This window comes from Tasmannia lanceolata, unplaced genomic scaffold, assembly GCF_043159265.1.
Source record: "Tasmannia lanceolata isolate RefF3 unplaced genomic scaffold, GAP_Taslan_0.1 ptg000037l, whole genome shotgun sequence".
In the NCBI taxonomy this organism is placed as follows: domain Eukaryota; kingdom Viridiplantae; phylum Streptophyta; class Magnoliopsida; order Canellales; family Winteraceae; genus Tasmannia; species Tasmannia lanceolata.
This window is the reverse complement of record NW_027518714.1, coordinates 28,874,169-28,946,257: the sequence shown is the minus strand read 5'-3', so window position 1 is coordinate 28,946,257 and position 72,089 is coordinate 28,874,169. Positions and strand designations below refer to the sequence as shown.

General features: G+C 41.0%; 4 protein-coding genes across 6 annotated transcripts in view; 3 read left to right on the top strand and 1 right to left on the bottom strand.

The window, feature by feature from the left end:
• Nucleotides 1–205, top strand: part of LOC143862727 (uncharacterized) — a 1,922-nt gene extending 1,717 nt beyond the window's left edge. Inside the window, 1 exon segment of the mRNA XM_077373809.1 lies at nt 1–205. This exon segment is cut by the window's left edge and continues 441 nt beyond it. Coding sequence (XP_077229924.1) covers nt 1–205 — 205 coding nt within the window.
• Nucleotides 206–13,958: 13,753 nt separating this feature from the next.
• LOC143861371 (uncharacterized) lies at nt 13,959–20,027 on the bottom strand. Of its 2 annotated transcripts, none has more exons than XM_077372295.1 (2): nt 19,142–20,027; nt 13,959–16,398 (listed from the first exon to the last, which is right to left on the bottom strand). In XM_077372295.1, the coding sequence occupies exon 2, from the start codon at nt 16,270–16,272 to the stop codon at nt 14,914–14,916; it is 1,359 nt and encodes a 452-aa protein (XP_077228410.1). In that variant the 5' UTR covers nt 16,273–16,398; nt 19,142–20,027; the 3' UTR covers nt 13,959–14,913. The 2 variants fall into 2 exon arrangements, with proteins under 2 accessions (XP_077228410.1, XP_077228411.1); XM_077372296.1 differs by having other exon boundaries at nt 19,663–20,027.
• Nucleotides 20,028–26,130: 6,103 nt separating this feature from the next.
• LOC143860298 (RNA-binding (RRM/RBD/RNP motifs) family protein) lies at nt 26,131–68,332 on the top strand. 2 transcript variants are annotated; one of them, XM_077370870.1, is made up of 9 exons: nt 26,131–26,377; nt 26,460–26,557; nt 26,651–26,702; nt 43,432–43,502; nt 51,540–51,630; nt 51,705–51,780; nt 52,586–52,664; nt 67,764–67,921; nt 67,981–68,332. In XM_077370870.1, the coding sequence occupies exons 1-8, from the start codon at nt 26,230–26,232 to the stop codon at nt 67,899–67,901; spliced, it is 753 nt and encodes a 250-aa protein (XP_077226985.1). In that variant the 5' UTR covers nt 26,131–26,229; the 3' UTR covers nt 67,902–67,921; nt 67,981–68,332. The 2 variants fall into 2 exon arrangements, 1 of the variants encoding a protein (XP_077226985.1); XR_013239668.1 differs by lacking the exon at nt 67,981–68,332 and having other exon boundaries at nt 51,540–51,625; nt 67,764–67,902.
• Nucleotides 31,213–32,291, top strand: LOC143860202 (uncharacterized). Its single transcript, XM_077370766.1, has 2 exons — nt 31,213–31,729; nt 31,809–32,291. Exons 1-2 carry the CDS (start codon nt 31,634–31,636, stop codon nt 32,289–32,291), a joined length of 579 nt encoding a protein of 192 aa, XP_077226881.1. The 5' UTR covers nt 31,213–31,633.
• Nucleotides 68,333–72,089: the final 3,757 nt, after the last annotated feature.

Below are 72,089 nucleotides of genomic sequence, written 5' to 3'. Positions count from 1 at the left end.
CAGTGCTGCCACCTGTGCTGGGCTGCTGGTTTATGGTGATGTTATTGAGTCAACTGCCGAGTCTATTCCTTCGGCTCCGATGATTGCCTCACTGGGTCGTGGACTCAAAAGTTTACGAGAGGCTTCTCAAGCAGTGATGCAGACGGATAGCACAAAGATGAAAGAATCAATTAAGTCTTTAATGTACAATTTGAAGAAAATATAGTTTCAATGAATAAAAGTATGACATGAATTTTTCTGTTATTAGGCATATATGATTGATGCAACTGTTAGAGGCAGAGAAGAGAAAAAAACAGAGTCGGTGGAATGTTTTGTGCTTGAAGCATTACGTGGGTTGCATCTAAGTGGAATGCTAACACGTTGCCTCCAGCCCCTATTTATACAAAGTAAAAATATTGAAGGGATGAGAGAATAAGAGCATATAGGCTTCAGCCCATATGGGCCCAAACACCTGGTCCATTATCTATGGGCTTATATTTGAACATATATCCAACAATTTCCTCCTTATGTTCTACATATAGCACGATCCATAGATAGAAAGTGTGATGTTCAAACAATATATTGAACTATCTACATCACATTATCATAAAAGATCTGTAATCCAACTGAAAAACACAAATACTTTTATGAACAAACAAGAGTTTTATATACAATAAACTCAACCAAAATGAAGTTTCATATATACATGAACGTCACTGATCTCAGAAAAATTTATACATGGGGTATGATTCTCATCAAGATCTAAAATAAAGTTTCACATATAAGTGAACTCTATACACATACTGAAAGAAGGCATTCAGTCTTTACAACTTTAGAAGATTTACTCATCAAGTAAGTCATCTTCATCAAAGTCAAAATCAAGATGCGCTCCTCCTTTTTCGCCAATCTCTGTGAATTACCACAATATGGATTTCATGAGAATAAATCCAACAATTTGTGTAAAACATAAATTACACACATAAATGGCTGAAAAAGTATCAGTATCACTCTTACCATAAGCATCATAAAGAACAAGACCAAAATAGCTTGTTTTGCAAAAAACCATTCAATATAATTTTCAAGTTTCAATAAAGAACAAGACCAAAAAGCTGGTTTCTTTTGCAAACAACCATTTCATGTTTTCATAAAATGTTAAGTCATCTTATCCATATTTGAGTCAAGTTGAATCATCAAGTGTGGAATGTTCAACCTTTCTCAAACAGGCTAACCAAGTTTGAGTTAAATTGTATCATCAAATGTGGAATGGACAACCTATCTCAAAAGAGGGTATATCATCAAGTGTGGAATGATATACAACAACTTTAAACATAAAGAAAACATATCAAGTGCTTATCTAGGGCCATACAAGGAATATTCAAAAAATTCAAATTAACATGGAGAATGTAGATTAAGTCCATAATCTGGATAATATAAGTTAAGTCTTTTCTATAAAGGCTTTAACTTAATTTTCCACTATCTTTACAGATTTTAATCCCATTTTCTTTACAATTTTGAATGTTCGAGCTTTATTCAATCCTTTTGTGAGAGCATCGGCCTTATTATCCTTCGATCTCACATCAATCAAAGTGATAATCCCGTGTTCAATGAGATAATTCAGCATGGCATGTTTCAGCCTAAGATGTCTCCTCTTACCATTAAAGAGTGAGTTCTTCACAATCGTAATTGTAGCTTGATTATCACAGAAGACACTTAAGGAATGAATCCTTAATCTAGTAAGTGGAATGTCCATAATCAGATTCTTTATCCACTCTGCTTCATCTGCAGCTGAGGCTAGAGGATAAAATTCTGATTCCATAGACGACAAGGCAATGCAAGTCTGTCTCTTTGACTTCCACGCAACAGCAGCTCCACCCAGGATAAATATATAACCACTGGTAGACTTACTGTCTCTTAATTCTGACCCCTATGATGCATCAGAATATCCTTCCAAAATAGGAGGATGCCCACCATAACAAAGAGCATAATTTTGAGTACCCTTAAGGTATCTCATCAGCCTCATAAGGGCATCCCAATGCTCCTAGCCATGATTACTAGTAAAACGACTCAGCATGCCAACTGTAAAGGCTATGTCTGGCCTAGTGCAACTCATAGCATACATGAGACTACCAATCAGTCTAGAATAATCTAACTGATTCACACTGTCTCCTTCATTAGAGATCAGCTTCTTGGTATAATCAAATGGTGTCTCAATCGGTTTGCACTCACTGCATCCCCATATAGAAAGTAATTTTTCAATATAATGGGCTTGGCTAAGGGAAATTCATTGCCTCTCAAAACTTACTTTCATACCAAGAATGGTGTCAACAACACCCAGGTCTTTCATGTCGAATTCTTTACCCAAGGTTAGTTTCACGTCACTCACTACAGAGAGATCGGAACCAAGAATCAACATGTCATCTACATACAAGCAAATAATTGCGACCTTATTCGACACAAAACGATAATAAAGGCATTTATCTGAGTCACTTGACAGAAACCCAAGGCTCTTTACTACTTTGTCAAATTTCTAATGCCACAATTTAGGTGCTTGTTTAAGACCATATAAAGATTTGTTTAATTTACAAACTTTATTCTCAAAACCTTTCATGACAAACCCTTCAGGTTGATTCATGTAGATTTCCTCCGACAGTTCTCCATTGAGAAAAGCTGTCTTTACATCCATTTGATGCACAACAAAATGCTCAATAGATGTCAAAGCAAGAAGAATTCTTATCGTAGCCAAATGACATACCGGTGAGTAGACATCAAAGTAGTCTATCCCACTCACTTGAGTATAGCCCTTAGCTACTAAATGTGCTTTATATCGAGCTATAGATCCGTCAGGATTAAGTTTTTCCTTCAATATCCATCTACAGCCCACAGTCTTGGCCCCTTTTGGCAAATCGACTAGCTGCCAAGTTAGATTTTGTAACAGAGAGCTCATTTCATCATCAATGGCTTCTGCCCACAACAAAGAGTCCCTAGATCTCATCGCTTCCTTATAGGATGATGGATCATTCTCTAAATGGTAGGTCACAAAGTCCTCACCAAAATTTTTAGGTACTCTATCTCTTGTAGAAACTCTTACAGGAACTGACTCAGATATCAATTTGGGACAAGTGTCAGAAGTAACTGGTTCAGACTCAACCGGCAATTCTGTAACCACCTCTATATCTCCTGGTATGGTCAAACCCTGATCTCTGAGAAATTTATTCTCAAAGAAAACTGCATCTCATGATTCTATAACCACATTGGTTGATAGATCTAAAAACTGATCAGCAGCACTATCTTATGCACCTCCTAGATAAACACAAGTGTTTGTTTTTAGGTCCCACTTTAGGTCTCCTAGGATCTGGTATCCTTACATAAGCAATACAACACCAAGTCTTAAGAGTATCATATCTACAAGGATGTCCATGCCATAACTCATAAGGAGTGGAGGAACATTTTGAGTGTGGCAATTTATTTAGAATGTGATTTGCAGTCAAAGCTGCCTCTCCCCAATAGCAATTAGGCATGCCGGCTGTCAATAAATGGAATTTAACATTTCTGTTAACGTCCTATTCTTACGCTCAGCTACACCATTAGATTGAGGCGAGTAAGGAGCAGCAGTTTCAAGTATTATGCCCTGAGAGGCACAGAATTCCTTGAACTCTGTCGAAGTGTATTCTCCTTCTCTATCACTCCTAACTCTCTTAATTTTCAATTTCAGTTGCAATTCAACTCAATTCTTGAAAACTTTAAACTTAGCAAAGGCTTCATCCTTTGATTTTAACAAATAAATATGACAATATCTTGACATATTGTCTATAAATGTGATCAAATACTTCCGACCACCTTTAGTAGTAAAACTTTTAAAGTCACAGAGGTCAGAATGTATCAATCCAAGAAGTTGTGTGCTCCTAGAAACCTGACAAAAAGGTTTTCTAGTGATCTTAGTTTGAGCACAAACCTCACACTTGTCAAAATCATTTGACATATCTAAAGGTATACCATAAGTTTTATCAAGTTGGACCATTTTCTTATAGTTCACATGTCCCAGTCTGTTATGTAACAACTTAGGAGCAATCAAAAGTGAACTCACTTGACTAACAGTCTCATTTGCTAAACTCAATCTATACATACCATCTATCAAGAAAGCACATCCAAAATAATAAGAGTTAACTGTTAAAGTTACTCTACCACCCAAGAAGGATGTACACATGCCAGCATTGTCAAGCAAACCAATGAAAATCAAATTCTTTTGAATAGTAGGAACTACTTTAACAACTTTTAAAGTTAGTAATTTACCTGAAGAAAGGGCCAGGTTCGCAGTACCAGTGTGAGTGACCTCTACATCTGCTCCACTAGCCACTGTAACAGTCTCCTTTACTTGGGTAATATCACTGAGAATTTTCTTTGAGTTGCAAACATGACAAGTAGCACCTGTATCTAACCACCACTCAGAAGAAGTACTGGCCTTCCCTTTGGCCAACATGGCAACAAAACTTTTAGGCTCAGCCTTATCTATCATCATAGTAGCTTGCTTCTGTGGTGTGTCAGATTTAACCTTTTTAGGTTGCCTACAATCTGCAGCAAAGTGACCCCACTTTCCACAGTTGTGGCACTTGCCCTTCTTCTTCTTAAAGATAGGCTTTTTGGCCTCCAACTTAGGGGTATCACTTTTGGTTGACTTGGATGACTTAGGAAATTTCTTGGGATATATCACAGTGTTAGCAGCTGACTGTTGCTGTCTAACAATTTCCAAGTTATTCCTAGCTTTATTCTCATCTTCGATTCGAATGAATCGTTTGAGATCATCCAGTCCCACTTGCACTTTCTTTCTATACATTTTTGTTTTGAAAGAGTGCCATGCAGATGGTAACTTGTATATAATTGCACCCACCAGAAAAGCATCAGGTAAAGGAATGTTATCATTGACCAATTTAGATCTCAAAATTTTGAAATCAGATACTTGAAGAGTGATTTTCAGGTTCTCTTGGAACTTGAAATCCATGAATTTGTCCACAAGGTGAGTCTTGGACAATTCTTCCTCTTTCTTGAATTGAGCATCTAAATGATCCCAGATTTCTTTAGTAGTGCCAAATTTGCTGTAGATTTCTGCAAGACGATCTGATAAACAATTTAACAAGAAGTCTTTGCAGAAATCCTCATCCTTTTTCCATTGAGATTCATCAACATCCTCTCCCGTATCAGCAAAGGTACTCAAAACAGTATAGAAGACATTCACATATTTCAAACCGAACTGAGTCTTTCGCTTCCAGGAACTGAACTCAGATCCGCCAAACGATTGAAGTTTGACCATCTCAAAGGGAATAGCAGTCTTTTCCATTTTATAATCACAAAAATAAAATAAATTGGAAAGAGTGCACCTGAGCTGAAGAACCAAATCGCGAAAGCCGAATCGCGAGGATCGAACCGAACTGCGCGAAAGCCGAATTGCGAGGATCGAACTGAACTGCGAAACCAAACGCGAAAAATGTTTGCTAACCCGAGAGCCAGCCACAATAAATAGCCACAACCCACAGCCAAATTGGGAGAGGAGAAATCCACGTTCAAAAAACACAACAATCAGCCACAAGAGGGTTCGGCCAACAAAGATGGAAAAGAGTGTGCTTGCAAGATGGATTGCAGCCACCAAAATGACCCAAAAAGGGGTTCGATTTCCACGGAAAATCTACCCAATGGATCGAGAAAACGAGAGTTTCAAACAATCCCCAAACTTTTGTGGGAGAGGAAACCCACCAACAAAAAATGAAATTGTAGGCTTTCAATTGAGTTCTGTGTGAAAGAAACCCACACCCAATTGAGAGAGAGCTGCAAGGGAGAAGAATTATGAAAGAGGCTTTACCTCCACACCCAAAACTTGGTGAAGAAAAAAGAAGAAACCCACTTCAATCGATTTCAAGAGAGCAACATATGTTCTCTTTTGATCTTGTAGATCTTCCTCTCTCATAAGCACAAGGACCACTGATGATGCACCAGTACCTTAGCAAAACCAACCACGCCTGCTGCTTCAAGATTGTTAGAGGCAGAGAAGAGAAAAAAACAGAGTCGGTGGAATGTTTTGTGCTTGAAGCATTACGTGGGTTGCATCTAAGTGGAATGCTAACACGTTGCCTCCAGCCCCTATTTATACAAAGTATAAATATTGAAGGGATGAGAGAATAAGAGCATATGGGGGGCCCAAACACCTGGTCCATTATCTATGGGCTTATATTTGAACATATATCCAACAGCAACTCCTGTATTTGTGCTCAGATTATGTTTGAGGGATCCATTCCATATATAACTCTATACATCACTTTTGTTTATGTTGTGGCCATTGATTTTGAGGTCCACAACAGACATCAGAAGCTGCTAGCAGGGATATCATACCGCATAATATAAGCATACAAGTTTCTAATATCCTATGATTTGTGGACAGGGACACGAGGGTCATGTGTCGACACAGACACTTGGACACGATAAACCCTCAAAAATTAGAATAGGGACGGCTAAAATAGAAAGTATATATATGATGCAACAACAAATATTAGTTAAAGAAGAGCTAAAAAGAGTTTATAATAAAAGAAGAGTTAATAATAAAAGAGGTAAACACAATATGCAATAATAAAACATATTTTCGCACTTGACACGACACAGAAACGTGTTCACACACCCACATTAAGTCTAACACTTGTGGCAGTACATTTAAAAGTGACCAAAGGAGTGTCGACACAGGTGGACACGTGTGTCATGTCGGACACGACAGGACACGTGTAAAAGGGGAGGGCTAGATGTACGCAGCCTTACCCCTGCTTTGCAGAGAGGCTGTTTCCATGACTCAAACCCGTAACCACCAGGCCACATTGGAGCAACCTCACCGTTGCGCCAATGCTATTTCCGTGACTCGACCCGTGACCACCAGGTAACTGCGGCAGGACACGTGTGCTGGCAATAAATTCAAAGTGTCGACTAAATCATAGCTAATATCCTTCTAAACGTATTTAACCTATTACTTTGAAAACAAACAAATTTACATGCAGTAAATGTTTTATCTCCTGCGTTGAACACTTTAGCACCATATATTGTCGTGGTGATGTGTTGTAAACATAGTTAACAGAGGCGGGAAGCAGGAACAAGACGGTAAGCGGGGACAAGGATGTGTAAGGGTCTGTTTAGTTGTACGGCATAGACTTAGAGAGTAGTAGAATAAGTAGTCAACAGGGGGGAGACAAGCATTGGATTTGCCTGGAATTAACTTGAAGAATAGTGGTAATTTGTCTTTGGTTGCGGGACATAGACGAGTAGGGGAATAAGTAGGGCGTGTCATTACCAATACAGAGAGAGAAGAGAGAGAGGAGGGGAGAGGGAGAGAGAGGGAGAGGGGGGAGAGAGAGCACCGTTCCCGAGAAATTTCAAGCAGAATTTTACCTTTTGTGGATTTTGGCTTGGGTGTTATAAGGAGGGAACAAGAATGCCACATTAGCAGACGTACAATAATTACCTAGGAGACATTCTAAGGAATCTCCAGGGAGTTCAATGCTATATTGGTGTGGTACCCGATCCCGCGAGAGGGGTGGGGCGCGAGCCGCCGCGCTCTCTCTCTTGGTCTCTCGTATCCACGCGATTGGCGTGTGCATTTTAATATTGATTTGAATTCATCTTTCCTGTGAACTTGGGATCACTAAGGCAATCTGAATTCCACACGAAAGTGACTGACAGAGTCGCCACCTAGATATGGGATCTAGGACCCATAATTAACCAGAAATCTAGACTCGCTACCTGGTTACGAGAATGGAAGGTATGGGGAGTTTTCCACCACATGCACCATTCCTGCCCGATAATCGGTCTTCGATTCCAAAAGCTAACTCTTTTAAATTTATTTTAAATGGCTCATTCAACTCTATGTTAAAGTGCGAACTAAGTGACATGCATCCTAACATCTAATTTCAATGTGAATCCTAAATGTGTATCTTGATTTATTAATTTGTCTGGATTCAATCGAAGTGAAAGTTCTCATAAAATTCTAATTTCATGGAAAGTCCTAAGTGATTTGATTAAGCATTTACAAGAAAATTAATATACAAAACACCACAATTTGTTGTGGTGCCGACTCGCGGGTGGTATGCCGTCAGACATCCAAGCTGCCTACGTACCCAAGCCTCACTGGGATCAGAGTCGACGTAGTTCGGTGCACCTAAGCTAAGCTACATATGCCTAACTCAACTAGGACACCGATCTAGACGGGATTGACTGTTTCAACAGTTTTAAGAGAAGTTATTTAATTCAAGTTGAGGATTTTATTATCTTAGGATTTCATCAAAGATGCTATATGATCCTATCTAAATGCAAGTTGTCCCTTAGACTAATGCAGGTTAGCCTACATCCTAGTTTACTAGGCTTGTCCTAGGGAAAAACTGGATGACTAGTGTAACTTGACCTATGGCACGGTTGCTATACATAGCAAGCGTCCGTGATGAGGCTGGACTCCTAACTCTAGGACTCCCTAAAACTTAGGACACAACACGACACGACACCATTGTTCCTAAATTGGGCTCTAAGGGTTCTTACGACGGAAACCATAATCCAATGGTTCCGAGAGACACGAGATGAATCGAGATGATGAATAGTGTGAGGGAATGGGAAAGATAGAGAAAGGTGCGACTGAACTTGGGAGTGCCAAATTGCCTACGTACCCCGTGATGGGGATCAAGCCACACGTAGTTCCACTGGGGAGGTTGCTTGGATTTTGGAAGACAGAATTGGTATTTGGATCTGGAATCGGGTTTGTATTTGAGCATTGGACTTGAGATTCAGAAACATTGATCTAGCAATGGGATTTTGGAATTGGGAATTTGCATCAAAGAATTGAGCATATAGGAATCATCAAGGGTTTGAATTTTCGGAATTCAAAGTGGGCGGGCTTATGAGATTCGGCCAAATGGATTCAGACATGCGACTCGGATTGTGTTGGGATATTACTTGGTTGGATTGGGTTAATGGTTAGGGTCAAGTGAGTCGGGTCTAAGTTAGGAGCAAACCCGAGACTAGCCATGGTCTAACTAGGAGGAAGCAGGGTACAAACCAGGGTGCGGACCAGGGTGCACCAGGGTGCGAACCAGCAGGGAACCAGGGTGCGAACCAGCAGGGGAACCAGGGTGCAACCAGCAGGGAACCTGGGTGCAACCAGCAGCGAACCTGGGTGCGAACCAGCAGGGAACCAGGGTGCGAACCAGCAGGGGAACCAGGGTGCAACCAGGAGGGAACCTGGGTGCAACCAGCAGCGAACCTGGGTGCAACCAGGGTCTAACCAGAGTGCGAACCAGCAGGGAACCAGGGTGCGAACCAATATCGAACCAGGGTGCGAACCAGTAGGGAACCAGGGTGCAACCAGCAGGGGAACCAGGGTGCGAATCAGTAGGGAACCAGGGTGCAACCAGCATCGAACCTGGGTGCAACCAGCAGCGAACCTGGGTGCAACCAGGGTCTAACCAGAGGCTAACCAGGGGGAAAACGGACCCTACATGCTTCCTAACATGGTTTTTCTTTTAAAGTAAAAGATATGCATGAAAACAGACCCTACATAGAATTGAAATAAATGCCTACCTCTTTGGAAACCCACTTTGTGTTTGATTTTTTCTTTGATGTTAATTCCTTGAAGATGATTCCTTGCTTGATAATGACTGCTTTTGATATATATCACCCAACGTATAAAATCACCCGATCCGGCAAGGATGGCCGAACCCTTGAAGAGATGAGGGAGAGGGATGAATTTTCTAAGAGAGGGGTTCTTTTTTCTTCTCTTGGATGGTGGGATGAGAGGGTATTTATAGGAGAATGGGATAGGAGGTTAGGTGAGGTTAGGTGGTTTTGGATGGTTAGGATGAGAGGATGAGGTTAGGTAAGGTTAGGTGGGGTTAGGTAAGGTTAGGTGAGGTTAGGTGAGGTTAGGTGAGGTTTGGATGGTTAGGATGAGAGGAGAGGTTAGGTGAGGTTTGGATGGTTAGGATGAGAGGAGAGGTTAGGTGGTTTTGGATGGTTAGACCCAGGTCAAGATCTGCCATTGATCTAACGATTTACGGAAATCGGGTCTCGGAATGGAATCAGGGTCCGGGCTATGAAGTGACCCTAGCTTATTTTGTCCTGATTGATGATTCGTAAAGTCAGATCAAGATATTAATGACCTAAAACATATAAATCAATGATAGAGGGGGTTCTCACATGGATTTAACACACTAATTTCTTTGTTGATTAAAACAAAACAAAATGGGGTGTCTACAGATGCCCCTCTTTGGTAGAGATGACGTAGTCATTGAATACCAAAGCAAAAAATGACAAAACCATTTTGCGTAGCTTTAATCGACAAAGAACTCTCTAGACACAATGTACCTTAACATAATGCAACCTTCACATAATGCAATACCCTAGATGAAATCCTGGAATTTGGAATGCAAAAAATCCCGCTGTGGTGCCGCTCACAAACGGGCAACGAGAGAAGATGAGACCATTCACAAATGGATTCAGAAAATGAGATACCGTTCAGAAACGGGCTCAAAGAGGATAGGAGGCCATTCACAAATGGATTCGGACAATGAGGTATCGTTCACAAACGGTCTCAAGGAGGATAAGAGACCATTCACAAATGGACTCGAGAAATGAGGCACCGTTCACAAACGGGCTCAAGGAGGACATGAGACCATTCCCAAATGGACTCAGAAAACGAGACACCGTTCACAAACGGGTTCAAGGAGAAGACGAAACCATTCACAAATGAACTCGAGAAATGAGGCGCCGTTCACAAACGGGCTCAAGGAGAACACGAGACCATTCACAAATGAACTCGAGAAATGAGGCGCCGTTCACAAACGGGCTCAAGGAGAACACGAGACCATTCACAAATGAACTCGAGAAATGAGGCGCCGTTCACAAACGGGCTCAAGGAGAACACGAGACCATTCACAAATGGACTCAAAAAATGGGACACCGTTTACAAACGGGTTCAAGGAGAAGACGAGACCATTCACAAATGAACTCGAGAAATGAGGCGCCGTTCACAAACGGGCTCAAGGAGAACACGAGACCATTCACAAATGGACTCGAGAAATGAGGCACCGTTCACAAACGGGCTCAAGGAGAACACGAGACCATTCACAAATGGACTCAGAAAATGGGACACCGTTTACAAACGGGTTCAAGGAGAAGACGAGACCATTCACAAATGAACTCGAGAAATGAGGCGCCGTTCACAAACGGGCTCAAGGAGAACATGAGACCATTCACAAATGGACTCGGAAAAAGGAGACACCGTTCACAAACGGGTTCAAGGAGAAGACGAGACCATTTACAAATGGACTCGAGAAAAGAGGCACCGTTCACAAACGGGCTCAAAGAAACAAGAGAATTTTTATGAACTTGAATTTGTCGTAGGATTGGATTTTTTTGAATTAAGGATTTGGATTTGATAAATTTTTTATTTTTGGGAAATGAGGTACCGTCCGTAAACGGGCTCAAGGAGAAGACGAGACCATTCACAAATGGCCTCGAGAAAAGAGGCACCGTTCACAAACAGGCTCAAAGAGGACATGAGATTTTTCGTAGGATTGGATTTTTTTTTTTTTGAATTAAGGATTTGGATTTGATAAATTTTTTATTTTTGGGAAATGAGGTACCGTCCGCAAACGGGCTCAAGGAGAAGACGAGACCATTCACAAATGGCCTCGAGAAAAGAGGCACCGTTCACAAACGGACTCAAAGAGGACATGAGATTTTTCGTAGGATTGGATTTTTTTTTTTAGTTAAGGATTTGGATTTGATAAAAAATTTTATTTTTGGGAGATGAGGTACCGTCCGCAAACGGGCCCACGGAGAAGACGAGACCATTCACAAATGGCCTCGAGAAAAGAGGCGCCGTTCACAAACGGGCTCAAAGAGGACATGAGATTTTTCGTAGGATTTGAATTTGACGTAAGATTGGATTTGTTTTTTTTTTGAATTGGGATTTGATTTGATGAATTTTTATTATTTTTATTTATTTTTTTTTGTATTTTTGGGAAATGTGGCACCGTCCGCAAACGGGCTCATGGAGAAGATGAGACCATTCACAAATGGCCTCGAGAAAAGAGGCACCGTTCACAAATGGGCTCGAAGAATTTAGAGGTTTTCATGAATTTGAATTTGACGTAGAATTGGATTTGATGAATTTTAGATTTTTTTTTTTTGAACTCAATGAAATCGGGGACATTATAGATCGTGCCCAGTAAAGATATTGGAAACCAAGACTTTGACGAATGATGAGACGACCAACCTTATGAACGAAGAACCATTAGTAACAAGAATGGATTAGGAACACTTTTATGAAACTTCAACAAGATTTTTCTCAATGAGACTGTTGGTCTTGTCTTCTGGGGATTTTGATAACTGAAACCTTGAACAAGACAGTTGAGATTGGTAATTTAGAACAATGGCTCTCTTGGATATAATCATGGAAAAGTGGGATTTGCCTCTTGACAGGTGTTTAGATAAACATTTCTTGACCAGGATAGTATTTAACAACTGGAAGGAGATTCCGAATTTTAATGGTTCATCTTTCTGAGAAATTGGCTCAACCACCATTGCATCTGGGGCTCTTCCAAGCTTAAGGTGCCTTCCTGGGGTATGATCTTTTTACGAAAGTTGGGCTTTCTGATGTTTCTACTTCTGAACTCTTCTGAGTTGATCTTCTTTGAAATGTAGCTGTTTGACTAGATTCTCGAACTCCTTCATACGATCGCAGGGAGCTGACGAGGCTGGGCCTTCTTCACCGAGACAGTTGCATCATTTGGACACCAGGACGACGATTGACTCTTTCTAAAGAGAAAACTTAGATAAAATGCACTACTCAAAAGATTGAGCAGCTCTGAAGGAGTGAACATAGAATGACAAAGATTGACTGACTACACTGATAGACACAGTAATACTTCTGACTTAGTTAATATTTTATTTGGTAAGTCTATCCTTTCAAGGAATGTTTTTTTTCAATTGGTGCACATGGGACTTCTTCCTTGAAACAGTAATGCCTCAAGGATTTAATTACGCCCCTTAAGATTGCTTAGCTTCAATGCCCCCAGTTTTGAGGATAACACTTGAATTTGCTTGAATTTCAGTTGATCTTCAGTCTTGATACCGGCTGTAGCCTTCTTATACTGATTCTCTTACCGTGACCAAGTTACCTCTTCAGGGTTTTTAACTTGGCGGACCGCGCTAGCCTTAACTTTTGCCTGAACCACCTTTCTAGGTTTTCGATCCAGCAGGCTATCCCCTTAGCTTTTGCCTAAGCCGCCCTTTCGGGTTTTCAACTTAGCAGGGAAATGATCTTAAATTTTGCCTAGACCGCCCTTTCAGGTTTTCAGTCTAGCAGATCTTCAAACTCCGTTCTTTTTTTTCTTTTTGTGTTTCGGGACCTAGATCATTAAATCTGAACACCGGAGGGACTTTATAGGTAGGATAGGGCTTTACAAAGAATGGCTTAAGGCTCAACAAAGATTTCGACCAAACCTGTGAACAGGTTGCCTCCATATCCCCATGTAGGAATTAGGACGTGTGTAGTTCAGGGCAAATGCCCCTAGTTTGAAAATAAATTGTTTGAAGGTTAATTGATTTTTCTTTTTTTCTTTTCTTTCTGGAATAATTATCTTCTCTTCTTTTGGAACTTGTCCCTCTTTTTTTTTTGGAACGATTGATTTTTCTTTTTCTTTTTCTTTTGAATCGACCGAACTCGGTTTAACCGAGCTGCCTACGTACCCCAGTGTAGGGATCAGGTCTCGTGTAGTTCGGGGGAATGCCCCAAGTTTGATGGGTTTTCAAGAAAATTTGATTTAGGCTCGAAGGGTTTGCAAATCGGTATTCTTTTGACATTGGGTTTTGATTTTGGGATTTAATCGGCCAAAGGAGGCCTTTCGATGTTCAGATTGGGAATCGATCTAGGTTACTAGAGTCTGTCTGGTACTGATTATTTATTTCTTTTTTTTCTCTTTTTTTTTTTTTTTTTTCACGGAGTTTGACGGCATTTCCAGGTAAGATAATGGATTTTCTTCTTTCAAGATTCTAATGCGTGCTTTCGGCTTTCATAGAGCGAAACTTGTTCCTTGACATCCTCCATCTATGGATTTGTAACTCTTGATATCTGATGACCACTTTTCAATACTTGCTCTTGAACTTCTTATCTTGAATTTGTTGGCTTCATGTTATGAATTTGAGAACCAAGGTCATTGATTGAAAATATGAAAGTTATTTCCACTCTATGCCCCTTGCATAGCATATGATATTCACTTCATTCTTTCTTGAACCTTCTATCTGGGTCTTTCTCTTGACATTAATGGTAACGCTTACGGGACCATCTTTTTATCCTCAAAACGGGTTTACCAATTCTTCACACTCTTCAGAGGGTAATGTATTTTCAATCGGCATTTATTGGATCAAGGTTTCAGTGCCAGTGTTTACCACTTCAATTTCATCTTTGAAAGGCTGAGATTGGCGCTCCTCCTCTTGTTCAAGTAATCGTTGTGACTCAAGTGGAGTTTCGTCAATTTTGTTCTCATTTGAGGAGGGAGTCTTATTTTAAGATCAGAAGCACACTTAAGAAATAGACACAAGTGAACTATTGGAACTGAAACTTTATTTAAAGAAAAAGATACTACATCTGACAACCTATCCTGAACATGTTCAGGATTCACAACTCTAAAAGAAAAACAAAAGATAACTTGCCTAGACTAGGCATTAACCTAGAACTGTAGAACCGGACTCAACAATTGTACTGACCATGATGGTTGACTCAAAATAAAATAGTAAACGACTAAAACTTTAACTGCCGCAACTGTCTAGCTTCGGAGGCTCGGTGAAAGCTGGCTCATAAATGGTACTTTCAACTTTGGATTCGCAACCGGACCTGTGCCCCTTTGAACCTTCAGTTATTTAAGCATTGCGAACGGCTGGCGGCAGTACTGCATGATTCAGTAATAGGTTATTGGTAGCAACGGGACTTGGCTCAAACACAAGGCTTTTATTGTCGAGCAACCTCTGGATTCTGAATTTTAAGGCAATGCAATTATCAGTGAGATGGCCAGAATTTCTATGGTATTCGCAGTGTTGATCTGTTCGCCAATTTGCTGGTAAAGGATTAGGAAGAGCCCTAATGTCGGGCAGGATTATGCGACCTGAAGCTAGACACTCCTTGAGTATCTCAGATGGCGGAAGAGGGAGAGGGGTAAATTCTGTCTGGGCCTGTGGCCGAGGTGCGACAGCAAGTTGGGTATAATCCATCACCATGGGGTTCTGAGGTTTTGAAGGCTGAGGCTTGGAGCGGGAAAGGTTATTAATTTCAGCTGATGGAGGCTTCCTGAATTCTCTGGTATTCGGGTTACTTCGGTTGAATACACCTTGAGCCATAGCCTCCTCTATTTGGGTGCCTGCCACGATAAAGTGTTTGAAGTCCGGATAATACTGCAACGACATGTGATATTGGAGTTGGGGGGAAATATTTTTCATGATTATCTGGACCTGTTCTTCCTCAGACGGGCGCTCCATCATCTGAGCTGCTACTCTCCTCCATCTTTTCACAAAAATCAGAAAGGATTCCCTCGAGTCTTGCTTTGTTCTCTCTAAATCCTTTCTGGTGATTTCTGTCCCATCATCATATTTGAACTGCCTGATGAATTGCTCGCCGATATCCTTCCATGTCCTGTAACGAGTCTTGTCCAAGACCATGAACCATCTCCTAGCAACCTTGGTTAAGGAAACTGGGAACAATTGAGCCATTTGCTCAGGAGATAAGCCCTGAGGCTGACACATAATGGTGAACATTTGCAAATGTGTGATTGGACAACCCACACCATCATATTTGTCGAAATCGGGCATTTGAAAATTGGCAGGAAGGCGGATTTCGGGAAATAGAGTAAGATCACTGGGATTGAAACCACCCTGGTCTTGAAACTGAATGTCTTGAACTTTCCTGGTAAGAGTCTCTAATTTCTCCATAACAGACTTATCAACCATGAACTGAGAAGGCCTACTGCGATTCTCGCTATATTGCTCTTTTTCCAAATCTTCTTCGGTTTTATCATGGATATTGATGAACACTGGATGGGCAGGTGCTATTGAAGTAGCTGCTTGGTGCATAGGCCCTTTATCCTTGGACAACGATGGTCCCAACTTTTCAGAAAGCTGAGCCTTGATAACTTGGTTTTCTTCTTTGAGTTCTTGAAGCTGCTGGAGAATTAAGGTAAGAGTATCGGTAATTGCAGCAGGTGGAAGGCCATCTTGGTTATCTGCCATTGGTGAGGATGAGAAAGAAGGAGACGCTGGGGTTCTCAGAGAGGATGGTAGAGAGACAGAATTCCTCTCCAATCGTGAAGATACCCGAACCCAAGGAGCAGTGGGGTTAGCTATTGTGCCAACTTCCTGTGATGGAAATAATGAACACGAGGTATATGAGCTTGACATTCATGGAGTGTTCATTCTCAATGACTAAAACAAAGATTACTCATTTAAGCAAGTAATTGGGACAATAGAGTGAATCCCAAAAGACCAAGATATGACAATGATAATAAAATCGTATAAGGAAATGCCCCTAGTTCATGGATCATGAGAGTGAACTCTGAAGGACTTAGCAAAATATTCTCGAAGAAGGTTGTCCTTAGAGTAAGAAAGACTAAGAGTACAAGCAAGATTGGATCATCTGGACCAGGCATGATCAGATCATGAGATTGCATAATCGAAAGATTGTGAGATTGTGCTCCTGCCAGTTAGGGGATGGCATGAAGATACGATCGAATCGTATGGCAGAAGAATGAAAGACGCACGATCAAGAGATTAGATGAGATAGCATAGGATTGCTTTCAACGGATAGATCATGAATGACTAATCCTATGAGATCTTTGGAAATGATGGGATTTATATCCTAACCCAAAGGGAAATTTTTTTTTTTTTTTTTCACATTTTATCAGTGTTACCTGAAGGCATCAACCCTAATCCTAATCTATCGGAGTGGAGAGAGAATCTCGACTTATGACTTTGTTCGTGTATCTAAGGACCGATCGTGACCATTGGAAGATGGACCACGGCCTAATCTAGACACCAATGGGTAGGATATCCTAAACTAGGCTCACACACGTGATGCACATGTGTTCGTATACTACATGCATGTGTGGGTTAATCTAGGGGTAAGGCCAAGAGTTCCCTTAGCGCGAATCCCTGTTCGATATACTGTACCAGTGTCCGGCGTATCAGTACGTGAACAAGAGATCTGTTTACGTACCATAAAGGTACTAGGCTAAGGGTGGAATGCTTCTCTAGCACAGAGGCACCAGGTGATGAAATCCCAGTCAACCATGCTAGATAACACTCCGGGTTCCTAAAATAGGACGTGTGTGCACGTGAGATGCAAGAGTTTATATGCAAGTGATGTAAGTGTGTGCAATATGTTTGCGCAATCTATGATGCCTTCAGGTTTTGTTAAATTAAGTTTGAGTAAAATGTGATGAGAAAATAAAACAAGACAAACTAATCTAACAAGTATAGAGTTTTTATGAGCCATTTAAAATTAAATTCAAATGAATTATCTTTTGAAGTTTTAATGAAGTTAGGTGATCCCCAGCAGAGTCGCCAAACTGTGGTACCCGATCCCGCGAGAGGGGTGGGGCGCGAGCCGCCGCGCTCTCTCTCTTGGTCTCTCGTATCCACGCGATTGGCGTGTGCATTTTAATATTGATTTGAATTCATCTTTCCTGTGAACTTGGGATCACTAAGGCAATCTGAATTCCACACGAAAGTGACTGACAGAGTCGCCACCTAGATATGGGATCTAGGACCCATAATTAACCAGAAATCTAGACTCGCTACCTGGTTACGAGAATGGAAGGTATGGGGAGTTTTCCACCACATGCACCATTCCTGCCCGATAATCGGTCTTCGATTCCAAAAGCTAACTCTTTTAAATTTATTTTAAATGGCTCATTCAACTCTATGTTAAAGTGCGAACTAAGTGACATGCATCCTAACATCTAATTTCAATGTGAATCCTAAATGTGTATCTTGATTTATTAATTTGTCTGGATTCAATCGAAGTGAAAGTTCTCATAAAATTCTAATTTCATGGAAAGTCCTAAGTGATTTGATTAAGCATTTACAAGAAAATTAATATACAAAACACCACAATTTGTTGTGGTGCCGACTCGCGGGTGGTATGCCGTCAGACATCCAAGCTGCCTACGTACCCAAGCCTCACTGGGATCAGAGTCGACGTAGTTCGGTGCACCTAAGCTAAGCTACATATGCCTAACTCAACTAGGACACCGATCTAGACGGGATTGACTGTTTCAACAGTTTTAAGAGAAGTTATTTAATTCAAGTTGAGGATTTTATTATCTTAGGATTTCATCAAAGATGCTATATGATCCTATCTAAATGCAAGTTGTCCCTTAGACTAATGCAGGTTAGCCTACATCCTAGTTTACTAGGCTTGTCCTAGGGAAAAACTGGATGACTAGTGTAACTTGACCTATGGCACGGTTGCTATACATAGCAAGCGTCCGTGATGAGGCTGGACTCCTAACTCTAGGACTCCCTAAAACTTAGGACACAACACGACACGACACCATTGTTCCTAAATTGGGCTCTAAGGGTTCTTACGACGGAAACCATAATCCAATGGTTCCGAGAGACACGAGATGAATCGAGATGATGAATAGTGTGAGGGAATGGGAAAGATAGAGAAAGGTGCGACTGAACTTGGGAGTGCCAAATTGCCTACGTACCCCGTGATGGGGATCAAGCCACACGTAGTTCCACTGGGGAGGTTGCTTGGATTTTGGAAGACAGAATTGGTATTTGGATCTGGAATCGGGTTTGTATTTGAGCATTGGACTTGAGATTCAGAAACATTGATCTAGCAATGGGATTTTGGAATTGGGAATTTGCATCAAAGAATTGAGCATATAGGAATCATCAAGGGTTTGAATTTTCGGAATTCAAAGTGGGCGGGCTTATGAGATTCGGCCAAATGGATTCAGACATGCGACTCGGATTGTGTTGGGATATTACTTGGTTGGATTGGGTTAATGGTTAGGGTCAAGTGAGTCGGGTCTAAGTTAGGAGCAAACCCGAGACTAGCCATGGTCTAACTAGGAGGAAGCAGGGTACAAACCAGGGTGCGGACCAGGGTGCACCAGGGTGCGAACCAGCAGGGAACCAGGGTGCGAACCAGCAGGGGAACCAGGGTGCAACCAGCAGGGAACCTGGGTGCAACCAGCAGCGAACCTGGGTGCGAACCAGCAGGGAACCAGGGTGCGAACCAGCAGGGGAACCAGGGTGCAACCAGGAGGGAACCTGGGTGCAACCAGCAGCGAACCTGGGTGCAACCAGGGTCTAACCAGAGTGCGAACCAGCAGGGAACCAGGGTGCGAACCAATATCGAACCAGGGTGCGAACCAGTAGGGAACCAGGGTGCAACCAGCAGGGGAACCAGGGTGCGAATCAGTAGGGAACCAGGGTGCAACCAGCATCGAACCTGGGTGCAACCAGCAGCGAACCTGGGTGCAACCAGGGTCTAACCAGAGGCTAACCAGGGGGAAAACGGACCCTACATGCTTCCTAACATGGTTTTTCTTTTAAAGTAAAAGATATGCATGAAAACAGACCCTACATAGAATTGAAATAAATGCCTACCTCTTTGGAAACCCACTTTGTGTTTGATTTTTTCTTTGATGTTAATTCCTTGAAGATGATTCCTTGCTTGATAATGACTGCTTTTGATATATATCACCCAACGTATAAAATCACCCGATCCGGCAAGGATGGCCGAACCCTTGAAGAGATGAGGGAGAGGGATGAATTTTCTAAGAGAGGGGTTCTTTTTTCTTCTCTTGGATGGTGGGATGAGAGGGTATTTATAGGAGAATGGGATAGGAGGTTAGGTGAGGTTAGGTGGTTTTGGATGGTTAGGATGAGAGGATGAGGTTAGGTAAGGTTAGGTGGGGTTAGGTAAGGTTAGGTGAGGTTAGGTGAGGTTAGGTGAGGTTTGGATGGTTAGGATGAGAGGAGAGGTTAGGTGAGGTTTGGATGGTTAGGATGAGAGGAGAGGTTAGGTGGTTTTGGATGGTTAGACCCAGGTCAAGATCTGCCATTGATCTAACGATTTACGGAAATCGGGTCTCGGAATGGAATCAGGGTCCGGGCTATGAAGTGACCCTAGCTTATTTTGTCCTGATTGATGATTCGTAAAGTCAGATCAAGATATTAATGACCTAAAACATATAAATCAATGATAGAGGGGGTTCTCACATGGATTTAACACACTAATTTCTTTGTTGATTAAAACAAAACAAAATGGGGTGTCTACAATTGGCTGATGTGGTACCCAAATGCCAAGCAAAATCGCTAAGCCTCTAGCTTTTGTGCAATCAAACACACCCCAAGGGATTGCAAAAAAGTTTACGATCCTGCATTCAATTTTTTCTACATTGTAGCATGACTTCATAAATATTATTTGCAAAATTATAAAATATGTGCATAATACCATTCAAAAATATAAAATAAAATATGTGCAGAATGAAAATTGTTTTTCTTCTTATTATGCTCAATCAGTTGGATAATCTGAACTTCAAAATGTTATTCCTAATTTAATATTGAGAAGTTAACACTATCAAATCTACTTTTCAAAAGTATTTATCAAGTATTTGAAAACCAAAATAACCATATAAACATATTATTTTAATAAAATAATAGGGAAAATTGTTTTTGCGCTCAAGCACAAATAGCTTATCTGCGTTGCCCCATTAAAAAATCATGTGGGCCCACATTTTTTGGAGGATCCAAAGCATTCATTTGGATGGTCCAAAGATAGATAGGGTGTGTACAAAAAATCAGCTCCATAGGATCATCCTAATCCTTTCATTTGTGGAGGTTAAAATGAACAGATATAAATCTCCACAAATCTGCTCATTTTTAACCTCTACGAAAGGAAGGGTTAGGATAATCCTATGCAGCTGATTTTTTGTGCACACGCTGTCTATGTCAAGGTTGCCAAAGCGGGAAGCGAATGCTCTCAGGAACGTGGGAAGCGGGAAGGGTCAGAGAATTTTTTAATAGTTAAATATTTAAAAAAATTAAAACCATAAAAAATTACTAAAAATATATAAGAAATAAATATATGCACCAAATATTTAAAGAAAACACTTTTTATAAAAATATCCAACATTTACTTAAAGGAAAATCACTATCACTTGAAATCTTTATGTTGACCAGTCTGTTGACCAATGCGTTCACCAGTGCCTGACAAGAAGAAAGAAATTTAGAAACGAAACTATGAGATTTCTTTTACCAGATTTTTGAGATTTAATAATGTTTGGACATGGTAGAATTTATGAATTTTTAAAAATTGGAAAAATACCCCATCATTTGGAAGTTAAGATTTTGACCCGACCCGTTTTCTCCAATTTGTACTAGAACTGAAAAATTAACTTTATATCCTTTTATATTTGGGTCTTGAAACTGTTTCTAATAGATCCAAATAGGGGTTATTCCCTTATTTACATGTAAATCTTAAGTACTTAAATGACTTTACATGTAAATTCTAAAAAGTGGGAGAGAAGGGGACTAGTAAGAGACAAGGAGGGTAGATAGGAAAGTGCTTCCCATAGAGTGGGAATCGAATTTCTCATAGAGTGGGAATCGCGTTTACCACGTTTCTGAAACGAGATTCCTTCCCCTTTCCGAATCGATTTTCGGGGAATCGAGATTTCCCATTCTAATTAGAGATTCCTCTTTTTATCCTTTTAGATTGGGGCTTGAAACTATTTCTAATAGATCAAAATAAGGGTTATTTCCTTATTTACATGTAAATCTTAAGTACTTAAATGACTTTAAATGTAAATACAAAGAAGAGGAAGAGAAGGGGACTAACAAGAGACATAGGGGTGCAACTTGGGTCGAGTTGAACTCGAACCCGACGGGTTGAACCCGATTTTTTGCTGGGTTGGGTTCGTGTTGGAAAAATTCAACCCGATTTGAATTCGGGTTGGGTTCGGGATGGGGTGTCGGGAACCCGACCAGACCCGGCAACCTGACTTATACTCAAAATGAAAGTTGCAACTTTGCCTTTCTTATTTTCCTTCTCAAAAATTTTGATTTTCTATTTTACTTTTAACATTACTTAAAATGCTAAAAGTCAAAAAACTAAAAAGGAATGATATTATCCCCTCTGACGCATAAAATTCCCCCTTTCACGTTACTTACTCGTTAAGTTTTCAAGGCAAATGGAAACGTTAAAGGCTTAAAGCCTAAAGGAGGGTGAATTTATCCTGGAATAGTGAGCCATTATCACAAAAACCGTTCGGGGGGGGGGGGGGAGATTTTATTCGTTTAGGGGGTGAAATCACCCTTCCAACTTTTTTTTTATTTTTGGTGGTTAGTGTTTAATTTTCGGGTCAACCCGATCCAACCCGACCCGATTTGAACTGGTTGGGTTCGGGTTGAGGAAATGGTTCCTCGGTTCGGGTTGGGTTCGGGTTGAGGAAATGGTTCCTCGGGTCGGGTTGAGGAAATGGCTCTTCGGGTTGGGTTGGGGTTGGCCTCAACCCGACCCGAGTTGCACCCCTAAAGAGACAAGGAGGGTAGATAGGAAAGTGCTTCCCATAGAGTGGGATACGTGTTTCCCATAGAGTGGGAATCAAATTTCTCATAGAGTGGGAATCGCATTTCCCACGTTTCTAAAACGGGATTCCTTCCCCTTTCTGAATCGATTTTCAGGGAATCGAGATTCCCCATTTTGAGTAGAGATTCTTGCTTCCTTGGTCTATGTAAGGGCCTGTCAAATGAATGCTTTGGTTCATTAAAAAAATATGAGCCCGCATGATTTTTTAACGGGCAGTGCAAATAAGCTATCTGCGCTTGAGTGCAGAAATAGTTTTCCCAAAATAATATTTTATTACAATATTAATTGGGCACCCAACTAGTTTGGGACAAAGGCTTTGTTGAGTTGATCCTAGCCCTCCAATCTATAGAGAAACTCCATATAATCAAAACTCTATAGATCGGAGGGCTCGGATCATCCTATGGAAATGATTTTTGGGGCACAACCTATTTACATTGTGGCCCATCAAATGGACGGTTTGGATCATCCTATGGTGTGGCCTGTACAGTCCATTTTGAAAAATTATGGGTGAATATTGTAACAGAAGGGGGAGAATTTATCACTGCCCTATTAATAAGGCGAAGAAAAATAAAAAAATTGAAAGAAATAATAAGAATTTGATTTCTTAAAATAAGAAAATAGGTACTAAAAAAAATTGAGAAAGAGTTTCTGGAAACTAGGAAAGGGGTTTCTTTATTATTTTTATGGAACATAGGAAATAGTTTCAAGTACTTTTATGGGAACAAAGGAATTCATGGGTACTCCGGCGGAAATAATGGGTACGCCGACGGAAATAAAGGGGTATGCGGGCGGAAAGCGTAAATAATGGGGTAAGCCGGCCTAAATTATGAGGACCAAAAGAGAAGGGAAAATATTCTAAGCCAAAAGAGAAATAGGGTGTACGCCAGTGGAAATAATGTGTACGGCGGCGGAAAGCGTAAATAATGGGGTAAGCCGACGTAAATAATGAGGACCAAAAGAGAAGGAAAAAGATTCTAAGCCAAAAGAAAAATAGGGTGTACACCAGCGGAAATAATGGGTACGCCGGCGGAAATAATGGGGTACGCCGGCGGAAAGCGTAAATAATGGGGTAAGCCGGCGTAAATAATGAGGACCAAAAGAGAAGGGAAAAGATTCCAAGCCAAAAGAGAAATAGGGTGTACACGGGCGAAAATAATGCGTACGCCAGCGGAAATAAAGGGGTACGCTGGCGGAAAGCGTAAATAATGAGGTAAGCCGACGTAAATAATGAGGACCAAAAGAGAAGGGAAAAGATTCTAAGCCAAAAGAGAAATAGGGTGTACGCGCGGCTGAAATAATGGGGTACGCCGGTGGAAAGCATAAATAATAGGGTAAGCCGGAGTAAATAATGAGGACAAAAAGAGAAGGGGAAATATTCTAAGTCAAAAGAGAAATAATGGGTATGCGGGCTAAAATAATGGATACGCCAGTGTAAATAATGGGGTATGCTGGTGGAAATAGGGTGTAAGCGGAAATAGGGTGTACGTCGGCGGAAATAATGGGTACGCTGGCGTAATTAATGGGTAAGTCGGCGTTAAATAATGGGGTAAGCCGGCGTAAATAATGAGGACCAAAAGAGAAGGGCAAAGATTCTAAGTCAAAAGAGACGTATTCAATAACGTTACCGTTCTAAGCCAAAAGAGAAGTGAGAAAAGATGACGCTGCTGACTAAAGTATTCAATAACATTAGCGTTCCAAAAAGTTTAAATTTTTCAACACGTTTCAAGTATCCATCCGTTTCTAGTTATTTTCGATGGCAAAGATAGAAATGAACCCAAGGTTCTCGGTTCAAATACCCATTCAAACAAATAAAAAGAATCCTCGTCAAGTGTGCCAATTTAATATGCAGTAATGAAAAAGGAGGACTCTGTCATTGTCAGAAGGGTATCAGGGTCTTTTGACCACTCGATTTTGAAGATTAGCCCCTGTTTCGTTCTTGTTTTCAAAAGTGCCTATAATACATAATTTCCCCAAACATCAGCCCACAATCCATACATTTCTCTTGGGGCCGTTTGGATACATGGATTTCTTAATCTAGGATTGTAAAATCCTAAACTTTACAAGCTAAAACTTGGATTTTATAATCTAAAGAAAAGGAGCCCTCCTAGGAGTATAAAATGGTGCTTAATAAGTTTCCCAGTTGGACAAAGGCCCGCCTTAACAAATCAATTATCTTATGACCTCAAGACCCCAAGGGAGTGCTCGTGCAACCCAAAAAGAACAACCACCGGGTCGATAAAATGACTAGTAAAAAAATAAACTAAGAGGGAGTGGTGAAGGAAGAAAATTGGGGCGAACATATTACTTCCCTTTTGAATTATTCATGTTTTGGGCTAGTTGTAGGAAGGTTGTTGCCCAAAAAATGAGGGCTGTTGGATGAGCCTAAACCCTTCAATTTGAGGAGATTTGTTGTCCTCATTTTCAGATGTGATTGTAATTAGACCTGTCAAGAAGTGATCCGGACTAGCGCCAGTCGACCCGGCCCGCCCGTAGTTTCCGGGTCTGGGTCACTCATTTGTGACCTGTTTGAAAATTACCGGCGGGTCCGCTCGGCCTGTAAAAACTGGGTGGACCACCGGGTGCCTAAAGAGAAGTGAAATAGCATTTTATTTTGGGCCTTTCTCCTATGGTTTTCATATTTTAATGCATTTATTTCATATTTTAATGGGTTTTTCCCATAATTTTTCTATAGAGGTACCTCTGTCGGTATTTTTTTCTATAGTTTTTCTAATTTAAAGCCTTATTCCCAGTAATTTTTTTTCCAAAACTTCTACTTACCTGCATGATTATTATTGCTAGCCACCTTTGCAGAAACGTATTTCCTCTATCCTTTGCAGTTTGCACCACGTCAATGAATAAGACAATCTGCCAAAAAGTTAACATAAATGACTATCATCACATGCAATTGCAAAGGATGGGCGCGAAGTAACTTTTGGCGAAGGTGAGTAGCAAATCCCTATAAAAATAACAAAAATCTTAAAAACCAGAAAAAAAAATTCATTAAAAAAAAAGGATGACCTGTGAGTCCACCCCGGGTCATTTTTTACCCGGCCCGTTTGACCCGGATCCGTTCGGTTCGGGTGAAACCCGGCCCGATACACCTGTTTGCCGGGTCTAAATGTAATGAAAAACTCCTCAAATCCAAGGGTTTAGCATCATCCAACGGCCCTTATTTTTCTCGGACGCCCAAGAATTGAACGGTTCAGATCATTCATTCGAGAGGCCTCCGGCTGTTATTTTATGCCGTACAAGCGCTTCACGCGTGTGCATAAATTAAAACTCTCTTGAAAGATACAAAATGACAAGGGAAATGATATCACCATTACCGTATTTTGATGATCGCAGCTCACTTTATTAAAAGGTACGGTATGGCCCGCACCTTAGATGATCCAACCGTCCATTAGATGGACCGCACTATGGATCGGGGTCCGTACTTTTTAATAAAGTGAGGAGTGCTATCATCAAAATACGGAGAAGTGTGAATCGTGTGATATCATTTCCCAATGACTACTGTACCCTTCAAACCACGGAGAAACAAATAAGAGAGGTATAGAACTGAAGAAATTGAAGGAGAAGAAGCCATGAGTAGTAGCAGTAACAGCAACATAAATTCGGTATTCTACGCGGATTCTTATCATCCAATCCAAGCTGGAAGTATCGATGGCACTGACATTCTTCCTCACGACAACGCTGTCTACAGAGCTCTACTTTGTTCTTCTGCTGGCTTATGTAATTTTCTCACCCAAACCAAAACAAACAGACAAAACATTTCATAATCTTATTCTTTTCCTTATAATCTTCTCTTTTCCAGATGACCCACTGGGGGATCCTAAGGTTATTGGAGACCCTTATTGCACTTTGTTTGTTGGGCATCTTTCCCATCTCACAAATGAAGAAACTCTTCGAAAGGTATTACCCTTATTTTTGTTTTTCATTGTTGAATTTAGGGTTTTTATGTTTAGATGCTGTTTCTTATGGGTTTTCAATTTCTTGTAATTTTAGGCAATGGGTAGGTATGGAAGGGTAAAGAACTTGCGATTGGTCCGACATATTGGTAAGCACACTCGCTTTTTTTTTTTTTGGTGGTTGGGATCAGTTTTGCTGATTTTTTTAATATGGATATCTGAATAATTCGCTTCACGGCCTATTTATTAGCAGTTTGATTTATCATATTTCGGTAAAATTGACTGAAAACTAAAGTTGAAGAGCGGTAAGTCTAGTTTCTTTTATCATGGTCACCTATTTTGCGAAGTATCACCGGCTCAAATTTTGGATGCTACCAAGTTATGAAAACTTCAGGTTAATATGGTTAGAATTTTTGCTGGAATGTTATTGCTGTCGTAATAGGCCTAATTGGAAATGAAAAAACCAAAACTGAAATGACAATGCTCAATTACAAACATAGAATGTTTTCTGAAGATATCTTCACAGCACAACAAGATGCAAGCAAATCGAAAATGGAGAGCATAAAAGGGCTTAAATATATTGCAATATAATTGCAAGAAATGCAAGATACATATAGAAAATCTCCTACAAAACAGTAAAAAATTACCCAAAACGTGGGATTGAGACTTGAGAGAGAATACTGATGGTGCCCACAATCCGACTGCTCGTACTAGCACGGTGGAGCTTGTGATCCTGCGCTCACAGAAAAAGCGTCAGTGGGCCCGGAGTCGTGGCTCCAAGCGGCCACTTCAACACTCAAGTCATAGATGGACAACACAGAAGAAAGGATGATGGGAAGGGGTGAGGGCCAAAGCCAGTTACCAGCAAGATGGGGTGGATGAATGCCCGCCCTTCTGCTTGAGTGTGTGCGCCTTTTTATAGGGGAGGAGATCCACGATGCCCACGACGCCAGCCATGCCCTTAATTTTGCCCACGTGGGGCGGAATGGGCGGTGGTTACAATCGTGGGGGCGGGATTCCCTGATGTTCCAGGCGAAGTTGAGGGGAATGGCGACTCTGGCGGGAACCTTTGACGCGGGAGGCAGGTTTCACGTAACAGTCACCCGGATTTCTTGGGATTTTCGTGCTCGTGTCTCATTTTCTTGAGCGCCGGTACTGATGCTGAGGGAGATAGCTTCAGTATGGTGCGTGGCACTGATTTGGTGGCAGAGTTGGGTCGGTCTCGATAGTTCCTTTGCTTGGTTAACATTGAGTGTGTTTTGTTTTGGAGTTGTTGTTAAGTTCGGTACCGTAAATACCGATTTTACCCCCAACATACTGCCCCCCTACTTCCTTGTGCCATTATACGGGTCGAGGAAGTAGTTTTGTCTTTGGAAGGTTATGCGTTACCGATCCAATGTAATAGTCCCTTGGTTGGAAGGGAGATGAGACGTTTTCGTGGGAAATTGGAGATTTGATGGGAAGTTTGAACGTCGCGTCACTTGGGGATCCGAATCGGCGGCTCTCGATGGGACTTTCATAATGGGGCACGATTTTCGTGATGCTCCCCATTATGACACATGTTGGAAAAATGGCGGGGTTCTTAAATGCCCCCCCTAGATTTCCCGCCCCCATTTCTGCTATTTAAAGGGGGTGGGGGGTCTCTTTCATGCCATCATCTTCTTCTTCTTCTTCTTTTTTGCAATTTCCTTCATTTGGTTCGCCATGTCGCAAGAAGAAGTTCCGGTGGTGGTGGTAAACTCCCTGTCGGAAGGTGGAGGGGGCATCGTGAGCTCGTTGGGGAGCCGGTGGCTAGGAGGACGAGGAGATCTGGAAAAGGGAAAGGCGTGGTAATGGAGAAATTCGTTTCGCCGGCGGTGAATTCTCCGGCAATGGTTCTTCCAGTGGTGGCCCCTCCGATGACTGGAAAAAGGGGAGAGGGGTGTGGATCAAGAGAAGAGAAGAAGAGGAAGGTTGAGTCTGAGGATCATTCAGAATCTTTGGAGGTTGGGACCAGCATTCCTCTCAATAAGATTCCCGGCTACGCTATTAATTACAAGCGTTCTCTGAATCATGCGAAGAAGAGGGGTTATGACGTGGTCGACCAACTTCTCCTGCTGAGGGCAGATATTCGTTATCTCCGAGGGAAGGATGAATTGGAGAAGGAGAACGGGGCTCTAAAAGTCCAACTGCAGGAGTTTTCTGAGGCAGCCACGAGGGTCGGTAACGAGAAGCGATTGAAGGAAGATCTTCCCGAAGAGGATCCGGAGGAAGAGGATCCTGGGGAGGATCCGACCGAGTGACTCTGTTTTTGGTGTGGCCCACAAATCGGCGGGCATCGTGGATAGTGTACATGCATTCTCTAAGGGTGTTCCAGAGCTTGATTGTGCGGTCACGGGCAGCCGAGACGATCTGACGGTTATCAATGAAGAAGGCTGCAAGGAGAATATTTTTGGCGCTTGGTACCGACCGATGTTATAACTTTGGTGCATAGGATTTTCCTTTCTTGTTTCCTGTAATTGGCCTTGAAGCCCCTTTTGTAAAGACTCTCATAATTGAATAAAGAATACTGTTTACTTGATCATACTTATTTGTTTTTATTCTTGGGCAACTTGAAGTTTGTGATGGAGCATCCTGGGATCATCGTTGGGTACCGAGTGGCGTGAGATTCGGTTGCACTCCTTTGTCTTTACAAAGCGTTTCTTTGATCGATCGGTGCTGAGTTAACTGTTGGTGTTTGGGGGGATGGGGTATTTTTTACGGAACGTCTCAAATTAAATATCGGTACCGAGTGACGTCGTACTAATCGTGACTTGGTTCGAAACTCGGTGGGTGTGAAGTGACGTGTCGTTCGGAGATTCAATGAAAAGATAAGTTGGACGGTCGTGTCGCTTCGACACTTGTGTAACAGTGGTTTGGCGCTCGAGTCATGATGGAAAACGACATATTTAATGTCTTAATGAATGTGCGCACGGTGGGGTGCCACGCGGTGGGGTCTGCCGAAGGGATGTGACCCTTTGGTTTCCCACCCAAACATCTATAAAAATCCTCTTTCTTCTCATTTTTCACTTTTTGCTCTTTCTCTTCTCCGGTGAGTTCCCTTGAGATTTCCGGTGAAGAACTCTCTTTTTCCGATTGATTTCCTTCGCTTCTTCTTTGCTTTCTCCTCGTCATTGAATTTGTCGAGGGTTTTCTTTGAGTTTCTGTGGGCTTTTCTCGATTTGAAGGAGCTTGCTTGTCGTTGGGTGGAGTTCTTATTTTTCCGGTGAGTTTTCTCATTTTCTTCGGTGCTGATTCGTCTTCTTCGGCGGTTTCTCCTGCAAATTCTTCATTTTCTCCAGTGCGTCTCTCTTCCCGGCTTGCATTTCATTTCATTTTTATCATGTCGGACATAACCGATTCCCAAAACCCATCGGAGGACCCTGTTGGATCGGCAAAATCAGCTTCTTCTCCTGATGTTAGGGAGGAGGAAGAAGAAGTTGAGAGTATCCCGGTATCGGTAGTCGAGAGAAAACGTAAGGCACCCGTTAGGAAGAAAGTTGGGCTGGGTCGGAAGGAAGTCGCTCCGGGTCGGAAGAAGCAGGTGGAGATGGAGGCGAGTGAGTCGGAAACCACAATACCGGTTGATCCTCCGATGGCGAGAAAGCCAGAAATCGCGGTACCGGGCGATCCTCCGATGATCGAAGCTTTGTCCGTGGATTATGGGAAAGCGAGGGCGGCGCCGAATGGAGTCCAGGCTAGGTTACTGGCGGAGGAGGCCGCCAAATTGAGTGAACCCCATGTGCCCCATGGGATAGCTTTCCGACCGCACGAGGTTTCGGAGACGACGAGTGTTCTTAAATCCTCCGATCTTGCGGAGATTCGGGATAAGTACCATATTCCGGAGGATTACGGTCTTTGCCTTCCTCGTCCCAACGAGTGGGCTTGTAGTAGCACAATGGAGGGAGAGACAACTTTCTATCGGGAGTTCTTCAGGGCCGGTGTTTGGTTCCCCCTCCCAGAGATCATAGTGTTGTTCCTGGATTTCTTTGGGTTGGCCCCGACCCAAGTCTTTCCGAATGGATGGAGAAACCTTTTGGCTTATATTGCCAAGAGTAAGATAGTCAAGGCCTCGATGTCCATTGACATCATTCGTCGGTGCTTCCTCATCAAGTAGGAAAGTTGTTGGGTGAGTCTGAACCAACACCGAGGGTTAAATCGCTGTTGAGGCTCCATCTTACATCAAGAGGTGGAAGAATGAATTTTTCTTTGTTAAGCACCCTGGTTGGGATTGGAGGTTCTCCTTCGATTGGAGGAAGACTTCTGTAGACCGGATGAAGGCGACTCCCTCCTTAGGGACACTCAGTACCATCATCTTCAATGATGTTTCGGGTAGAGGAATAGAGATAGGGAAGTACAAGTTCGATTTTCGGGAGTTCAAGTCCGAACAGAAGTTAGTAGAGTTTGGGCTCAGCAACATAGTGTTGGGCTCAAACGAGGATGAGGATGAGGAAGAGGAGGAAGAAGAGGAAAATGAAGAGGATGGGGAGGAAACTGGAGAAGCAGGGGTTGATGCCGACCAAGATGGTGAACCCTCCATCAACGCCTCTCTTTTTTATTTCGTGCTTCGTGTCTTTCTCTTACCATATTGCGTTTTAACTTGGTGATCTACTTTGTAATACAGGAATGGCTTCTCAAGGGACTACCATTTCTGCTTCAGCATTGGAGGTGGCCTTGAAGAGGAAGGCCGATGAAGCGGCCGAGAAGAAGAAGAAGAAGGCACCTAAGGGGTCGGCTCCGACCGATAAGGCCCCAGAGACGGCCACCAAGAGTAAAAGGCCGGCTGAGGGAGAAAAGAAAAGCCCAAGCAAAAATGGCAAGCTGGTAGAAGCTTTGTTCCCGAAAGAGATGGGCCCGGTGGCCTCGACCTCGAAGGAGATGGGCCCAGTGGCCCTGCCCTCGACTCTGATTTCGGTTGAGGGTTGTGAGAAGACCAGGACTCTTTTTCAGAAGATGGGTCTTCCTGAGAACCAGGCCCTTCCACAAGGGTCTTCTTAAGGAACCCGGCTGAAGAGTGGGCGTCGAAGATTTGTCGATCCACAACCCAAGGGTGGCCGTAGAGATGGCCATCACAAATCTCCTGCCGAAGGATCTCGAAGAGTTGGAGAGGTCATCAGCATCTTCCTTTGGTCGGGAGATGGTCAATTTGGCAAAGAAGGTAAGTAGTTAATTGAATTTTCATTCGTCGTTTTTTGTGTAGATCGGGGGAGTTTTATTGTTTCTTTTTTGTCTTGCAGCTGACCGATATTTGCGTTGTTTCGTCGACGCGAATAGATGGTTACCACTCTCTTTACACTCGGGCGAATAACGAGAAGAGAGTCATAGAGGATAAGATGAATGTCGGTGCCGATCTCCTTTCCTCTGCTCGAGCCAATCTTCAGAAAGCTGACTTTCTTAAGGCACAAGCTGATTTCCTCAAGGAGCAGAAGGCCCGGGCTGATGCTGTGAAGAAACTGGAGGAGGCTATTAAGGCCAAGGCTGATCTTCGGGCGCAGGTGGTTGCGGAGTTCAAGGAGTCGGAAGAATTCCAGGAGCTTGTGGCCTATCATCTTTTGGGCTACAAGGCCGAGGGGTTCATTCAGTGTCGGGACCAGGTTAAGGAGCTTGATGCCAAGTTCCCGATTGAGAAGCTGAAGGGCCCATCCGGTACTGATCTATCTGAAGAGGAGTCTGACACAACTGATTTACCCGAAGATGGGACTCCTGTGAAGGATGCTTGAGGGTCGGTACTTTCCTCTTTGATGTAATTTTTTGTTTCCCCACTTTCTTTTTTGATGTAACGACTGATCAATTACTGGAAATCTTTTGTTGGAGTATATCTTTGGTTCTTTTGCTTTTTTATTGGTGGAGTCCAAGTCGTGTTCCGTTCGTTTCTTGGTGATGAGATAGTCTCGATAGAGGAATAGACGATGGAGAAGGTAAACGCTCTACCGAGGGCCCCTTGGGGGTTGCGGTGTTTGGGTTTATCTTTTGTGCTTCGGCACGTCAGTCGTTGTACTCTCGAGTGATCAACTCAGAGTTGACTGACCCGCCCATCCTGAATAGGTCGGGTCTTTTTTCCAGAGACGTTTTGCGGTGGTATCCGAGCGGATCAGACTCGGTCGCACTCACTTATCATCTTGGATGATCTGCAGATCTGGACATCGAGACTGTTTTGCTTAAGAGCAAAGATCGGTCAGGTGCCTCACCCGGTTCGGATGGCCCAGGGGCTCATCCGATAGGCGTTAACCTTAAAGAGGTCAACTGCTAGTTTTACCGACGTTTGGAGAGTTATAATCTGGCAAGTAAACACTTGGAGAAAAACAGAGATTTCATTGATTAAGTCGATGATTACATCCGTTTCTGCGAAAACAAACAAATAGAGACAAAAATAGTAAAAGAAAGCAAATTACATTAAGCTTACTGGTAGAATTTCTTCAGATTCGACATATGCCAAGTACGGGAGATCGGTGTGCCTTCGAGGCTTTCCAGTTGATAGGAGCCTGGTCGAAGTACATGGGAGACTCGGTAGGGACCTTCCCAAGTTGGAACTAGTTTCCCCGTGTTTCTGGGGTCGGAGACTTCAACCCGGCGTAAGACTAGGTCACCAACCTTTACCGCTCGTTCCTTCATTTTGGAGTCATAGTAACGAGCTACCCTCTATTGGTAGGCTGCCATTCGGACCCGAGCCTTTTCCCTGGTTTCCTCCAAGAGGTCCAGACTACTTCTCATAAGGTTGGGGTTAGCCTGTTCATCTTATGCTTCAAGTCTTGGGGAGGGGCCCCCGATTTCAACTGGGATGACTGCCTCTCCCCGAAAGGTGAGGCTGAAGGGCGACTCTCCTGTAGCGGTTCTGGGGGTGGTTCGGTACGCCCATAGTACATTCAGTTGCTCTTCCACTCATAATCCTCTGGCATTTTCCACGCGCTTTTTGAATCCTTGGAGGAGGATCCTGTTGGTATCTTCTACCTGCCCATTAGCTTGGGAATGGTTGACCGAAGTGAATCTTTGTTTGATGCCGAGCCTTCCACAAAAGTCTTTGAACTGCCGACTTGCAAATTGAGTCCCTTTGTCGGTAACCAAGACTTTAGGTATCCCAAACCGACATATGATGTCGTGGTAGAAGACATTTTCAGTCTCCCACGAACCATACTTAGTATCGATGACTTTAGCCAATAGATGCGATTCCTCCTCCCCAAACCTCTAAAGCCATATGCCTAGCAATGCTTGATTTGTTTCCCTTATTCTTCTGATGCCAAGACCACCCGCCCTGATTGGATTACAATCATCCTCCCAGCTTATTAAGGAAATGCGTTTCTTATCATTTGCCCCACGCCATAAAAAATGCCTTTGGCTGTGTTTGGTTGCCAAGAAGAGTAGTGGAAGTAGTAGTCAAAAAGGAGGTGACAAGCATGGAAGATGTGTAGAGTTGTCTAGGGGTGCCATTGGTAGTCAAAGGGGAAGGGCGGTAGTAGCGTTTGGTTGCGCATAGGCGTGTGGAAAGTCTAGGTGTGTCATTATCAAAAAGGGAGTGGAAGAGAGTGAAAGGGAAGAGAGAGAAATAGAGAAAAAGGTAATGATTATATAATACAAGACATATTCTACTCATCTTCTTGCCAAAAACCACCAAAATGGAGTTTTTCCATTGGAAAAGTAGGGGGAACAAGCCCGCCACATAAGTGCCACATTGGAAAAAATACAATCATGATGTCTCCATGATGTCTAGTAGTCAAATGGAGAATGAACTCAAATGTGGCAACCAAACGGCTTCCGGGGTTTCATATTCCACAAAATGCCCAGCCATCTTCCACATTTTTTGCAACCAAACAGGGCCTTTGGATTTTTTCCAATCTAAGGATGATGCTCATAGGACATTTAAACACCGAGAGCTGGTAGATTGGAATATTGGCAATACTGTTTTAATCAGGGTAAGTCTACCACCTTTGGAAACCAAATTCCTTTTCCAAGTATCAAACCTTTTCTCCCCTCTATCTACAATGGGTTCCCAACTTTCTTTTCTAGGAGAGAGCCAATACTATGAGGAAGGCCCAGGTATGTAGATGGGAGAGAATCCACCATACATCCCATTACACCAGACGTCATCAATCTGCATATTAATGCCAAATACTTAAGATTTGTGGAAATTTGTTATTTGGCCAGTTATCATCTCATAGCATCTCATAATCGGCTTAAGGTTCATCACTTTGGGAAGCTCTGGAGAATTGAAAAGCAAATTATCATTTGCAAACTGAAGATGGGTAACTTCAAACTTCTTTCCCTTTTTCTACCAGTCTACTCAATGTTTTTGCTACTAAGACAAAGAGAAAAGGAGAAAGTGGGTCACGTTGTCTCAACCCTCTGGAGGACTTAAAGAAGCCTTTTGGAGACCCATTAATAATAATTGAGAAATCTTGGACAATAGTTAAAAATTATATCAAACTTTTTTCGGTAGGATCTCCTATAATTTCTATTGTAGTTCCACCAACAGTAGGATCTGAAGTTCCTTTAGCTTTTACCTGAGAGCTAGGGTTAGATTTGTTCCTCTTTGTGTTATACTTGTGACTAAAATGCGGCATCAACATTCCTCATAGGATGGCAGGAACAACTCTCTAATACCACTGTAATAACCCTAATCTGAAATGTAAAATCCCAAATTGAACTAGCAATGTTCAACCACAATAGGTGGATTATTTTCCACAAATCTTTTCCAAACTACAATAAGACGCAACTCAACTCAACTCAACTCAACAAAGCCTTTGTCCCAAACTAGTTGGGGTCGGCTAAATGAAACCATGATAAGACACAAGCAAATAAAAAATGCAGCATAAAAGGGCTTAAATGTATTGGAATAGAACTGCAAGAAATGCAAAATGCATATAGCAGATCTCCAACAAAACAGTCCAACATCACCTAGAGCATGGTACGCTTGATGATGAGTTCGTGAATGGAGGTTGATGATGCGAATCTACGCACGTTACATGCTGGAAAATACCTCTTCAACGAACTCAAGTGGCCTACAACCCTCTTCCACAAAGTGACATGTGATGAATGCCGTATCCCACAAACTGAAATATTGCAAGTACACTTTTCACAAACTTGTGGAACTAGTAGTGCTTCATAATGAGGGATAGGAGGTGGGATTGCGAGAGAATCCTCACATGATCGACCACCAAGGGGGCAACCCTTGATAGAATGTAACGACCCAATCTGACGGGTTGCTACGAGCAACTTAGTCTGTCAAAATCACAATTTTTTTAAAACAAACTTAGGAACATGAACCTGTCATCTACAATATTATTCCAAATAGAAAGTCTTAACAACAACTAATTGAAAAAAAAATCATAGATAGTCTAAAACCTAACATAAACTCAAAGTCTCAAAACAAGCATATGAAAATCCACTAGCAAAATAAAATAAAATAAAGGGAAGTTGACGGATATCGTTGTCTCTCTCTTCTTCACTATTTTTTTTCAATCCATTCTTCGATTCAAGTCTCTTCATCTACGAACGCTCTCCCTTCCAAGTTCTCCATACTTAGTGGGAAAAATTGGGTTACACACCAGTTGTGATAGACTGATACAGACGATACCAGTATTGGTTACCAATTAAGACAATTGATTTAAATAAATGTGAATATGTTAGAATCAGCAAACAAAGATAAATAATAGAATGAATGCTGAGTAGAGACATGCTGGAAACAGTAAATCCATAAGGCTCAAGAATAAATTAAGGATAGTTAAAACTATAAGAACGGAATAAAAACCGAACTATATCAACATAAAGAAATTTGAAATTTATTGACTACATTTCGAGTTTATCATTATTGACATATCTTTTAACCCAAGACACTCCAGCTCCCATTAGCTTGTTGTCTTTGCTCACACGGTCCATCCCGCGGAGATGTTTTCCGATAGATCATACCGCCTAGAGCCTTATAGTCTTCACAGGATTCCAACATCAACGAGGGGGTTGTGCGATACTCCCAAGTTGTATTTTTGTTTATTTATCTTCCTTAATTTCCTGGGATGGCTCTACAGCCTCTCATCACCCTTCCCCATTTTCGTCTTCATTTCTTTAATGTATTTCTTTCTCTGTCTTCTTAATCTTTTCGTATACTTAAATGAGGGTGGTTATTGGGTTCACATCTTAATAAGCAATTAAAATTATAGATAGCATATGGTTGAACAATTTAAAATAAGTTAACGAAAAGTAAAGAACATCTATGCACATTCGAAGACTTTCAGGTGATTTTTTTCTTCTAACATGTTGAGCTCAAAAGCTGTGCAAGATTTCAAGTCGTCTTTCTATTATCCTCTTTACATTATTTTCCACTTTTAGAGGATTTCTTCTAGGAAGACGAAAATTCACACTTTATAAATCGGTTATTTTTTTAAAAAAAAGAGAGTAAATAACATCTAACACCATACACAAGTGTCTATTACTATTGAATTAATTGAAATACCATACTGATGAGGTTTAGCTATCACCTGCCTTTAAACTTACGAACGTGGAGAACGCAACAGTCCCTGTTAGGGAGTGGAGTGAACCAGTCCTAAAGTTAAATAGTAGTGTAACAGTGTGAGTTTAATTAAATCTAAATTTTTTCACACACCCACACACTCTCTACATCATGCAGTCCCATTTTGGGGAACAACGAAGCACACACGCAGAACAACGAGCACACGCATGGAACAACATTGTTGCCCTGTTTTTGGGCACACAAAGCTTGGACACCAGACACCACTTGCCGCCCTGGTTTGGGCACAAAAATACACATACATAATACACTAACTGCTGCCCAAATTTGTACATAAAAATGCACACTCACAACTACTAATTCCTGCCCTATTTTGGGGCACAAAACATGCACTCAAAATCACTATGTTGCTGTCCAGTTTTTGGGCATAAAACACACTCACAACTACTATCTGCTGACCTGTTTTGGGGCATATGAAGCACAAACAGACAGTGCTATCTTTGTCCAATTTTGTGACATATGAATACACATGCAGGCACAAACTGTAACGACCCAATCTGACGGGTTGCTACGAGCAACTCAACATGTCAAAATCACCATTTTCTTAAAACAAACTTAGCAACATGAACCTGTCATCTACAATATTATTCCAAATAGATATAGTCTTAACAACAACTAATTGAAAAAAAATCATTGGTAGTCTAAAACCCAATACAAACTCAAAGTTTCAAAACAAGCATTTGAAAATGCACTAGCAAAACAAAATAAAATCCAGGGAAGTTGACGGATATCATTGTCTCCCTCTTCTTCACTATTTTTTTCAATCCACTCTTCGATTCAAGTCCCCTCATCGACAAATGCTCCCCCTTCCAAGTTTTCCATACCTTGTGGAAAAATTGGGTTACACAGCAGTTGTGATAGAGACTATTGGTTACCAATTAAGACAACAGATTTAAATAAATGTGTATATGTTAGAATCAGCAAACAAAGATAAATAATAGAATGCATGCTGAGTAGAGACTTTCCGGAAACAGTAAATCCGTAACGCTCAAGAATCAATTAAGGATAGTTAAAACTATAAGAACGGAATAAAAATCGAACTATATCAACATAAAGAAATCTGAAATTTATTTACTACATTTTTGGTTTATCATTATTAATATATCTTTTAACCCAAGACACTCTAGCTCCCATTAGCTTGTTGTCTTTGCCTACACGGTCTATTCCGCAGAGACTTTTTCCGATAGATCATACCGCCTAGAGACTTATAGTTTGTGTGTGATTTTAACCTCTTAAAGCTGGACATCGATAACGTTGCCTGTATGTGTACTCATATGTCACAAATTGGACAACGATAGCACTGTCTATGTGTTCTTTCATATGCCCCAAAACAGGGTAGCAGATAGTAGTTGCGTGTATGTGTTTTATGTCAAGAAACTGGACAGCAACATAGTGATTTTGAGTGCATGTTTTGTGCCCCAAAACAGCGCAGCAGTTAGTAGTTGTGGGTGTGCATTTTTATGGACAAATCTGGGCAGCAATTAGTGTATTATGTATGTGTATTTTTGTGCCCAAATTAGGGCAGCAAGTGGTGTCTTGTGTTCATGCTTTGTGTGCTAAAAAATAGGGCAGCAGTGTTGTTCCGCACGTGTGCTTTGTTGTTCCCCAAAATGGGACTACATTATGTAGAGGGTGTGTGGGTGTGTGGGAAATTTAGATTTAATTAAACTCACACCGTTACACTCTACTATTTGACTTTAGGACTATTTCACTCCGCATCCTAACATGGACTGTTGCGTTCTCTACGTTCGTAATTTTAAAGGCAGGTGATAGCTAGACCTCATCAGTATGGTATTTCAATTAATTCAATAGTGATAGAGACTTGTGTATGGTGTTAGATGCTTTTTTTAAAGAAGACATATATATATATTATAACTCTTATAAGAAATACAAAATTTAGGGACCAGAAGTCCCTTTCCTATTAACAATGTCTGGGATTCAGAGGATGTTCTTTACTTGGTGTTATTTAGGGACCAGAAGTCCCTTTCCTATTAAAAGTGTATCGTCTTAGATGTTATTTACTTTTGGTTAACTTATTTTAAATTGTTCAACCATATACCTTCCAGAATTTTAATTGCTTAGTAAGATGTGAACTCAATAACCACCCTCATTTAAGTATACGGAAAGATTAAGAAGACAAAGAAAGAAATACATGAAAGAAGACGAAAATGGGGAAAGGTGATAGGAGGTCGTAGAGCCATCCCTGAAAATTAAGGAAGATAAATAAACAAAAATACAACTTGGGAGGATCGCGCAACCCCCTCATTGATGTTGGAATCCTATGAAGATTATAAGTCTCTAGAGAGTATGATTTATCGGAAAATGTTTCTGCGGAGTGGACCGTGTGGGCAAAGACATCAAGCTAATGAGAGCTGAAGTGTCTTGGGTTAAAAGATATGTCAATAATGATAAACCAGAAATGTAGTAAATAAATTTCAGATTTCTTTATGTTGATATAGTTCGATTTTTATTTCGTTCTTATAGTTTTAACTTTTAACTATCCATAATTGATTCTTGAGCCTTATGGATTTATTGTTTCCATCATGTCTCTACTCAACATTCATTCTATTATTTATCTTTGTTTGTTGATTCTGACAAATACGCATTTATTTAAATCTGTTGTCTTAATTGGTAACCAATACTGGTATTGTCTCTATCACAACTGCTGTGTAACCCAATTTTTCCCATCAGGTATGGAGAACTTGGAAGGGGGAGCGTTCGTAGATGAGGAGACTTGAATCGAAGAGTGGATTGAAAAAAAAATAGTGAAGAAGAGAGAGACGACGATATCCGTCAACTTCCCTTAATTTTATTTTTCTTGCTAGTGGATTTTAATATGCTTGTTTTGAGACTTTGAGTTTATGTCAAGGTTGCCAAGGCGGGAATCGAAAGCGGGATTCGATTCGGGATTCGAAAGCATGAATCGAAGGCTCCTGGGATGGTTGGAAGCGGGAATCGTGGGTTTGCCAGAGAGTCGACGGAGATTCGCAGGGGAATCGCCGGAGATTCGCCGGGGAATCGTTGGGAGTCGCTGGGGAGTTGGGATTCGCTGGGGATTCCCAGGGAATCGCCTGGGAATCGGGGTTCCTATAAAGTGGGACTCAGGGTTTTCATAAATTGGGAATCGGGGTTCTCAAAATTGGGAATCGGGGTTCCGACGGAATCGATTCGGGATTCCCCAGAATCGAGGATCCGAATCGAATCACAGTTTGGATTCGCGATTCGGGGATTTACGAATCCCCAACTCCAGGTACGAATCCTGCTTTTCTGGTTTATGTTGGGTTTTAGACTATCTATGATTTTTTTTCAATTAGTTGTTGTTAAGACTTTCTATTTAGAATAATATTGTAGATGACAGGCTCATGTTGCTAATTTTGTTTTTAAAAAAATGATGGTTTTGACAGGTTGAGTTGCTCGTAGCGTCCCGTCAGATTGGGTCGTTATATAGAATCTTTACCAGAGCAAGTATTGGCCTTGTCTAGGGCATGGGTGGGAACATCCCACTCTCTTGATCTCAATTCCAAGAGAAAAACCCAACTTTTCAATCTCTTCCTTATTGCACCCTTCCTCCCCTCTAAAACCAAAATGTGAATGAGGCCCACACCCCTCACTTAAAGGTTGTTGCTCACTAAAAACCCTCTATTTGTACTTGAAAGAGATGTGGGTGATGGCCCACCATACTGGCCCACATTGGACTATTTTCAAACTTAGGGACATTACAGCTGTAGCCAACAAATTTGTAGGAAGACATGATTGTATGGTGTAAATTGGTAGCATCCTAAGCACTAAGCAGAAAATGTTGTTTTCTTTGATGTTTGAATACTCAAAGGGGAGAACTGTATTATTCTTCAATGCTTTGCTCTTCCGTTAACATGCTTTTTACAAGCATACAACCATGTTTCGTTGGTTATAATTCAAATGAATAGATTAAGGATCCTTTCGAACCTATGGACCAGATACTTGAATTCTGTTGTCCATATTACAATGTTATGGATCTATGATAGATATAGTGAGAAAAAGGAAAAAATTACGGACCGTTGCTCGCCAAAATTTTAGTCTCAATGAAAGGTTGCATCACTTCCATCTTAATTCAAGCTGCACTATGATATAGATTTGTTAGTGGATTCAACTTCGTTTATTTCTCTGACATGAAATATCTTTTTTTTATCTCTTTATAGACCACGAGTCCATGTTCTACAGAGTACCATATTTTATAGGCTGTAGATAAACATGGACATATGCTCTATGAAGTACGGGTGCGGGTGCGGGGTGCGGGTGCGACACGACACGGGTACGTGGGTACGTGATTTTCCAAAAAACTTGGGTGCGGGTGCGTTGAATATAATAATATTTTTTATTAAAAAAAAATTTTAAAAATAGGAAAGCAATCAAATAACCATAACATCACCATTCACCAAAATGGAAAAAGGGCTTTTATAATTTAAACCCCCCCCCCCAAAAAAAAAATGTTATTGGCAGCCCTCCTCTTTTTTTTTTTTTTTTTTTTTTTTTAAAACACTTAAAAACGTGTCAGGTGCGTCGGGGTGCGCACCCCAAGCGCACCCGACCGTCAAAATTTTTTAAAAAAGGGTTTTTGAATCAGGTGCGCACCCGACACGCACCCGGGACGCACCCGATACGGGTACTCGGGCCATTTTGAAGCACCCGTGCTTCATAGCATATGCTCTGTCATCAACTTAAGCTACCAAATATTCCTCATTCGAGTCTTAGGCGCATATCTTTGTTATTTGACTCGTATGCTGCCGTATCGTCTTCGTTTGAGCCGGGATTTCAAGCTTTGGTTTTTGGTATGTGTTTTAGCTGTGATGAAATGAAAACATGTCAGTTTCAGATGGAACTTTTGGTGGAAATTCTGTTAAAACACGGAAACATATACAAATTATGGACATTTTAGATGTAACTTTAGGAAGTGGTAAAATAAATACAAATGCACCCTCAAAAACTATCACACAAGTAAAAACACCACTCACAATGGTTTAACAACATCAAACACCTAGTGACATGAGCCAAATTAATTGAAAGATTCATGTTTGGTTCGGGAAGAGATCATGGAAGTTTAGTTGTGAAATGAATGGGAAGATAATCTACTTTCAATAAGTGATTTATTAGATAATCGAAAACTGAGATTCTTTGAGCAATATAATTTTGCAACACATAATAATATAGTGTACCACTAATACACTTAATGGTGGTTTTGGTTTTGGTGGGGATGGAAATAGAAACATTTCTTTTGTTTCGTGTCGGTTCTGGTAGAAATTTAAAACCATGGTTTGACCTTTGTCACGAAATATTGAACATAACCATTCACTTGATATCAAGTTATTTTTTTTCTTATGTTTAAAATTGAGATGGGTCATGTCAAATATCAGAAGAATGTGGATATTATTTCAGTATCCATTTCCTTTCTTGATCTCCTTTCTGTCTGTATCTATTCAGGTATTGGCTTACTTGTTAGTTGAATCCAATCCTCTATGAATTTGGCTTCCTATGTTTTAACAGATGGCTTTCACTTGACCAGACTTTAACACTTTCTTCTTCTTGTAAGTTGCTTTCTAACACAATCAATAGAACTGTTATTGCATAGTTCATTTCCTTGGTGGGAAACACCTCTTGGAATCTTCTAATGTTCGTTAATCTGATTAGTTTTTATGTTAATCGAAGGCTACCTGAATCATCCAATCCTACATTTAACTAGAAGAAAACTGTCTGGCTTTCTTTTTTTTCTAATGGAATTCTTACTTACCACCTTTTGTACCTTATACATGCGTATGTGCCAGACATAATAAGGATCTTTGGTCACAGAACTTAATCCAGTTTTTCCATGAAAATCCTGCATATTTCTCTGTAATTTTCAGATCTGAACTTCACATTTACAGATCTAGATTAAATCTGAATTTTGAGTTCGTTTTCTTCCGCCCACTACTCTACAGCAGTGGGCCACCATGGCCGAGCATTCCCTGCGATGGATCTTCATTGCATGCTCAGGTACAAACTCATATGATCAACGGATGGTTACAGATATTGTTGGAGAGGATTTGAAATATTGTGTTCTTTGACTCTAATTCTGAGTTTATAACTGACACTGTCATGAATATTTCAAATCTATGTAATGTTTCTGGCATGAATATTTATTGATCTTTGCCTACTTTATTCTTTTGTTAAGTTTGATCCTGGATTTTCTGACATTATTGTGCCTTTTTCCTATTGAAGATAAATCCCCACGTGTTAGCTTTTTAAAGTCAGTTTTTATATTCTACAAGAAGATTTCCCGCTCTAACATATTTAATTGGTAACTGACTCAATAATTTGACTGCAATTTGCAGTGACTGGTGCCTCACGTGGTTATGCTTTTGTTGAGTACGAAACTGAAAGAGAAATGCAGCATGCATATGAGGTGCTCCTATCATGTTAAACATAAAAGTGTCAATTCTTTCTGCAAAATTTATTTCCTTTCACCTTTCTTTGATAATTTTGTCACCAACTACATGTTTAAAATTTGAATAAAGAAGGCCTGATTTTTTTTGTACCTCATGCAGTCTTACAATCCTGATGTGCATCATATTTTGCATACACTGTTTTCAAAACTTGATACTTCATATACATATTGTTATATCCATTTTTGTATGCTCTTGCTGCCTGTGTCTGGTTTTCCTGTGTCTGAAGTTGAAATAAGTCAATAATGTTGCCAACTTCCAGCAATGTCATGGCCCTTTTTTGGACCCCTGATCTGGACTATCTGCTAATGAGGAAATATGTCACTGTGATTTTGGTGCTAGTTATTAGACGCTGTTAAGAGTTATGACATCATGATTTGATTCTTGGTGGGAGGGTCAAAAGAAATACTTCTTGTAGGGTATACAGTATAGACAGAGCTGCTCCAGCCTCTAGTCCTTTCGCAGGGGTATCTGTTGTGTTTAGCAAACATCTCTAAGCTATGATTTAGCCAACACTTCGAATTTATTGCTGGCAAGAGTGTCGTGCTGTGTCTGACACAACATGAGTGTCCACACGTGTCGACACTCCTTTCGACACTTTTACATGTATCATAGAAGTCTCGGACTTAATGTGGGCATGTCAAAAAAATTTTGTATTGTGTCAAGTGTGACATTTTGTTTTATTATTGAATATTGTGTTTGCCTTTTTTATTATTAATTCTTCTTTTATTATAACTCTAGCTCTTCTTTAACTAATATGTGTTGTTTTATCCCCTCCCCTAAACAACCTTTATTCCAACATTATATTAATTGTATCCTATCGGTCTCTCTTTCTCTTTGCATATTGGAGATTCAAGAGAACTAGATTAAATTGGTGAATGCGTTGCTATTTGATATCTCACATTAGTTTTAGGTTGCAATTGATTAATCGTACGATTTATTAGTTTGTTAAATGAATGCCATATTTATTGTTAGAGTGGAAATGAGAGAATGACAAGAGTTAGAGACTAGCTCCCCCTCTCTATCATATTTATATATTAGGATTATGTACAATGACTAAACTGCCCTCAGTCTTATTACATGTCTAACACTCCCCCTCAAGGTGGAATGTAGATATTATACATTCCTAGCTTGTTACAAACGTCATTGAGTTTAGCTTTGCTTAAAGGCTTGGTAAACGCATCTGCTAGTTGATCTACAGATTGAGTGAAGGCAACCTCAACTTCACCCCTATGTATCCTTTGGCGAATGAAATGACAGTCTACCTCAATATGCTTAGCCCTCTCATAATATATAGGATTAGTAGCAATGTAAATGGCAGCTTTATTATCACAATAAAGTTGTGCTGGAAATGACGATGAAAAACCAATCTCAGATAGGAGAGATTGTAGCCAGAGAAGCTCTCCACTCGTGTGTGACATAGCTCGATACTCTGCTTCTGCACTAGACGTAGAAATCTGCTTTTTACTTCACCATGATACTAGGTCCCCCCCCCCCAACAAAGCTACAATATCCTGTGGTGGATCTCCTGTCTGCTGGAGAACCTGCCCAATCTGCATCACAAAAGCCTTCCACATGGGTATGTCCATGTTTCTTGAATAGGAGACCTTTCCCTGGTACCCCCTTTTGATAATGAAAATTTTGAACTACCACTGCCCAGTGAGAAGTGCGTGGTGCACCTATAAACTAACTAACCACCCCAACTGCATATGAGATGTCTGGGCGAGTAACAACAACGTAGATAAGCTTCCCAACTAGTTGGCAATATCTATCAGGATCATCCATCAAGTCTCCTTCTTCTGCCATAAGTTTAGCATTAGGGTCCATAGGCACAGTAGCTGGTTTCATCCCTGTGTAAGTAGTCTCCTCAAACAAATCTATTACATATTTTCTCTGTGAGAGAGATAAACTAGTATCAGAGTATGCAACCTCAATCCCCAAGAAATATCAAAGGTGTCTAAGACCCTTTGTAGCAAATTCTTTTTGTAAGAACACCTTCAACCTCTGTATGCCAGTAGTATCACTCCCTGTAATGATGATATCTACATAAACAATGAGTAGGACATGCCCTGCATCTGAACGCCAGCTGGATACAGAGAAATCTCCAACACATTGTTGCATACCAAATCTCATAATCGCATCACTAAAGCGTCCAAACTATGCTCTTGGAGATTGTTTTAGCCCATACGAGGACTTATGAAGTCTGCAAACTGAGTTCATGGGTACTGTTCACGGCACTATTCACGGGTACTGTTCACGACACTATTCACAGTACTGTTCACAGGTTAAGGTTAGGGTTAGGGTTTGGAAAGAATGGATTGATGGATTTGGGGTTAGGTTAGGGCTAGGGTTAGAGTTAGGGTTAGGGCTTTGGAGTGGAATCCTCGATCTTCAATCTGGAGCTTCGCTCGGGTTTGTGGCAGAGACGGGGATGGGTTTGTCACACACAGAGAGAGAGAGAGAGAGAGAGAGAGAGAGAGATAGAGATAGAGACGGAGGTGAGTCGAGGCGGACGTGGTCCCTAGGGCATCGTAACCCTAGGGCTCTGATACCATGTTAGAGTGGAAATGAGAGAATGAGAAGAGTTAGAGACTAGCTCCCCCTCTCTATCATATTTATGTATTAGAATTATGTACAATGACTAAACTGCCCTCAGGCTTATTTCATATGTCTAACATTTATATCTTTGCAAATTATGATAGTAAGTCATTTTATATGTATGTGCCGTATGTGCCGGGGAAGCGTGTTTCTCATTTTTTGTGATTCCCATAAATTAAAATGATGGGAAGCGACGGGGAAGCGCGATCCCATTGTTGGGAAGCGGGATTCCCATTTTGGGAAGCGCGATTCCCACTTTTTGAGGAAGTTCCGAGACTCCCGATTCGGAAGCGGGTTCCAGGGAATCGCGATTCCCCGAGGCAGGGGAAGATTCCTGCTTCCTTGATTTAATACTAAAAATCATCAATATATATATGTTCAATTGTTGAGTTTTAGAATTATGGATTTTCTTACCTATAACCAATTGTACATATTTGGAGGTTACTATATATTCAAAATTATAGTACTTAATATATAAAGCCAACTTTTGAATTTTTCTTTAAATTAACAAATATGAAAATCATGGCTTTTAATGCGTAACTTCAACTCAGCATAATTTATGATACGAAAATTAGGTTTTAAATCGATAATTTAAACTGTTAAATTTTCAAAATCTATAAATATGCGAAACCCATAATTTTTTATATATCTTCTTTACTATTTAAATTTTCAGATTTAATAAACAAGCAAAAATCACCGTGTTTAACCTATCTATTTAACTGTTAAAATTTTCATATTTATTATATGTGTGAAAATTACTATTTTTAATATATTTACTTAACTGTTTATTTTTTTTATTTATTAAATCCGAAAATACTGTTTTTAATATATATATATATATATATATATATATATATATATATATATATATATAGAGGAAAGTGTTGGTGAGCTTATGCTCACCAAACTTATGGTGAGCTTAAGCGCCCACTCACATGGGGGCTACTTTGTTAGGATGATCTTACATAGATGGGGTGTGTACCAAAAATCAGCTCCATAGGATCATCCTAACCCATCCATATGTGGAGGTCAAAATGGACAGACATTATTTGTCCACAAATCTGCCCATTTTTGTCCTCCACAAATGGAGGCGTTAGGATGATCCTATGGAGCTGATTTTTGGTACACACCCTATCTATTATAGGGCCTTGCAAATGAATGGTTTGGATCACCACAGAAAATGTGGGACCCATGTGATTGGGGCGCTTAAGCTCACCAAACTTATGGTGAGCTTAAGCGCCCAATCACATGGGGGCTACTTTGTTAGGATGATCCAAAGCATTCATTTGAAAGGCCCTTACATAGATGGGGTGTGTACCAAAAATCAGCTCCATAGGATCATCCTAACCCATCCATTTGTGGAGGTCAAAATGGACAGACATTATTTGTCCACAAATCTGCCCATTTTTGTCCTCCACAAATGGAGGGGTTAGGATGATCCTATGGAGCTGATTTTTGGTACACACCCTATCTATTATAGGGCCTTGCAAATGAATGGTTTGGATCACCACAGAAAATGTGGGACCCATGTGATTGGGGCGCTTAAGCTCATCAAACTTATGGTGAGCTTAAGCGCCCAATCACATGGGGGCTACTTTGTTAGGATGATCCAAAGAATTCATTTGAAAGGCCCTTACATAGATGGGGTGTGTACCAAAAATCAGCTCCATAGGATCATCCTAACCCATCCATTTGTGGAGGTCAAAATGGACAGACATTATTTGTCCACAAATCTGCCCATTTTTGTCCTCCACAAATGGAGGGGTTAGGATGATCCTATGGAGCTGATTTTTGGTACACACCCTATCTATTATAGGGCCTTGCAAATGAATGGTTTGGATCACCATAGAAAATGTGGGACCCATGTGATTGGGGAGCTTAAGCTCACCATAAGTTTGGTGAGCTTAAGCGCCCCAATCACATGGGGGCTACTTTGTTAGGATGATCCAAAGCATTCATTTGAAAGGCCCTTACATAGATGGGGTGTGTACCAAAAATCAGCTGCATAGGATCATCCTAACCCATCCATTTGTGGAGGTCAAAATGGACAGACATTATTTGTCCACAAATCTGCCCATTTTTGTCCTCCACAAATGGAGGGGTTAGGATGATCCTATGGAGCTGATTTTTGGTACACACCCTATCTATTATAGGGCCTTGCAAATGAATAGTTTGGATCACCACAGAAAAGGTGGGACCCATGTGATTGGGGCGCTTAAGCTCACCAAACTTATGGTGAGCTTAAGCGCCCAATCACATGGGGGCTACTTTGTTAGGATGATCCAAAGCATTCATTTGAAAGGCCCTTATATAGATGGGGTGTGTACCAAAAATCAGCTCCGTAGGATCATCCTAACCCATCCATTTGTATATATATTTACTATTTTTATTTTCTAGATTTATTAAATCTGAAAATACTAATTTTTAATATATCTTTGTAGCATTTAATTTTCTGGGTTAAATAAATTTGAACATCATGTTTTAAATAGATAATTTTCAACTGTTGGATTTTTTCCTTCAATTAATAATACGAAAATCATTATTTTTACCACAAATAAATAGTTAAATTTTTAGGGATAAAATTAAATATGGAAATCATGATTTTAACACATAATTCAACTGTTAAAATTTTAGGGATTAATTTAAGGGATTTTTGCAAAAAGAGTAACCTACGATTCGGTTTTTGCAAATAGAGTTTGCCAATTTGCAAAAAGAGGAATACCCTTTGTCCATTTTTTGCAAATGGAGTGAAATTGACGGTGACTTGAATGAATTTAAACAAAAGATGTATTTAAATTTCAAAATGATAATATTACCCTTTATTTATGTAATGTTAGGGGTGGCATTATGACCTTCCCACAGCCCTATGATTTTTAGAGTTTTTATATGGCGTAAGCTTGCATAGTTCATTATTTTTCAAAATGTACTATACCGTCCACACCATAGGATGATCCAAACCGTCCATTTGAAGGGCCAAATGTAAATACGTTGTGACCCAAAAATCATTTCCACATAGGATGATCTTAGCCTTCCGATCCATAGAGAAGCTCCATGTTTTGGAAACCTCTATAGATCGAAAGGCTACAATCATCCTATGGAAATGATTTTTGGGTCGTAATCTATTTACATTGTGACCCATCAAATGGATGGTATGGATCATCATATGGTGTGGGCCGTATAGTAAAGCTAGGATTATCCTATGGATGGCTAGGATCATCCTATGGAAATGTTTTTTCAGGCACAGCCTATTTACATTGTGACCCATCAAATGGATGGCTTGGATCATCCAATGTTGTGGACCATATAGTATTAGTAAGGCTAGGATCATCCTATGGAAATGATTTTTTGGGCACAACCTATGTACATTGTGGCCCATCAAATGGACGGTTTGGATCATCCTACGGTGTGGTCCGTAAACTACTTTTTGAGAAATACTTAACTATGCAAGCTTACACCATATAAAAACTCAAAAAACCAAGGGGTATGGGAAGATTATAATGCCACCCCTCGTCTTTTGAATGTTGGAAATGGGGCAAATATGGTACTAGGCAGTACTCTGCACTATTAACCCCAACTCCGTGTTACTTGTACAGTAATTAAGGTCTCATGCACAAATTTTTATTAACAAGCTTGTAGATGATCCCTCGCAAATGTAGACAGAAATAGAATTGGGTTTTACGTTTTGGGAGTAAATGGTATTTTTGTCCTTTTTTAATATTGAAACGGCTGCCGTATGCTTTCCGGCAAGAGATATTCTGTTTGCAAAATCTGGATAAAGGGTATTCCTTTTTTTGCAAATTGGCAAACCATGTTACTCTATTTGCAAATACTACATAGTAGGTTACTCTTTTTGCAAAAACCCCTATTACGAAAATCATGTTTATGTGTCCTAGAATTAACAAAAATCATGTAGATTATTCATAACTTGTCAAAAACATGGATTGAAATCCTAAATATTTTGTCAAATACACTTTAGAAAGAAAAAGAAACGATTTGGGCACTTACCCGAACAAGACTAAGGCCACAAAACTCTTCTTCTTCTTCCTCTCTTTTTCCTTTTTTCTCTCTTTTCTTCTTTTTCTCTCTTTTTCACTTTTTCTCTTTTTCTTTCTCTCTTTCTTTCTTTCTCTGTCTACTCACATTTTGGGTTGGAGACTGTGCGCACGTTTTCCCCTTTGTTGGAAAAGGTGAGCCTCATATATATGTAGTATTCATTTCCTTCTCATTTTCTATTTCTTTGATTAATTTTCTTCTTTTTTTTTGTCATGCTCCTATTGGTTAATAAGAAGAGTTTGATGTGGCTAGGATTTCTCAAAAGAAAAGACACTAATTCTATTCAAACTAGGGATTTTAATTAAGCTAATGGGCCCACTTACTATAAATTATAAATAGTAAAAACTGACTTACTATTTATAGCAAGCACATACTTACTATTTATAGTAAGTGTGGAATACTATTTATAGTAGGTTCGGACTTGCTATTTATAGTAAGTGCGGATTTACTATTTATAGCAAGTGTAAATCCGACGGTCCTAAAGGCTCAAAATTTAATCGGACTTGTTCGGCCGTTGATCAAAAGAAATATACTTACAATCTTTACTATAAATTAAAATAGTAAAGACCCTAGTGGGGTCGGTCTTTACATAAAGTGCAACTTCCTCTAGCCTTGTTCCAGCAGTTCCACTCCAAGCACTGTAGTATTTTCCTTGTTTACTGCCAAACCTGCCTCTCCGTCAATATATCTCAAACTACCTTGAGTTTCTTGGTTATGCATTGGATTCCCACAAAAGATAAGCGTATCATTGGTGAATTGGCGTTGATGTATTGAAGAATAAGCTTTGCCTGCCTTGAAACCTTCTACCAATTTTGGCATTTTCTGTCTTCTTGTAGCTTAAAATTAGAGTAATTGAAATGAATCAGCCCCTATAGAACATGAACATGTTGAACCCTATGCCTGAGGAGGGAATAGGGCCTCTAATGCCTAAAACACCGGAATCAAAGCCTCTAAAGTGTGCCTTTCATACTCTATACGCCCCGGCATCTAGTACTTGAATATACACCTTTCTTTAGACAGCTCAAGCTTCTGCCCTATAGCTGTGAACCAGATGGGAGTTTCGGAGTTTTTAATTTTTCTTTTCCACATTACAAGTGTGTGCCTGTATATGCTTGCACGGGTGAAGAGAAAAACAATACATAGAGGTCTAGTAATAAGTATGAACTATAATTCTCTGTTGATGGTTGCATTACAACAATAATATCAGATCAAAATTAGAACACAAACACATGCAACTCTTCTTTTTGGAAGAATCAAGTTTCTTGGCTTTTGGCTCAGATAGTAGTATATTTCTCTGCAGTAGAGGCAGTTCCCTAGTTGCATTTATTTTTTTCTCTCGTGTGCAGGATGCTCACCATTCATTCATTGATGATAGCGAAATAATTGTAGATTATAATAGGCAGCAACTGATGCCTGGATGGATCCCACGAAGGTTAGGTGAGTAACAAGCTATTTCTTGTTGAAGCTTGGGCTTTCTTTATTGAATCACTTGAATTGTTTTTCTTCAACAGGAGGGGGCCTTGGTGGAAAGAAGGAATCAGGCCAGCTTCGTTTTGGAGGACGAGAAAGGCCATTTCGAGCTCCCCTGTATGAACACTCGTGCTTAGTATAATCTACATCGATATTTTTAAAGCATAGCGATTTTATCGCAACATTTTTATAAACATTTTGATAAAACAATAAAATCCTGAAATAATCCCGAGAAATTAAAAATATATTGATATTTTCATTTTCCGCCGTAATATTGCAATTCCTTAACAATTTACCAATTTCAACCAGCTTACGCACGAAAGTGAAAAGTGCTGTCTGAATTTATTTGAATTGGGAAAGAAAAGATGAACTAGATCTGTGGCTTTATGGACGTGACCATTAATCCTCCTGCAATGTGTTAGGCAACCATTGATTTGTCATGATTTCGAAGTTCCAAATAGCTTGTCATGCATGCCATTTTGATGTTCTTGTTTTTGTTAATTGTTCTTATAACCGAGCATCTGTCCTTTCCTTGAGCCTGTCCAATCTGCTGTTTATCTTGGTTTTCAAACTTGGTCTTTCTATTGAAAACCCAATTATTTTTGGAAAATTTTCAATGTCACATGAGTTGCCTGACTTTCCTACTTATCCCAAATCAGGGTTTGATATGGGGATTGTAAAACTAATCAATTTTGTTTGGTTTAGTTTAGCTACGTAAATACTAGAAGGTGATGGTCTTTTGAGGTTGTGGATGGACTGCACCTTACCTTTAAGGCCCAAATTCGTTAGACTATTTATCTTATTTTTTTCTTAATGATAAATAAATGCAGATTCTGCTTTGTATGAGTGGTGAATTTAGGATGGGCACTTTGTTCTTATGGAAGCATTATTATTGGTTCTCTTTTTCTGCTTATGTGACTAGGCGGCCGATTCCTTTTGATGATTTGAAAAGGCTTGGTATTCCCCCACCTCCAGAGGCACGATACATGCCGCGCTTCCAGGTATCATTCTCTCATTGTTGTCTTTTTGTTGATAAATAACAACTTTATTAAAATAAAAGTAAGCTTTACATAAGTGGCAGTATTATCCTATGCAAAATAACAGTTGAGCCATTAGGAGGGTCTCTGCAGCCTCATTTCTCTCTCGTGCAGTCTGAAAAAAAGTAACATCTGCCCCTTACTGAATCTTTAATACCCCATGACTATGTTCATCAATTTTTTTATTTTTTTAAAAATAATTTTTAATTGTTTATGAAAAGTAACATCTCTATATATTGTCGCCTAAATTTCTATTTATTCATCTCTATTTATTCTCACCTAATTTTTTTTTTTTTTGAGTAGTAACATCTCTAGTTATTGTTCATCAATCTTTAATACCCCATGACTATGTACATCAATCTCTATGTTCATCAATCTCTATGGACCAATAGTTTTCCTTGACACCCTTATCACCACATTTTGAAGTTCTCCCTCCACCATAAATTTTGAGTTGTCGCCTAAATTTCTTCTAAAGCACCTAAGTCTGTCCAATAATTCCCTAATTGCAGCTTCATTTGATCGTAGAACCTAATTGGACTAGAGAACGCTCTTCTTCTCGAATTCTTCAAATTTCTCCTTAATCTGGCCCGCTACAGATTTGCCTGTTGAGTTTCCACCACACTTAAGCTTAGTAGAGTCAATAAGTAGATGTTTTCTAGTTATAACTTTCTTTTCTTAGACCACCATTTGCTACTTCCATCCATTTGTCGTTCTAATATTGCGCGGTTGCGCCTTGATGCCCTAACCCTTTCCTCTCCAACAGCCCATGAATCACTAATCTCTTAATCCCATCCATTATCTTTGGTGTATATCCAACCTTGTAATTGAGTATCTATTTCCTTTTCTACCTTCCGAGTTCCCCAAATGATAGCTATTGGGATTAGCTTCAAAAGGATGCATTTGTTGTGCTGAAAGATCCTACCATCCAAGTCCATTCGTTGTAATGAAAGGTCCTACAGTCCTTGTCCCAATCCTCAAAGTTGTCACGACTCTCCTAGGAACACTACCCATTCATTCCCTCATCTTCACCATCATTATCTTGCAAAGAGAGACTTGGGCTTTGGTTGCGACTTGCGACCAACTTTTTTTTTTTTTGGGAAGCATCTAGCTTCATATGCAAAAGGGTGAGAACTGAGAACCAACCTTGTAATGAAATGTTTTCTCGATTTGTCACAATTAGCTTGTTATCACAATATCATAGGTACTTTGTTAAAGCGCATAATTTGTGTTCAACTTCAAGTCCATAAAATGAAAATTCAGTTTTCGGTCCTGACTTCAATCCCCATAAAAGTGGAAGTACTTCGTCTAAGTCTATGGAATTCCATAAAAATCTTGTAAAATTCATGTTAGTTTATGGAAGTCCATCAAAATTATGGAAATTTGAGATAAAACTTCAAGAAATACTAGAATAAGCACAAATGTGCTCCTAGAAACCGTCACATAAGCAAGACAATAATCCATAATGGTTTAGCAAGTTCAAACACCTAGTGACATGCATTGTCGCGCATATGAACAATAAGGTTCATTCTAAACATATATATTTCACATGTTTTGAAAGCTGATGATCTTGTCAGTTTTTTTATTACTTTTTAACTTATCTTATTAGTGGAATGAACATTAATATTTCTCGGCATATGAGTTTTTTGGTTTTGTGGGTGCATAGTATTGAATCAAACTTTGGATGAAGTTAATATGGACCTTGGTCATGCCTTGTTGGTTCTGAACTTTGACCAAAGCTACATTGGTGAGCCTGTTTGCCCATTCATTTCAGGTTTTAGTTGAGGGCACAGCCAACTCACAAGTTAGAATGAGTGGAGCCAAGTGTTACGGACCTTTGGTTTGGGAGCGAGGTCCGTGCGGCACTTGTGTTGTCTCACGACAAGCAAGTAAGCCTGGCAAAGTTACGAGCATCAAACATATAAAACAAATACAAAAGGAATGCTAAGTTTCCAAGCACATACAAATAATAAGGTACATGAGTAGACAAATGTTAATCTTTATCGATGATTCTTGAACAAGTTACAATAGGACTATGCCAAAAAGGTCTACAACTCCTAAGGGTCCCCTATCACCCGTTGACTAGAATGGAATCCCTACCATGATATGCACTAGCAATGCACTACTCGGTGGCCAACCAAGATCTCAGGGTAAAGAGCCTTAGCAACCAACTCCCTTAGCGGGGAGTGCCGACCAAAAGTGCTATTAGCTACGTGCCCCTGAGAATTTACATGATAGTGATGGGCTAATATACCAACTACGTCCCTACTACTTATTACATTGATAGACTAAGTCGCGGGCCATAGGCCATGCGAACAACGCTGGACAAAATGGCCCCGTGACACTCCCCCACCCAATTACGTCGACACCCTCGTCAACATTACGTCCATATAGGCACGTGCTTCATCTTCCGTGAGGTGGAGCTTTTCCTTGGATTCCCAGCTGGCTTCTGATTCTAGTAGGCCTTTCCACTTGAGGAGGTACTCTATTGTTGGCCTTTGAGAACTTCCTTGTGGCATGGTGTGTTCAGCCATGATGTCCTCAACTTCGCATGTGAAGGAAGTTGCATGTGGTTCCTCACGAACTGATGTTTTTCTGGTGCTGTCTTCCTTATCACGATACGGCTTCAAACAACTTGCATGGAAGACATGATGGATCTTTAGCTAGGAAGGGAGTTGGACTCTGAAGGAGACTTTTCCAACTCGTTCAAGGATAGGAAGGGGACCCTCATACTTGCGGACCAAGCCTTTGTGCACTTTGGTGAATTTGAGTTGGCTTGGGTTGAGCTTGAGCAACACTAAGTCTCCAACTTTGAAGTTCTCTGGCCTTCTGTTTTGATCTACCCACTTCTTCATCCTTCTAGATGCTTTCTTCAAGTAAGCTCTGGCGATATGTGCATTTGTGTGCCACCCTTTGGTCATATGATAGGCAGGGGGACTGTTCCCAGCATAGCCGGCTGCGATGGAATGAGGCGTAGAAGGCTGACGACCGGTAACCAGCTCGAATGGGCTCTGGTTGGATGCAAAACTCCTTTGTAAATTGTAGCAAAACTGGGCCACATCGAGTAAGTGGACCCAATTCCTATAATTGGCACTAACAAAGTGTCTCAGACACTCTTTAAGAAGGGCATTGATCCTTTCCGTCTGTCCATCGGCTTGAGGGTGTAGACTAGTAGAGAAGTTCAGTTTTGTCCCCAGCAACTTAAAAACTTTAGTCCATAGGCGGTCGGTAAACCTTGGATCTTTATCGCTGACAATGTTTTGAGGCATTCCCCAATATTTCACATGATTGAAGAAAAGCCTAGCTGCCCTTCTGCATTGCAATGCTGGGGTGTTGGAATGAAAGTTGCATACTTGGAGAATCTATCCACAACTACTAAGATGGAACCAAGCACTCCCACCTTAGGTAGATTAACAATAAAGCAAGGGAGACACTCTCCAAAGGTCCCTTCGGCACTGGCAATGGATCCAAGAGTCCCAATGGCTTATCCCTTTCCACCTTATCTTGCTAGCATGTGAGGCACGTTCGAACATACTCTTCCACATCATCGCCCATCCGGGGCTAGTAGTAACTACGTTCTAACAAGGCGAGAGTGCGATGAATCCTAGGGTGCCGGTGCCCTACCCACAATGTATCATGGCACTCCCTCAGAAGTTCCTTCCTCAGGTCACATGATCGCGAGATGTACATTCGACTCCGCTTGGTTAGTAGGAGACCGTCTTGAATCCAAAAACGCCGCAATTTTCCTGCCTTCACAAACTGCATGATGGTTTGGGTGAAGGGGTCTTTCTCAAGCCCTTCATGAATACGGTCTTGTAGGTTGCTCTTTAGTTGACATATGGAGTCATGTTCTTCCAATTTGAAGGCGGGCAACTCAACCTTTCGACTGAGTGCGTCTGCCACTTGGTTCGATCTGCCCGGTTGTATTCTAGAACCATGTCAAATTCTCCAAGGAAATCTTGCCATCAAGCTTGTTTTTGGGATAACTTTCTCTGGGTATGGAAATAGCTTGTGGCCACATTATCGGTCTTGACAACAAACTTGGAGCCAAGAAGGTAATATCTCCAAACTCGCAAGCAGTGCACTATTGCGGTCATCTCATTTTCTTGCACGGTGTACCTTCGTTCAGTGTCATTGAGTTTGCGGGTCTCATAAGCAATAGGGAGCCCTTCTTGCATGAGCACACCCCCAATAGCATAGTCCGAGGTATCAGTCTGGACTTCAAACGGCAAGGAATGATTCAGTAGCTGCAACACTGGCTCTGCCATAACAACATCCTTTAGATCCGGGAAGGCTGTGTTACACTTTTCAGACCATAACCACAGACAATCTTTCTTCAATAAGTCCGTCAAAGGGGCCTCTCGACTTGAGTATCCTGATATGAACCGCCGATAGTAGTTAACAAGCCTGAGGAATGACCAGAGTTCTCCCACCTTGGTTGGGATTTGCTACTCTTGGATGGCGCACACCATCTCGTCATCCATGCCAACTTCTCCTCCACCCACTTTGTGGCCCAAGAACATAATGCGTTCTTGAGTGAATGAACACTTTTCTAGCTTCACATAGAGTTGGTTATTTCTGAGTACTTCAAGGACCTTCTTTAAATGATCATTGTGTTCTTCTAGGGTGTTGCTGTATACCACAATGTCATCGAGGTACACCACTATAAACTTGTCTGGAAACTCATGAAGCAATCCATTCATCAAGGTACAAAAGGTCGTAGGGGCATTAGTAAGGCCAAACGGCATCACCAAGAATTCAAAGGCACCATATCTTGTTACATATGTTGTCTTGGCCTCATCTCCTTCTGCAATTCGCACTTGGTAATAGCCAGATCGCAAAACCAGCTTGGAGAAGTACCTGGCTCCTCCCAATTGGTCAAACAAGTCTGCAATTAGAGGGATAGGATTCCTATTCTTCACAGTCAACTTGTTAAGGGCCCTGTAGTCGATACACAATCGTAGACTCCCATCATGCTTCTTTTGGATTAGTACTGGGGCACCAAAGGGGGCCTTCGAAGGCCTAAGAAATTCTACTTCTAGTAGCTCGTCAAGTTGCCTCCTAAGCTCTGCTAGCTCTGGGGGTACGCTGCCAGGCTCTAGCTCGATTTTATGGTCCACTGCCCTGCGTGGCGGGCGCATCTTGGGTAGCTTCTCAGGCAGGACATCTTTGAACTCTTCAATAACATCTTTGACGCTAGGGGAATGAGGGTCTCCCCCACTAGTGCCTCTCCCATCTTTAAGGTTGCCACGAAGGTGGGTTCTCCTTTCTTTAAACCCTTCTTCGGCTGGAGGGCTGTTAAGTGTTCGACGTCTTTCCTCTCTTGTCTAATGGCAATAATCATGCAAGGTGTTTTTTCTCCAAACATACATGAAGACTTTAGGTAGGGCATTGGATTTGCTTTGGCCTGGTTCAGGAATTCTATCCCCAGAATGACATTGTAAGCCCAATGGTTTCCACCTTGGCATTCCCATCTTATTTTGATGATTCCAATACACAAGTGATTTATGATTACTAATGTGTTTGATTGTCTAAGTTGTAGATCACATTGGTGCTAAGACAACATTGCTTGGATTGAGGCCAAGAAGCACTCATTGGACCACTTCATGAAGGCCAAAGACATCAAAATCCAAGACAAATGAAGACTTGAAGAATCCATTGAAGATCAAGTTATATTAGATTGTATTAAGATCCAATCTTAGTTTTAGATTTGAAAGGCATAATTAAGTAAATAAACACACACCCTAAAAATATAAGTGATTGTATTTGTGGAGTTCCAACACCTTGGAACCCTCATAGCAATCCCATCTTGGTGTTAAGTTGGAAGCCCAAAAACAGAAATGAAAATCTGCTCAGACATAAGCTTCTCGGAACTCCGAGAGTTTTTCTCGGAACTCCGAGAATTATTCTCGGAACTCCGAGAAATGGTCCAGTGACATTTTTTCATCTTCTGTTTGAATACCCGGAACTCCGAGATTTTTTCTCGGAACTCCGAGAACACTACAACGGTCGGAAAAATGGCCGTTGGGAATTTTGCTGGAATTACCACAATGCCATTGAACGGTCATATTTTGGTTTTCCTTATATATATGGGCATTCCAAACATTACAATAATCAATCCTTACACTCTAAAAACCTACTTGAAGATCCTTAGAGTGAATCAAACTTGTTTATGCCTCTCATCATCTAAAGCTTAGGATTTGGATCATAGGCTCTATTTGTACATCTTCTACATTTTGTAAACCCTTGTGAGGGATTGTTTTTAGTTCTTTCCTTCTTCATTCAAGATTGTATTTGGGCGAGTGTTCGGAGAAGCGTAGCCCACTCTCCGTGGTGAAGATCGCCACCAAGGTTAAAGGCGGTTGGAATTTTGTAATCGGCACCGATCTTCGCCGAAGTTAAGAAGATCACATAGTGAAGCCATTAACGGGTTTGGTTGGTGGAGTGGAGTAGGCCTCATGTTTGGAGGACCGAACCACTTTAAATCTCGGGTGCAATCTCTCTTACTCTTGCTCTTTATTTTGCATTTGCACTTTAGATTTAACTTGCGTACTTGAATTCAATTGTTGATCTCTTAATTTCTAAAATTGGGTTTGAGTTTTCAAAAGAATTAAAACTTGTTATCAACCTAATTTCGCACTCATCATAAGTTGCCGTACTAGGGACCACCCTTGGAATTTCAGACATGAAAATCATCTAAGGGTGCTTCCATTAGATTGGTCGTTCCAGACCATACCCCAATCTTGATTGGTACACTCCTTGCTTTCTGAGTTGTGGGGCGGACCTCTGAGTTTACTGCTTTCATTTTCCAGTTATCTTTTTCGAGCTTCAACGCCAAACGTTTTGCCTCCTGTTCCGAGACAAAGTTGTGTGTATTACCTGTATCGATCATAGCCCGAGTCATCTTTCCATTGATGCATGCTTCAATGTACATCCAGCCCTTGGAAGAGACTTTCTTGGCACCTAGTCCCTTGATAGCAGTGCACAGGCTTAGGGCTGTCATCTTTGGTTCCTCCTCATTCTCTTCTTCTTCGCTTTGAGTTTGGGGTGAGGAGGTTGAAGCGAGCAAAGCATTGACAATCCGTTTTTGTGGGCAAAATCGTGTATAATGTGGACCGATGCATATGAAGCATGACCCCTACGATGCAGAACTTGATGCCTCATTGTATTGTCTCGGCCCTACTCTGGAATAGGTCCTCCTATCACCCCTTGGACCTTGGATCCTTCCTTTCGTGCTACTAAAAGACTTGTTAAAGGTATTCATGTTGTTGGGAGGCCTGTTCAAGCTGCTGGATGGCTTGCTGTTGAGGTCTTTCTTTCTGTTTGCTGCGTTATCCCCCACATGATCAAATAACTTTTCTGCTTCAGTCATTGCTGTGGCAAGGTTCTGAACTCCTCTTCTTCGGAGCTCTGTTTGGGACCAGGGCTTTAGTCCCTCCATAAATTGGAATAGCTTGTCCTCCTTTGACATGCTCTTTATATCGAGTATGAGAGTCGAAAATTGCTTCACATATTCCTGAATCGACCCGGTTTGTTGAAGGCGCCGTAGGTTCTTTCGGCCAATGAACTCCACACTCTCAGGCATGAATTGTGCCTTAAGTTCTTACTTCATGTCTTCCCAACTATCAATAATACATCGTCTCGCTTCAATCTCTTCATAGCGGGTTCGCCACCACAATTTGGCATCATCACTGAGGTACATACTGGCCGTAGTGACTTTGGCCTCCTTATCAAGGTGTGTTGTGTGGAAAAAGTGTTCCATATCGAACAAGAAGTTTTGTAACTCCTTAGCATCACGGGCACCGGCATAGCATTGTGGTTCAGGCACTTGCACCTTGCTACCCTGTCCATCACCGTGACCACCTGTGCCATTACCAATGGTCTTCATGAGTAAGTTCACCTGGACAGTGAGAGTCTCAACTTTCTTTTGAAGATCCTCCATCGCGGCCTGATTCAACAGCTCAGTAAGATCTTGGACTCGCTCTTGCACCTCTTCTATCATGCCCTTGGTCTCTACACCAAGGCCTTCTGTCATCTCAACAAGATTAAATTGCTGCTCCTCCACTGCTTTCACCCTTCCCTCAACACCAGCAATTTGTTCTCTTGTACTTAACGCCGGTGATGGTTCATTGACTGGTTCATGCTCATCACGGACCCGACTGGACTCTGCAAGAAGTGGTTGGGTGGCATTTCTCTTTGTCATTTCTGAATGTAGGTAGGAACTTCAGCTCTGATTCCAACTGTCACGGACCTTTCGTTTGGGAGCGAGGTCCGTGCGGCACTTGCGTTGTCTCACGACAAGCAAGTAATCCTGGCAAAGTTATGAGGATCAAACCTACAAAACAAATACAAAAGGAATGCTAAGTTTCCAAGCACACACAAAGCAATAGGGCACACGAGTAGGCAAATGTTAATCTCTATTGATGATTCTTGAACAAGTTACAATAGGACTATGCCAAAAAGGTCTACAACTCCACGTGGCACTAAAGGGAGGCTAAGTTGAGGGGACCTGTGACTCTGCCAAATATAAGGACAACACCAAAGTCAGTTTTGGCAGCTCCACGTGGCACTAAAGGAAAGGCGGGTAGAAAGGATGTTGTGGATTCTTTTAATTTAAAATCGGCTAAGGAGCTGAAGGCCCTAAAATTAAAGAATAGGTTCCTTAGGGCGGGTGAGAGCTCAGATGTACAGGGTACACGTGCGGGTAAATGCAAACTTAGAAGAGGTCTTGGGCCAGAACGCTCGTCTCCTTGGTAGCCGTGGCGGCTTATCAGCACTTAACAGGAAGATTAAGTATTTGTATCGAAAGAAGGAAGTTAGAAAGAAAAATCTTCACTCCGGAAACCACCATTACCTACAAATTTTGCAAAACTCCCCTAGTCCAAGTATGAATGAAAAAGATCGATCTGAGGATACAAGTAGTGTAATTAAAGGTGAAATTACTTTGGTGGATGGAGACCTTGAGATCCTAAAAAACCTCAAATATAATGAAAAGCTTGCGAGGAAGGAATCGCATACCCCTGGTGAGGTGTTAATTTCTCCTCTTAAGAAGCAGTGGTTGAAAGAACGGGCAACTGCAAATCAAAGCTCGGGATTGTCTCCTTCCCAGGTCACCCTGAATAGTGAGGAAGTGCTTCATACGCCTCTTCGAAATTTGCCCATTTTTAACAAGGTTTTAGAAAAGGAAAGGCGAACTTGAAGGCGTTTATGGGAAGATGAGAAACAACTGGCGATTGCAAGTCTGGAAACTAAGCGCGCGACCCTGGGTTCTGACCAGGGTCTGGGGCCAGGTATCCCCGAGGCGGAAGATGGTCAGCAATTAGGGCAGTCTAATGAATCCAATAGACGTGACAAAGGTAAGGGTGTTTTGATATCGTCTACTCTTCAAGAACCTGGGCACCCAGAATTGGTAGGTTTTAATGATTTCTTAGCAATTGGCGATGTGTTTGGGATCTCCTACCAGAAGAATCTAGGAAAGATTAGAAATGTTCCTTGCAATGCAAGCCAGAGTTGTAGATGATAAAATAGAAAGACTTAAGGAGGCTGAAACAGAGGCTGGATTATGCGATTAAAGGACCTACCTTGAGAGGGTGCTGAGATGTTCTGTTTTAGGGAATGTGTATTGTTTTCCAAAGATTTCATTTAAGGAGAATTGTGGAGTGGTATACTTGACTTCTGGTGGTAGACTATTTAGACAAGATGCTCCTGACTGATTTAATTATTTAAAGGTAGGCTGGGAAGGAAGCGGTTGCAGGAAATCAGAAAGTTTGTACTGAGATGGTGGAAACTGTGATGATGGCTTCAGTCCCATAGGCTGGAGGTAGGGCAATTGTTAGAAGGAATGCTTGTAAGGGTCAGTCCCTGTGTAGGTAAGTCAAGATTCTAGTTGCGTTGCAATTAGATGTAGGTCGACATTAGCTTGAGAGACCATGGTCTTTAGCTAGTGGAGGCACTCTAGTCTGGGAGTCTCTCTTATCGCTATAGTTAAGAAATTGAGGTTTGGAAAAGAGTATGGGATGAATGTCTTTGGAAATGCAATGGATAGTGTCAAGAAGGCATGATAGTGGAGGGAGGGAAGGGATAATTTTGGTTTTTACGTCCTATTTGTATGATATATTCTGTATTGGGTATGGGTATGCCCGTGCCAATATATACTTTAATTTCTCGTAATGCAGGCTGGGACCTTTGGTCCCGAATGCTTTTTGAGTATTAATGAAATATGCCATTTTTTTTAAAAAAAAGTCTACCATTAGGGAGGCTAGGTTGAGGGGGCAGAGGCCACTGGGCGTGGATCGGAGCCGGTGGTGGTCCCCATTTCAAATTTTGAATTGCCCATCTACCCCCCTATCCCCTCTGAGAAAGCCCCAGTGTCGTCAGAAAGTAGGGTGGCTAGGTTGAGGGGGCCTGTGAGCCTGCCATATGTCAGGAAATTAGTATTGGCTGGTCCCCAGGTAGAAAAGATGTTATAGACTCTTTTAGCCTTAAGTCAGCAAAGGAGCTGGAGGCTTTGAAAAATTAAAAAATAGATTCCTTAAAGAAGGTAAGAGTGTTGACGCGAAGGGTGCACGCTTGGGCAGGAAAGGCCTTCGAAAGGATGCTCATACCCTGGCTACCCGGGGTGGACTGTCAATACTTAATAGAAAGATAAAGTGTCTGTATCGAAAAAAGGAAGGCAGAACGAAAAAACGTGATTTCGAACACCACCACTACCTACGAATCCTACAAAACTCGCCTATTTCAACTATGTCTGCCACTGATCGATCTGAGGACACAGGCAGTACAGCTAAGGGTGTAGTTACCCTGGTGGATGTAGATGTGGATCTCCTAAAACCTTAAATATAACGAAAAGTTAGCGAGGAAGGAATTGCCTACACCTGGTGAGGTGTTACTCTCTCCTCTTAAGAAACAATGGATGAAAGAAAGGGCAGCAGCTAGTTGAGATTCGGGATTGTCTCCTTCTCAGGCCACCTTGAATAGCGAGGAAGAACTTCACACGCCCCTTTGCAATTTGCCCATTTTCAACAAGATTTTAGAAAAGGAAAGGCGAACCCGAAGGCGTCTGTGGGAGGAGGAGAAACAACTGGCGATCTCAAGTTTGGAAATTAGGCGCGATGCCCTGGGTGCTAACGCGGGGGGGGGGGGGGGGGGGAGGGGGGAGGTTTCCTTGAGTTGGAAGATGCTCGGCGATTAATGGAGCTTAATGCGCCTAGTAGAAATGATAAAGGAAAGGGCATTTTCCTTGCAATGCAAACCAGAGTTGTAGAGGAGAAAATAGACAGAGTCAAGGCGGTTGAAACATAACCTGAATTGTGAGAGTAAGAGAACTTATCTCGAGAAGTTGCTACGATTTACTGCTCCAGGGTGCCGGTATTGCCTATCAAAGATCTTATGTAAGGAGAATTCGTTAGTTGTGGATTTGTCTACCCGATTTCTGGTAAACACTATTTAGACGTGAAGTTTCTGTTTGATATAATTAATAGAGCCTGGTTGGGAAGAGGACGGCCGCAGGAAGCCGGGATCTTAATACAGGGGTCGTGGAATTTGTGATGTCGGTTTCAGTCCTACAGGTTGGAAGTAAGGTAACTTTCCAGAATGAATGTGTCGTAGGGGTCAATCTCTCTGTTAGGTAAATCCAGATCCTAGATGTGTTGAGAAAAGATTTAGTTCCTCAATAGCTTGAGAGACCATATTCTTTCGCTAGCCGAGGCACTTTGGGCTGGGAGTCCTTACTGTTACTAGTCACGAAAGGAATAGACAAAGGAATAGAGAAAAGATTTATGTGCAGATTAGTATCATCTGTAGTTCAAGAATTTTGTGTAGTACAATGAAGGAAAGGAATGGTTGGTTTTTTGTAAGTTATTTTGGCTACTCTGAAATTGGTTTCTGGTATGCCCGTGCCAATTCAACTTAATATTTTGTATTGCAGGATGGGACTCCTGGTCCCGAATGCTTTCTAAATATTAATGAAATTTGTTATCTTTCAAAAAAAAAAAAAGGTCTACAACTCCTAAGGGTACCCGATCACCCGTTGACTAGAATGGAATCCCTGCTAGGATATGCACTAGCAATGCACCACTCGATGGCCAACCAAGATCTCAGGGTAAAGAGCTTTAGCAACCAACTCCCTTAGCGGGGAGTGCCCACTAAAGGTGCTATTAGCTATGTGCCCTTGAGAATTTACATGATATTGATGGCCAATATACCAACTACGTCCCTACTACTGATAGACTAAGTCATGGGCCATAGGCCATGCGAACAGCGCTGGACGAAATGGCCCCGTGACAAAAGTTTCTACTGCTTCTATAGAGCATGGAGTTATTTTTTCTAATAATATTTGGATAACAAGGAAAAAAAAAAGATCAGTTGAGTTGAGTTGAGCATGTAGTTAGCCGACCCTAACTAGTTTGTAACTAGTTTGGGACAAAGGCTTAGTTGAGTTGAGTTTCTGTTTTTGTTCTTGTTTCTCCTTAATCTTGGTCGATGTGTGTTATCCTTGCTCTTTCTCAATAGGCTTGCTTCATCATTAAAAAAAAATGTTAAAGTAAAAGCAAATCAAATAAGACAAACTGACAGTGGAATATGCCTAAATTTATGGGATTCTTTGAGGTATCTTAGTTATACGTAAGACGGGGAGTCTAGCAACTTTTCCACCCTGCAATTTTGTGTGGTGCTTTTTTATATCACGACCACCACATTGCCTTAAAAAGAGGCTCCTTGTTTAGTTTGAATGACGTGGTGACGGTGATTATCCGGGTGAGATATTGTCTGGACTCTCATATTGAGATTGTGTGATAGTAATAGGTTTGATTAAGTACATTGAATAAATGACATTATTTCATGTATAGAGTAAAATGTTTAAGAGTATTTTATCATACAATTTGATTAAATTGAATTCATATTAAGGTTGGATTTAGTCTTGTTTAAGAATTGACTCGGCTCTCCACCTTTCTATGGCGCTGACTTGGATTTGGCATGACCGTGTTGACAAACTATCGCTTTTTAGGCCATCAGAAAAATGACTGCAGATCTTGTCCATGCGAGCCTCGGCGCAATGGTAAGGTTGCTCCATTGTGACCTGGTGGTCGTGGGTTCGAGTCACGGAAACAGCAGGGATAAGGCTGAGTACATCTAGCCCTCCCTAGACCCTGCAATGGTGGGAACCTCGTGCACTGGGCCGTCCAAAAATGTGGGCCCACATGATTTTTTAACGGGGCAGCGCGGATAAGCTCTCTGCGCTTTTGAGGGCAGAAACAGTTTTCCCATATATATATATATATATTTATATATATATATATATATATATATATATATGAGCATGCATTTGCTGCGCTCGAGCACAGAAACAGGGTGGGGCCACATTTTGGGTGGGATCCAAAGCATTCATTTGATGGGCCCTTTCATGGGTAGGGTGTCCACCAAATATCAGCTCCATTGGATTACCTTAGGGTGTCCATTTGTGGGGCAAAAAATGGACAGATTTGTGGACAAACAGTATCTGTCCATTTTTGGCCCCACAAATGGACACCCATTGGTGATCCAATGGAGCTGATTTTTGGTAGGCCCCCCCATCCATGATGGGGCCTTCCAAATGAATGCTTAGGATCACCCCCCAAAGACCCCACCCCCCTGTTTATGTGCTTGAGCGCAGCTAAGCCTAGCTTCGCTCGAGCGCAGCAACCCTTTTCTCATATATATATATATATATATATATATATATATATATAGAGAGAGAGAGAGAGAGAGAGCGAGAGAGAGAGAGAGAGCGAGAGAGAGAGAGAGAGCGAGTTGCTGCGCTCGAGCACAGAAACAAGGTGGAGCACACATTTTGGGTGGGATCCAAAGCATTCATTTGATGGGCCCTTTCATGGGTAGGGTGTCCACCAAAAATCAGCTCCATTGGATCACCTTAGGGTGTCCATTTTTGGCCCCACAAATGGACACCCATTGGTGATCCAATGGAGCTGATTTTTGGTAAGCCCCCCATCCATGATGGGGCCTTCCAAATGAATGGTTAGGATCACCCCCCAATGGCCCCACGCCCCTGTTTTTGTGCTCGAGCGTAGATAAGCTTATCTGTGCTCGAGCGCAGCAACTCTATTCTTATATATATATATGAGAAAAGGGTTCCTGCGATTGAGCGTAGATAGTTTATCTGCGCTCGAGTGCTTGAAAGAGGGGTGGGACCACATTGGGGGCGTGATCCTAACCATTCATTTGGAAGGCCCCATCATGGATGAGGTGTGTACCGAAAATCAGCTTCATTGGATCACCATAGGGTGTCCATTTGTGCAGGTGAAAATGGACAGATACTGTTTGTCCACTAATCTGCCCATTTTCCCACCCCACAAATGGACACCCTATCCATGAAAGGGCCCATCAAATGAATGCTTTGGATCCACACAGACACACACATACATACATATATATATATACATATGAGGAAATTGTTGGTGCGCTCGAGTGCACCAAGGGCCCAATCACATGGGTCCCACATATTTTGTGGTGATCCAAACCATTCATTTGCAAGGCCCTATCATAGATAGGGTGTGTACCAAAAGGTCCATTGAATCATCCTAACCCCTCCAAAAGTGAAGGGCAAAAATGGGCAGATCTGTGGACAAACAGTGTCTGTCCATTTTGACATCCACAAATGGATGGGTTAGGATGATCCTATGGAGCTGATTTGTGGTACACACCCCATCTATGCAAGGGTCTTTCAAATGAATGCTTTGGATCATCCTAACAATGTGGGCCCACATGAGTTTTGGGCACTCGAGCGCACTAACAGTTTCCTCTATATATATACACATACATACATACATACATACATAGGCTACTATCTCTGCACGACCATGTTTTGATAATGGGACTGCTCGCTTTGTTTTACACTCTTCTGATTAGCTGCTGAGAGCTTTTTTGGAATTGTAATATCCTTTGACAGCTGGTTGAAACATTTAAAACATGGGTCCGTCCCTTTATCAAAACATGGCCGTGCAGATATCAGTCCCCTATATATCATTTAGCTTCATTGTTATCAATGCCAACTATAAGTTCACTCTTGTACAGATTCCATCCCTGCCTAAGCGGAGAAGGAGCTCAGTGGAGAGGGATGATCGCTCTTATAAACGCCATAAACAGCATAGCAAGCATTCTCATCGACATGAAAGGAGGCGATCTTCGAGTAGAGATCATTGTTCTGACTGAACTATGATCACTGGTAGCAGGTACTCCTATTTTCTTTTTGTGGCCCCATTATTTGTCAGATTATTAATGGGTTTTACAGGTTTCAGATGAATCAAGGAGCAAAAACCCAATGGAAGCTTTCATTGAAAGTTTCTGAACTCATTATTGTTTCTGTCAAGTCATTCATGAAGATTATTAGTGCACAGCTGTGCTGAAAAGGAAAATTTTCCATTGTCATGTACTTCTCTCAATCTTTGTTGTAGAACTTAATAGCCGCATTCTGATAGATTTTGCAAGAGGTTTTGAGTTAGACAACTAGAAATGATGAGAGCTTGTTCAGTGATTTCTGTAAAGAGGTGAGTTTTAGGTTTTTTATTTGAACTTTTGATTTCAATATGTAAAAGATATAAGAATAAATTGAAGATGACTCTTTCGTTTTGTTTTTCTCTAAATTTTTTCCTGTCATGTTGAATGAGAAAACTTTTTTTGCTTTTCCATTTTTCCAACAAATGATACCCCTCTTGGAAAAACTCCAAGAAGTATGGCTTTCTTTCTTGAAAATTTAGTGTCGACCAGTATTGACATGTGAATATAAATGGCAATCAAGCACTGCCATGAAATGGAATATGTGTACTTTTATTTTCCCAATTTTTGGTGCATCCAAATGGACCTTATAGGGAGCGAAAGAGGAAATTTTGCCGGGCAAATTTACAAGCGCCCTTACCTAAGTAGTTGTTGGACTTGTACTCCCAAAAAATGCTATCAACAACCAATAGGAAGTCATTAATAAAAGAGTGCCATTAAAAAAAAAAAAACAAGTGAATATTGATATAATTTCCCGTATGATATTAGTAAAGGAAAAGTGCTAAGTGGAGGCCCTTGTGTGAACGAGGGTGGCATTGCCCCACTAAGAATTGAATGCTATGTAAGCTCCTTGATCGTGGATGATAAGGTGCATCATTTTTGTGGTTTTACTTCGAAATTTTTTTAGAGAAATTGTTTATAGGCCTTGATCCTACGCATAAAAATCTCTATTCTTGGAATCAAGACCAAAACGTATTACAGCAATAAGCATTAAGTTAACATGACATTCAAAACCTCTAGTTCAAGAAAACGAATAGGAAAAAATGACAAAAAAAAAATCGCAAATATGGTGGGTAAAAATATGGATTTAAAATGGCTTAATGATAAGAAAATATTATATAAAAATCATTCTCATATGTTCGAAATTCTAAAATGAATTACTTAAGGCATATCATCAAATTCTAAATCGAAAAATAATATGCCACGATTTGTCTATTCATCAACGTACTTAACTAATTAAATTAGATTCTTATCAACTTGCTCGAGTTGAATCATTTTTCTCTCCTCTTTCTCATTAACTCACCTGAGTCTACTCCTTTTAAGTTTTAATCCAAGCCTAGTTTTTGTTGAGTATAAATTTACCAAGTCTGAAACTCCTTTGGCATACCCGATTAAATGAAAAATTGACCGCATCAATTATCAACTTGTCCCAGTTGACTCCGTTTTCTCCTTTCTCATCAACTCACACCCGAGATTACTCTTATTTACCATAGCCAAGTTTCTGTTCGAGTGTGTTTTGGCCTACCAATTCGCCCGAGATGGCCTACCAATTCAATACGTTTGGCTAGGAGAGTAATGGAATCAGAAATCAAAAAGGAGGTGACCAGCATTGGATTTGTTTAGAATTACCTATTAGATGTGGTAAGTAGTGTTTGTTGGCATTTTTAGTGTGGCCTACATTGGTGGGACCCACTTTAAAGAAAACATTGGTTTTCCTTGTTCATTTTGTGTGGTATTTGCAAAAGGAGTCTTAGGGATAAATACCAAGTGTTTTGAAACTCTAAAACACTAAGGTGTTTGAACTGTGGAAGGACACAAATATGTGTGTTCCAAAAGCTATATAAATATGGGTTGCGTTTGATGGGAACAACACTCATACCTTATTGTTAGCCCAAAGTTCCCCATGGGTTCAACTAATCACCTTTACTTTGTTGTTTTGATGCTAGCAAACTCAAATTGATTAGTCTTTATGGACTAATGTGTTGCTTTGTAGTATTGTTCCTTAGAAAGGAAATTCAAATGCCAAATTAAAGTTATCACATCTAGCACAATACAACTCAACACATGGCTTGCGGATCAACATGCACAATGTACCAAATGAACTTGTACATACATTGGAGACATCATCTTTGGAAGATGTTCAAGCCAAGAGCTCAAGTCAGATCCCGCAAGCATGCCTTGCAAAGTGCCAAAAGAAGCCTGAAGAAGAACTGGCATTGGTGACCTTCTCATGTACCATTGAAGGTGTCCATAGAATGGAGAAAGTCACAAGGCCCAAAGCAAGTTAAAGAGTTCATTTACAAGTTGAAGATGTCCGAGAAAGTGCTAAGGAGCCAAAACAATCCAAGAGCATCAATGCTCTACATTTTGTAGATTGTATTGGAATCATCTTGTCAAATGTTTTTGCACTTTCAAAAGGTTTTCAAATAGTTTTCAAAACAAACTTGACATCTTTGAAAACCACCTACAGACACTTTAAAATGTGTTTGAAAACCTTGGACAATAGCCCAAAGATCGTGGCCCAAAGCCTCAAGCAAAACACTTTTAAAACTCAATTTTTAAAATAAGGTCGGCCAACCGCGGAACCTTGGTTGACCGCGGGAAGGATGCTGGAAACCCAGCATCTACCCAACAATAAAGGGTCGGTCGACCGAGGCACCCTGGACGACCGCGAATGAGCTCCTAAAAATTCCGGAGCTATCCAGAATAGTCACGGCGGTCGACCGCCATATGGTTGGCCAATCGCGAATAGGTTTCTGGACAAAAATAAAAATGTCCAGAAAGGTCAAGGCGGGCGATCGCGCCACCCCAATCGACCGTGGAAGGTTGAAATTCAAAATAAAAATAAGTATGCGCCCAGAGGGCGGGCGACCGTGACACCTCAGTCGACCACACCTGTCTGAAAATTTATCCGTTGAGGCTCGAACGGGTAGTTATTTTTCACCTAGTTTATTACGGTTATGCCCCCAAATGGTCATATCACTACTTGGGCGATATATACCTGATTCTTGACCAACTAAACAATCTTTTGCAAGATTGATTTACATCTTTTTGAGCTTACACTTTCAAATCTAAGGTTTTTAGGTTTATCCTCTTCAATGCTTTGATTTGTGTATCTACATTCAACAAGAGGATCTTCATAGGGCTTTAATATTTCTAATCTTTTGGGGAGATTGTGAGCTATTCATTGTTTGTATTAGCCTATTAAGAGGCATTGAGTGAGCTTCCATTTTCTTCCTTTTCATTGTAACCAGGGTCTATAATTCGGCCCAACAGCAAAAGTGAATCCGGTTATGTGGGAGCCGGTTTTTTCCTGCTACTCGGCCCCTTTCGGTAGCGCGAGATCACCACATCGGGTTGGAAGGGAGTGTTTGTTTGTCTGCGTTTCCTGTGAACTTGGGATCTTAATTCGAACTCCACAGGAAAGGGAATTTCAGAGTCGCCACCTAGGTTAGGGCCTAAGACCCGTGTCTGCTTTTCCGATGAAACAGGGCTAGAGATCCGAGTTTCATTGTTGGAGCAATAACCAAAGTTGTACTCTAGGTTTGGGGCCTAGAACCCGTAATTTTACTTTGTTTGTGAATTCATGGTCTTTACAGAAATCCGAGTAAGGGTTATTGTTACATTTGGGGAAGGTTTTTGTAAGCCCAAGGGTCTACTCTCCTATCTTGTTTTGATGATTCTAAATTAAATTGATTATGTTTTTGAATACTAATCAAATTTGCCTTGAAGTGTTGTGATAAGATAGGTTGATCATAGAAGGAACCATCACATCACTTGGTCATGCTTGAAGATGTACTACACATGGGACAACTTACCTTGGAAGAACAATCAATGTAAAGCTCACCTCAACACACTCAAGCAAAGCAAGCACACAATAGAAGATCTATTAAGACCAAGACCAAAGAGGAACATAATTATACTTGGACTTGTTGTGCATCCTCTCTCTTTAGATTTCTAAGTCAAGGCAAGCTTTTTTAAGAAAATGTTTTCAAAAAGATTAACACTCCCCGTATTAAGAACTTAAATGGTTAAGTGAATGTTTGTGTGGTGGACCAACATGTTGGGACCCTCATAACATTCCAAATTATAATAAGAATAGAGTTCCAAAAGCCCAAAAATAAA

Bases quoted from the DNA above. Each gene is read 5' to 3' on its own strand.
- LOC143860298 (XM_077370870.1), top strand. From the start codon at position 26,230: ATGAGTAGTAGCAGTAACAGCAACATAAATTCGGTATTCTACGCGGAT. The intron at 26,378-26,459 runs GTAATTTTCTCA...TCTCTTTTCCAG, and splicing joins TTGTTCTTCTGCTGGCTTAT to ATGACCCACTGGGGGATCCT. The intron at 26,558-26,650 runs GTATTACCCTTA...TTGTAATTTTAG, and splicing joins ATGAAGAAACTCTTCGAAAG to GCAATGGGTAGGTATGGAAG.
- LOC143860202 (XM_077370766.1), top strand. From the start codon at position 31,634: ATGGCCATCACAAATCTCCTGCCGAAGGATCTCGAAGAGTTGGAGAGG. The intron at 31,730-31,808 runs GTAAGTAGTTAA...TTTGTCTTGCAG, and splicing joins TGGTCAATTTGGCAAAGAAG to CTGACCGATATTTGCGTTGT.
- LOC143861371 (XM_077372295.1), bottom strand. From the start codon at position 16,272: ATGGCAGATAACCAAGATGGCCTTCCACCTGCTGCAATTACCGATACT.